The following is a 72,089-nucleotide window of genomic DNA, read 5'->3' as shown; positions in this document are numbered from 1 at the left end:
TTTGTTTAAGTTTCAATACAACGTATGTAACATGTGAAGTACTTGTTAACGGGCTCTGCATCGTTTAGGTCTATTATCTAATAGGCTGTGCAATGATGCATCAAAATTTATGTAAAGTTGTATTGTATGTGTCTGGTGTGCGGGTGTGCGTGAAACCATTCCTTGTTCTTACGTGTGCTTTCAATATTATACAAAAACAAAATAATTATAAACCTTTATTTTGTCTGACACTTTAAATTGTGTTTTGTTCTTATTTCTTTGCTAACCACACAATACCTAAACGATGACTTATTTTACTCAAACGAAATTTAAAAACAAAATTATGTAGAATTCAATTTGTGATCAAAAGTGATGATGTTACGTACAACCTCTTTTTACATCAAACTATAGCAATTTTTAGTGTATACAATTCCATATTGCGTGCCTTTATTGTATCACTATATTCCTGCATTCTGCGTAATGCTTTCACATTATAATATGTGTAAGTGTACCTTTTCGTAAATTATCATCGTTATGGTGGTGCTTACTATAGTTAATTGCTAACACTTTTTATTGTTCTGCTCACGTGTATTTTTCATTATTGCAGTGGTTTCCAGTTTGATTGCCAATCGTTGGTGACTATTCATGTGCTTATTTATACACCCAACATAACTTCAAATATCATTAAATTGATACCAAAGTTATCAAAATCCTCTATCGTTTTCTTCATTCCTTCCCTATCTTCTTATTTCTCTTATATCTTAAGCTCCTATTTGAAGCAGTTCTGTAGCAAACGGCGTTATCAAATCCTATCGTCAACTCAGTCGCATTATTGCATTACTGTCAAATGCAACCAACGTATCATGTCAGCGTTTCTGGCTCACCTCGTATTTATAGGAGGATATTATTATGTCGTACATTTAACAGAGACCAGTAAACGCTGTCATGGTTGCATATAGATCACCAGCTATTTTCTCGCTATTCATACACTAATTATACGCATGCCAATTATGGCTTAATGTAACAAGCCTTTTCTCATTACAAATTAATGTACGCATGTGTACAAATATATCTCTGATAATCGAACACCCACGCAAACGTGTCCTGATAGGAAAAATACATATACACTGACATTCTTTTTCTCAAAATGCTCCTTAATTGTTTCTTGTGTGTCGTATTATGTTGTTGGATCTCTATAGTCTTAATGCGATCAGGTGATATTCATCCAAACCCAGAACCTACTTCGTCTGATCAATCTGTTGATACAAATGCAAGCAGTTCCTCTTCCTTCTGGTATTCTTCATCTGCAAGCCACATTAGTTTTATTCATAACAGTATACAAAGTCTAATGCACAAAATAGATCTTCTTTACACAGGTTTACGCGACTTTGATATAATTGGCTTTACTGAAACATGGCTCAATAGCTCTATCTCATCTACTGATCTCCTATTTGATGGCTTTCACCAACCGATTCGTAAGGATTGCCCATCATATTCTCATGGTGGCGTTGCTATCTATGTTAATGAAAGTATTGTTTTCAAACGCAGACATGATCTTGAAGTAAATAACGTAGAATGTATATGGATTGAAGTTTTTCCCTCAAAACATAAATCCACTCTTTTTGGAGTGTTCTATAGGCCGCCTAGTGAGGATAGATCATATATGATTTCCATTGAAGATTCTATAGGGCTAGCAAGAGACACACAAATAAATTATATTATTATAACAGGTGATTTCAACATTAATGCTCTCGCTGACTCGTCGGCACAAAAAATAAATGATTTATGTCAAGAACATGACTTAACGCAACTTATTAACGAACCAACACATTATACTGAATACACATCGTCTATGATTGATTTAATTTTTGTAAGTAACCGGAATAGTGTACTTATTTCTGGAACAGGCGATTCCTTTTTAGATTAAACTGTTTGATACCACTGCCCTGTTTTCATTACATTAAAATTTACCAAACCAAGATGTAAAACGTTCTATCGACACATCTGGCGTTACGATATTGGAGATTTTCCGAAACTACGACAATTATTGACGGATACTAATTGGGGTCTTCTAAAATGCGAAAATGTCGATATCTACGCAGAAAATATTACTAAAACAGTATTACACATTTCAAGCACATGCATTCCGAACAAAAATGTTTGTATCCTTTCTCGTGATATTCCATGGATAAACAATAACATAAAGAAAAAAAATCGAAAACGGAAACGCCTATACCAAAAAGCAAAACATTCCAATAGTGATATACACTGGTCAATTTTCCGTCATGTAAGAAATGAGGTTGTATTACTTTTACGCAATTCGAAATTAGAATATTTCAACAATATTTCACAGAAACTAAAGTCATCCGACCTTTGCGCTAAAGACTGGTAAAAAAAACCTTCGAACATTTATTCCTACGAAATCAAATAACACTATTCCACCTCTTTACGATGACCAAACTAACATCTTTGTAGTGGATGACATTAGTTAAGCTGATATACTAAACCAGTACTTTGCTAGCCAGTGTTCAATTGATGAAAGCAACCACGAACTTCCAACTATGCACATTACAAACTTTAACAGTCTTCAGTCTATAAATGTAACGAAGGAGGAGATTATTGATTCAATTAAATGTCTTAAGATAGCAAAAGCGTCCGGTCCTGAGGAAATAGACAATCGTATCCTCAAAGAGGCAATGCATCAATTAAGTTACCCTTTGTGTGATTTGTTTAATTCTAGTCTTACTTCTTGCAAAATGCTTTCATGTTGGAAAATCGCAAATGTGTGTCCGATCTTCAAAAAATGAGACCCATCCTTAACGTCCAATTATCGACCCATATCACTTCTTAACACTATCGAGAAGGTCTTTGAGAGGATATTACATATACACATTTTTTAATTTTCTTCGTTCAAACTCATTCTTTGCACAAACTCCAGGTGACTCGACTGCCAATCAGTCAACTTATATTTATAATACATTTTGCAGAGCCTTAGACAATGGCCTTGAAGTCAGAGTTGTTTTTTTTATATTAGTAAAGCTTTTGATAAAGTATGGCATTGAGGTGTATTATTTAAACTACAACATGCAGGAATTCGAGGAAATCTATTATCTTTGCTGGCTAATTATCTCTCTGATCTGAAAAAAAAGTAATATTACCGGGAGCGCATTCAGCCCCTATCGAAATTCTCGCCGGTGTCCCTCAAGGCTTTATCTAAGGGCCTCTTATGTTTCTTGTGTATATTAATAATAACATCATCGCTGACATACAAGCACACATTCATTTGTTCGCTGATGATACCAGCCTATTTATGGTAGTTAACTCGCCAAACATAACTGCAGCCGTACTGCAGTCAGACATTGATAAAATGTCCAGATGGGCTGATAAATGGTTGGTATGTTTTAACCCATAAAAATCGGAATCAATCCTTATATCCCGCAAAATAAATCAACTATCCCATCCCCCATTGACTATGCAGAACGTAAATATACCCACTGTTGATGTCCATAAGCATTTAAGTGTCTTTATTTCAAATGACTGTACCTGGTATGCGCATATATCTTTCATAAAAGAAAGGGCTTGGACACGAGTTCATATAATGCGAAACAATAAAAATGCTTGATAGAAAGACTCTCGTGAAAATACCTGTGTCGTTTATAAAACCAATCTTGGAATACTCAGACGCTGTATTCGATAATTGTACGCAATATGAAAAAGAGGAACTTGACAAAATCCAAACCGAAGCAGCGCGAATAGTATCTGGTTGCACGCGTTTAGTCTCATTAGAAGATATGTATAATGAGTTGGGATGGGAAACTATTAGTCAACGAAGACGCAAACATAAATTAATATTAATGTATGAAATGTACTCTGGCAATGTACCAAACTACTTACAATCCCTTTTACCCGCAACAGTTGAATCGCGTAGCAATAACTCATTTAGAAATGCGTCTTATCTCCAAACAATTCAAGCGCGAACATCACTGTTTTCGAATTCGTTCTAACCATCTACTGTATCTGAATGGAATAATCTTCCCGATGATGTTAAGAACGCTGAATCGATCCATTCCTTCAAAAGACTTATTAACACAGATCGACCGATTCCAAATCCATTATTTTCTACGCTGAAAGACGCCCTCATATGTTACACAAGCGCTTAAGAACAAAGTGTAGTGCCTTAATTGACCATCTCTTCAGACGCAATATTATTTCTTCTCCGTTATGTATATGCGGACTTCATGAAACGACGTCGCATTACTTTCTGCACTCAGTATGAACATATTCGCGGTGAACGTATAAACTCAATATCGATGTATTCCATCCCCACCATTGAAACTATATTATATGGAGACACCACTCGTGACTACTTAATTAATACTAAATAGCTATTGCAGTTCATAAATTTATTTCCATGAGTAAGCGATTTGATTCGTAATATGCTACAGAACGACTCTAAACCCGAATTCTCCCCTTTCACACAAGAAGCCTTTCAAAACATCTCCTTTCTTCCCAAACCTCTGCTACTTTCTCTCTTACATTGTTCACGTGTCAATCCGTGTTGCACACTTAAAACTATATATACGGAGTCTTTTTTTACCATTATGTTATTATTGTTTATATCATATACATCCAATTATGTTCGCTTGACAACATGAAACTATTATTGTATAGGGAGAAGAACTCTATAAGATTTTGTCTTTCGTTTCTATCCTATTCGAACATGTACGTATTATAAACATTGTTGTAATTATATGTAAACAAAAGTGCATTGTTTGAAATAAATATGTTTAAACTACATTTAGGTAGGATAGAAAATACATGCTTGAGGTTGACTCGCTGAGTGCACAAAAACCATCGCTGAATTGAAATATTTTGTACCTTTGGGAAGTCAAAGTTTGTTCGATGCTGTTTAAAATATGGATTCGTTCTGTTTAAGATATAAAAAAAATATTGTTTTCAAATTTTCCATTTCAATAGAAATACTATTGTTGTCAATTCTATATCTTAAAATCAGTTCGCTATGTGATAATATGTCTAAAACATCATAATGTTCAAGGAAGTTTCATCTATTCATTCAGTAGTAAAATGAAAACATTTAAAACAAAAATACTGAAAATGTAATATACTTTACCTTACTCAATGGAACGCGACTTGTGTAAATTCAGAACGATGCGAACTAAAGTTCTGGCCGCAATAAGACGCGCAAAACTGAATCTCCAAGACAAGTACCATTAAACCTTCAATCAACGCAAAATTCTAAATCATAGTCGTCGTGTTTAAAAAGCTTGTTTCGACCCAACGCGAAATCATCTCTTCTCTCACTTATCAATCACGATTCAGTTATTGAATACGATACCGTAACGGATTTTGTCCTTATTAACTTCTTCAAAGAACAAACGCTCCTTGTCGAATCAAAAGCAACTAAGCTAAGCCAGTACACATATCACCACAAAGAAACTCTGAGCTCTCTCGTGGTTACTCCAACTAAGGGCGAATCAGTGCTACGTGGCTTTCCATTAAACAAAGTTTCTGGACCAGATCCAGTAAACAACCGTTTCCTGAGAAAACTTTCTGTTCATTTAGGTTATATTTACAATACGCCCTTACGCACCTCTGTATTTCTAGAATCATGGAAAGAAGAGTGTGTCACCCCATCATTCAAATCAGGAGACTCATCTTACTCAGCCAATCATCGCCCTATCTCGTCACTAGGCACACTTGAAACGTATTTGCAAGCAATTTATTTAAACATTCAACTTCCTGAACACTCATCAGATCCTCTCCCCTTTACAATCTTGATGTGTCCCTGGTGACGCAACAATGTACCAGCTAACGTTTCTTTGTAACTTCTGGGCAAAGCATTCGACCGCATGGAATAAGGGCTTTTGTTCAAGCGTACCAATTTAGGCAAAGAGGTATTCTTTTATCCTTGTTCACATCCTAGCTTGAAAACTGCATACAAAAAGGTGTTCTTTCGAACGCATAATCAAATGACTCATTTCAACGCTTGAGTACCCCAGAGATCAAGTTCAGGTTCTCTACTGTTTTTAATCTCCATTAATGATATTTTCCAAGAGCAAGACCAAAAGCAAACAGGTTTTTTCCCGACGATACTAGTCGTTATGTTGTAGTCGACAATCCAGTATAGCTACAGATATACTTATCTTTGATTGCAAAAGAATCAATAAATGGGCTACAACATTGCGTGTATGTTGTTGTCATAAGCAAACGGAATCACTAATTATAATTCGCAAGATAAAACACAATTCAACATACCCCTATGTAAATGGATAATGTTGCATTAGCGAAGTAACAAAAAATGAACACATAGGGCTCCAATTTTGGAAAGATCTTAAATAGGGCATCCATATTGAGTACATCGTTAATAAGGCCTACACAAGAAAAAACGTAACGGAAAAAAAATTCGACAGATCCTCATTGGAAAGTAAATACTTATCGTGTGGACGTCCCTTGCTCGAATACGGCGATGTCATTTACAATATATGCACATTACAAGACCAAGATCTATTAGAAAACGCCCAACATCATATTGCACACAAATAGTCACATGTGCCAAGAACTTAATCTTTGTTCAAAAGCGTTTGGAAAAAGTCGGATGGGAAACTAAGTAATCTTAGAGCTAAGCATTAACTCACTCTTTTAACAAAAGAGCTCGAACCGCGCTCTACCATAACTATTTTATCCCATCCACTTCTTGTGATTACGATAGCCTTCCAACCGAAATCTCGAATGCAACATCCATCTTATTATTTAAGAAAAGTCTTCCTTCGTCAGCGGTCAAAATTACAAAATATACGTATGTCAAACGTAAATTCCAGTTAATATATGCGCGACATTGCACAAACTGCAGTATACTTGCACATCACCTATCAAGGCAAACGTAAATCCCAATTAATAAATACGCGATATCGCACAATTTGCAGCATGCTTTCACATAACATATTGAGTAAAAACATAACAAATACCCTGTTTGCTCTTGTGGCAAAACAGAAAGAGCCATGTCCGTTATACTACATATATCGATTGCGCCTTTTGAATCTGTATCGCACTTCTGCATACCCTCAACTAAGGCTTTGCTTTTCGGAAATCCTTTTCTGTGAAATAGAAATGCAATATTTTCTAGCAGTAATTACCTTTATTGATAAATCCAAACGCTTCGATTAGACGCCTTCGGAATTCAATTTCTCATTATTACGTGCCCCCAACCACTTCTAACTTATGCTTTTCTCCAACCTGGTTTCTGCAGATGAAGCTTCGCTTCAAAATCTCTATATCTTACCCCATTGCAACAATTGACCTTCTCTTCCACAAACTAACCTTACCGTACACATCCACTTCATCCACCTATATAAATACCCGTCTGCGGTTCCCCAATCATAACTTAAGTCAAATTTATTATACACATGCAAGTACTTTCCACCACAGCAACTCTATCTTAACATTATATAACAGTTAAAGTCCTTTTCGACTTACGCATGCTCGTGGAACGACTTACAATAAGCTGAGTGTTGTTTCCATGTCAATCTACATATTTCTGTGTATGCAATTCATGTTAATGCATTCCGAAATAAATATGTTAAAACCAAATGGCACTATTATAATAAACAACTATAACACACATGGCTGTTCGCAAAGGGTAAATTAAATAAATTGATATATGCCAAAGTGACGTGCTGTGTCTATCATTACAAGATCTGTGTTTGTCAGAAACACAATGACCCCTATTGCGCCGCTTTTATTTTTTGTGTGACCTTTGACCTTGAAGGATGACCTTGACCTTTCACCAGTCAAAATGAGCAGCTTCATGAGATACACATGCATGCCAGATATCAAGTTGCTATGTTCAATATTTAAACAGTTAACTCAAAATTTTAACCTTGGTTAAAGTTATGGGACACAAACAATGAATGACAGACAGAAAGACAGGCCAAAAACAGTATACCCCCGATCTTTCGATCCGGGGGCATAAAAAGCATACAAACCCGTATTAACACAACCCGCGAATGAAAAGAATGAAAGGCAAAACATTCAGCAATCAAAGTCTAACTAGTTAACATGGGGTTCCAAAAACACTAGGATAACCAACATCGTTATTTAAAACGGGAAACATTTTAATGGATCCATCTTCTTCCCTGACACTAACCTCATCTTTGTGTGCTTTATTTTTAGCTGCTTAAATCTATCTAGGAGTTTTCATGTATAACTCCATCTGTGCCGCTAGATTCTACAAGTATGGTGAACCGAAACGAAGCCAGCGAATGGTCAAGTTGTGTGTGCTGATAAGACTTTTTAGTATTGTTTGGGTTGTCATATGTACTCGTGACGGCCATAAATGCGCAAAGTAAATAAAACACTGACAGGTTCCGCGCAATGAATGAACGTAGATTGGGATTTATTAATACATTTCAGACTTTGCGGAATCGGCTCTGTGGCGGGTCTGATCGGCTTAATAATGCTTAAACCGGCATACATGGTTACTTTGAAGATAAGTTAGACAAACAGTGAAATATTATGTGTACGAGCCATTTTCTTTTTTCACCAAACTATTCGTTCGGTGCGTAATGGGTGATTGAAACTCAAATGCCTGTTATTTTGAACAGCGTTGTAATCAAGTTACGAGAAGACTACAATGTATGTTCGAGAACCTGATACGTCGTTAAAATATATCTAAAATAAATTGTGTGACAATGTCAATTGAGTAAACTTCTTCTTCTGTTGATCAATATTTGTTCATGTCGTGATACCCAATGGGTTTGTCTTTCCTATGATTGCAATTCCTGTTGTCTATGTATGCACATGCATGGGTTATATAAATCATAAAAGAACAAAAGAAAAGTAATAAGTCATTAATGGAAAAATATTTAAACGGTTGCATGGTATACGTCCTTTTGAGTAAGACAGGCTTGAAACGTATATATAATTATGCGCACATAATTGGACTACTAAATGCACGTGCATTAATTAAGTGCATTTCGAAAAGTCCATATTAGGAAAATATTAATGCTACGCGAGATTATAGAATAATTATTTTTTATATAAAATTACCAACGGATGTGCCTGAAGCAATATGTTATTGTCTCCATTTATTATAAGCATATGCTACATCAAATCGTTCAAAAACAAATTTAAGATTGGCAATTATATGTTGCTTTTTTGTTGATGTAAAAACTGTTAGTTTCGTAGTTAAATTTGGGACACATTGAATACATGTAAGCAAACACATACAACGGGACAACGTAAATTCTAACTTACGTGCATACTAGTGTGTGGGTAAAAAAATGGCACTTTCGAAACAATTACCATGTTCAATAACTCAATAACAAACTCAAAAACACTGCTCAGGGCAATTGCGATCAAGCAATATTGCACACATCAAAGACAAGAGAAATTACAATCAATTAATGTCCCGTCATGTAATAATTGATTTAAAATCACATCGTAGCGTGTGTGCCAGAATTGACTGTAATATAGAAAAAAGCTTAAATCCACAACAATGTACTTCATCTTCGATGATTCACTATAAAAGCACATAATTGCTTATCATTAGATACAAATGTTCATCTCATAATGTGTTTCTGTCCAATGAAAATTCTTTATTTAACATTGATTTTTAATAAAAACGTAGGATTTGTGTTCGCTTTTCTAATAAGATCAAATTAGCCAGAGAAATGTATTAATCTTCGTCATAAAATGTGATTATAAATTACATACTGCTTCCCTCCAGTAATCATATATTATCCGTTTGATCAATAACCCATTCACATAAAACACATATTTCATTATTGTTTGAACAAGGTTCCTTATGTTGATGCAGCCATAGAACAGATAGCTTATATCATGCATATCAACCCCAATTCAATATGTAATAAAACTGTACAAGCCCGAACAACTGAAGTTTGTTGCCCTGTATGCTGACGAGGTTTGATATATTGATGATAAAGTCCATGTGATATGGGGGTACATGTTTAAAGCGTACTCCGTGCACGAGATTATAGTGGCGAAGATAACACATAAAGCGGGTTACAGTGTATGCTAACTGAAACAACAATCACAATTGAGTTTGCATGTACAAATTAACGTGGTCTGAATTCGTTTTATAAAGTGTATTATTAAACTCTACTCGATACGGTAATATTGATTAAAGTACGTGAAAACAACTTTAAACGTCGACTCATTGACGGTTGTTATTTTAGCTGTTGCACACAAAACCTTTACAACGATGTGAAAAATTATTTTAAAAAATGGAAATGAAATTAGTATTATTTGTAACCAATCGAAGAATTATAAATTACTAAATAGTTACTGCGTTCTTTTCTAACTAACACACTAATTAGGCATGACATGTTAACGACAAAAATTTACGCTATACACGAACTATGTTTAAAAACGTGTTGTTTTCCACAAAGCAGTGATGTCAAACACACACTTGAACTCAAATTTATATCTTAACTAGTACTACACTGTTCACGACATTTTGCCTCAAGTTTCTGTCACATTTACATAGAATGCTTCCATGGTAAGCGACAAGCTTGCTAGCGATAGCATAGCCTTATCCGACTTTCCTACTCTGGCTGCCCAAATGGTTTGTATTGTAATAGATATTTGTCTGTAACAGTCTTTCTATAGCATGCGTAGACAGATCTGATCGCTTCCTTCACAACTTCATTCATACAAGCTATCATACATGTATCGTCCAAAGGTCTGATGGAGTTACCTGCGTTTTTATAAATATAACTTTACCGACACCAAAATATCCAGTCACAGTGTCGCATCCAGAGGTATCGTAAGCAGACAGCAAGTCGTCACGATATTTAAATGCTTTTTGGCAGTTGTGGGAATGTCTTTAACTGCTCTTAATATCAATATTGATTTCATGATGACTAGTAATGAAACTTTCAGAAAAAAATAGGAATGTAACATTAATCAAATACGCCTGAGTCATCAACTACCAAAAAAATACCAAGGTGTTCTTCTTCGACATTATCAACCATTTGCCTTATCATAATGACGTCAGCATCTTAATGGGTTGTTTTTACAACAGCGCGTTTGAGTATGACTCTTTGATATATTTCAGTGGGTGTATCATGATCTGTAACAACCAACTTGTATGTTTGAGTGCACAAGAAGTTATAGTATCTATGCGCGCATTAATGTTTACATATTAGAGAGATCAGCTGTTGTTTGTTCTCAGTAGCACCTCTTATAACATGATGCGGTGTTAATACAACGTCACCCGTTAGTTTGTACAACGTTGACTGTAAGTTTGTACACCCTTGAAACATTGGATTGTCTGGCTGACCTCCCCACACTCTTGATTCTGAACTCCATCAAACACTAAGTAGATATAACACTTATTCAGATTTTGTCTTATATAAGACTACAGTTGTCAATATAGTCATGTATCTTTCCGTCTAAGGGCCAGTGGATGACATACAAGACAACAAATCAATCCATTACTGAACATGTGATCTTGCTTTCAATATGCTGCTCTGGTACTTCTACTTTCAGTTAATTCTTTACCTCCGATTGTGTTGTTCCTATTATGAGTCACCTTGTTTCATTACACATAGTAGTAGGTACTGTGGCCAACTCATGGTTATGCATATGGTAAATGTCAATATCCCTAGAACTAGCCTGTGAGCCAATCACTCGAATTATTCAGATTGATTTCTTACACGTTGATGTCTTCAATCCGTATTTATGTACGGATCAAAATTGTCGGCAATGAGTTTTCTAATTCCATCATTTCGGTTTTATCAATACCGATTGCTTAATGGACATCAGCAGACGTTGGTGCTATTGTTCCAGTACCAATGTGTTCACTACACAGGGTGGATGCTTGCTTGGATCCAAGTGATCAATACATTGTGTCGACTTTCTCCGAATACTTACTTTATCCTTTGCATCTGCAGCATTCCTCCACCGCTTTTCTTCTTTGTGTTGTTAATCAATGTCCACTAAAATGACCCTGCTCATTTCTATCCAAAACTTGAGAGGTTCAGGTTTTAGTGTTAACGATATAGTTCTCTTCTTGCCATGGCTATATCTCATAAAATTTGTTTCTATGAACATGTCGCTCCATATTGCAATCCATACCCCTTTACATGTCTTATTAAATGCCCACATATTAAGAACTTGTCTTGTGCGCTTTCAGACATTTTCTCTATTGACATTAGATAATAGGGGTCTTATCTCGCGTAGTCTTGGTGTGCAGCCGCAAAGAAGTAGCATGAGCTTAATTGATACCAAACGAAGCGGCCAATCACCTTCCCTTTCTGTTCGAACGTTAAATGGTGATTACACAGGCATTAACCAACAACTTTATTAAGTGGGTTTTGATCATTTTCATGCATTTTCATACAGACTTACTCTGATATGCCCATACACATACTGCACAATGATTCACTTAATCCATAGGACGTCAAATACATACACCCATAAGCACAAGCTTTGCTCTGCATAAGCACATAAATACTATAAATACATAAATATGATATTGTTTTACTTACCATTGAACTACAAATGCTGAATGAGCTGAAGAAATGTCTATCCATATTTGTGTGACTAAAACACATGTGGAATCTTTAAATCATTGCGTAAGCAACAACAAGAAAAGTAACTAATCCTTAAACAAGTTTAATTTATCAAATGGAAGTAACTTGTATAATCCGTTATTTAATGTATAAGAACCATAATTAAGAACAATGATAAAGTTATTTTTGTGTCATTCTTAACCGATGTAAATTAAACGAGTGTAAATCCTTTTGTAGTCAACGAATATGTGTACATGTTGTTCGCATCTTATGTATTATGCAGTACAAGTGTATGTTAATTATGGTTTCTTAGTTTCCTTGTCTGTAATCTCTTCGCGTATATATGTAAAACAATACTTTTAATGGATTTAAGTGGATGATAGTGAATGGTCTTTCCTAACATTGCCATTCCGAAACACAATTAGTACATTGTATAGCATGACATTCCGATTCAATATAGTGGAATCGAATTTTAACTGCAATTCTTTGCATAAACGACCACATTGGCAGCCATTTTTCGTATAATCTGGAATATGATTTCAATTAATTAACTTCCAAAACATTAACCATCATAACATTATTATATTTTAGGCTGAAAAGATCCAAACAAATAGTTAAAGTCATGATTATATCACAACATACGTTAAAATATGAAAACGGCGACCACTTGGGCCATCTTGGATTTCTCAGAAACCCCCAAAGATACCAGCCCGGGATTAATTACATTATTCATGAGTAACACGTCCCATTAATAAAAACACTTTACCATTTACTATACACTTCAATGTCGGGTATATGTCTTTTTGTGCCAGACCACATTTACAAATTTAGTATTAGAGTGTTGTTGACTACGACCCAGTATGTTGTAGTTAAACAAATTGTCACGCATTTTTGGATAGGTTTAATGTTATTTCTTCTTTAAAGAATCTTTAGTTGCATTAATATTAATTAATGATGTTAGCAGCAAGATGCATAATGTAAAGATGAATACGTGTTTATAATACTGAAACAAACAAGAGATAAGCAATATAAATACAAACTCAATAAATGTAGTCGAACATACGTGTTATGTGTTTTGTAATACGTAGTAAAATTTTGCGCATTTGATGCAATAAATAATCTTGTTCAAATAATGTACTACTTAAGATAACCGTAAATAGTGTGCCATCTGAAATGATTATTTATAACAAGTTCTAGATTCACAACATACAAGCATATGACTGGATATCACTCACAGTAGGAGCATAACTTTATTAAGTTATAAAAATTGACAAAAATGGCTTCCAACATTGGTTATTCAGTTCATAGAGGATCAGATGTGTTCTTTGACTTTCCGTGTGGCACATGCCAGGGAAATGACAAAAACATAGAGGCTGAATTTTACTGTGATCAATGTACGACGTTTTTGTGTGGCAAATGTATGAAGCACCATAAAAGGCTCTTTCAGAAGCATGCAACCTTGGGCAAGGAATCCATTAGCAAATGGCCAGTTTCCAATGCAACATCGGATGTTTTAGATCGATGTCGGATACACATAGATAGGACATTGGAAACATTTTGTGAGGACCACAATGAACTTTTATGTACTGTGTGTCATATATACAATCATCAGTAAGTAAAGATGCAATAATATATTGTTAGTTATGAGCACACCAAGGTTCATATTGCGTTTATGGATAGCAGTAAATACACATTATGTGTTATCAGTTGTAAACACTCTTTGGAATTTCAAATAAACCAAATCGATTGTTTAACAAACTATCGAACTAATTTAAAGGGGAATATCGACGGTAACTCCCTTAAATATAAACACGTTTTAAAACGATACATTCCTTTTTTCCACTGAAATACTATAGTTTCTTAACAATGTCATATTTTCGAAATCATTAAACAGAATGCTATCAAACAATAAATAACCTACATATTTACCTACATTAAAATCACTTATCCAAGGCGCATGACTAATTTAACCACTGAAATTGACAAATAGTTTGGCATTGCAGGACATGCAGCCGCGTTAAACTTATAGCAGACAAAGTGAAAGAGATGCACTTAGAAGGAGAATTAGATCAAATGACAACAGCTATTAAAACATTGCGTACACAGTTGATGCAGAAGAAAGATTATTTTGAGGACAGTTTAAAGTCTCTTGAAACTCTTTACAAGACAACTATGGAAGAAATCGATAATTTACGCAAGGCAATCAATGATTCTTTGGATAAGCTGCAGAAGAAAACTATCAAGGAATTAGAGGCATCACTGACAAGATTGAGGACATCCATACAAACTGATATTGAACATTGCAATACCTCAATCAAACAGTTAATTGAAAAACACGATTGGCTGGACAGAAAAGATACCAATGAAGCTCTCCAGTTTATTAAATACAGAACATGCCTTGAAGAGTTAAACCAGACGAAAGAGGAATTACAACAAATGACAACAAAGGATGTGACCACACTGGCATTCTGTCCCGATGAAACTATTCAAATTTTTGTGAACATTCTTTCAGGATTGGGCTACATACCTAGCCAGGTAAACTCAGCACCCGGACAGAAAGGACATGATGTATATAAAACTACAATGATATACAACAAAAATGACCCTGAATCATCGGGCACATCCAAACCAGGCCGGTTGGGCGAGGAAGTATCTGGAATACATAGCAAGGCTGGAACAAACCCAGTAATGAAAGTGAAGGAAACTAAACATAACGCCACACAAAGCAATATAGCTTCAGCAACTCGCAAAACAATATCAAGTGACCTACATAAAACCAGCAGTATGAACATATCATCGCAGAAGTGTGATCCAAACCAACTCATAACGGTGAACAGTAGTAAGATGACTACAGTTAGAATGAAGAAAGATTCAGAGACGTGCTATATATCCGGTATATGTGAGACAGCTACTGGAGAACTCCTCGTAACAGACTGGAACAACAGCAGGATTAAGATTCTGGACAAGTCCCTCAAGGTCACTGACCACTGTGACCTTCCTGGAAAACCATGGTCCACGTGCATCATTGACTCCAGTTTATTGGCTGTTGCTCTGAATAGCTGGGAAGTCCACTTCATCAGACTCAAAAAAACTTTGTTAGGACTGAGCAGTCTGAAGTTGCAACATGACGAGACATTTAAGCTCCCACATTCCATAATGGGTATTTACCACCACCAGGGCAACCTTTATGTTACGTCCGGCACAGCTCTGTACCACTACAAGATTGATGGGAGACGACTGATGACGTGTGACGTGAAAAAGATGTATGAAGATACAAAAGGTGGAATGACCGGTAATTATTATCGCTGTCTGTATCTTTCAGAACCAATCTTAAGGTGTCAATTATGTCTTTAACCTAATAAATGACACATTGGTAAAAAAACAACATTTATTTATATTTATACATATACATTTATATTTATTCATTAATAACACAAACATAAAGCTATTTAAATTAACAAAATAATTCCTAAAATTAAATGGGAATGTCTTTTGCTTTCAGAAATAAAAATCAGAGATATTTGGAATTAAATTAATTTAAGGTTTTTTATTGTTATTTAGCCTCATCATGAATATAATGATTAAAGTTGTTTCGATATAAAGCTTTCTTTATTTACAACTTGCATAAGACGATGGTGATTATATCGTTTAGGACTTCAGAAACATTAAAAAATTATCTGAATTAATCTGATGCAGAAAATTCTGATACAAAGCTGATATGTAAACTACACAATCGATATAGTTTATAAAACATTAAAGCAGCAGTCAAAACACTTAAAGAAGCCTTTTCACGTTTGGTAAATTGACAAAATTATAAAAAAAATGTTTCAGATTCGCAAATTTTCGTTGTAGTTATGATATTTCTAAGGAAACAGTAATACTAAACATTTACCATGCTCTAAAATAGCCATTATATGCATCATTTGACGATTTATAAACCTGAACATTATTAAGCGTTGTAAAGCGAAACGATTGAATAATTTGAGAGTTCTGTTGTTGTCGTTATATTTTGTGATATTATGAGAATTGCTTATATAATGTAAAACATACATCACTCATTGTGTTAGCTTAGATAACCGAGTGGTTTAAGCGATAGACTTTTATTCCAGGGTTCAGTGGTTCGAGCCCATTGGAGGGTTATTTTTCTTCCTTCTTTAATTTGATTCTTGTTTTGTTTTTTACTGAAGCGTCTTTGATCCATTGTTTTTATTTAACAATATAAAACATTTAATGACAAACTTCAATACATGCCAAATTCTGTGAAAAGGCACCTTTAAAAAAGTTTTTTGTTCAGAAGTTAAATAAATATTACGTCTCCGATAGCCCAGATCTCAAGTTATTTATTTGCGAGTACAAACAAAAATATACTGTTACTCTTGAAAGATAAACACACTTCATCAGAGAAACCTTACCGTAACATGCAGACTTTTTTTAATGGCGCTGAAACAAATGCATGTCGTTGGGCACAGACAGCATTCAAAAGATACTTCACACGCACACGTGATAAATCATGGAACAGTCAATTCAAAGCAAACAATACTGGTTTTCTATGTCCGCTACCAATTTCCTGGACCGGTCTTTAGTATAACAGTTGCGTCCCCCATGTATGTTAATCCATCTGCCCGTTCGTATGTCTATCCGTCAGAACATCCGTCCGCAATTGGGGATCATGTGATAACAAAATACTACTGAATATGTTAAATCTTGGCTATTATATAAAATGAGATAAAAGGTTAATGCTCGATCCTTCGTTTCAATGAATTTTATCACAGATTTTCGTAGTTGTTTTAATGACGATAAATTAATTAACTATATAAACTGAATGACTTGGGATAGTTTTATATTGAAGATAAGCAGATTAAATTTAAAAGGTGTCCGCCTTTTGGCATAAAAACCGGGACCTTTTCAAACAAAAGCTAACGCGTCACCAGTACACAACGCATTTTTGTAATTTTAGAACATGCTCCTTACAGAGCTCTGTATAACGGAGAAAAGCAATATGACGGTAAAATGCATTCCATCAGAGGCCAATAGCGTGTTGATAATTAAAGAAATATTGCTATGTTCAATGGGTATTGGATTTTATATTAAAATATTAAAAGAATGCAGATAAAAGGAAATTTAAACGTCATGAAGGTTAATTTGATTTCTTGTATTACCCACAATACTGATATTCGAATATCCGTTTGTGAGTATTCGAATGTATTCGAATATTTGCTTTTTAAACGTTAGATTTGAATGTCCGTACTAACGACCTTCCGGAGCAATGTACTGTTCCTGATTGTCAATATAAATCGTATAGTTTTTGCAGCTTTGAAACAACAAAACAGATATATTACTCATGAAAACAACGATTAATTCTTTTTGAAAAATGCTTTTTATTTTCATAAGATAAAATATATTCCCGGTAAACATAATATCGTTACTCTCATTTATTTCAATTATATACTTAATTATTTGGATAACTACCCCTGGATAATAGTTCTTTTTTTGTAATCGCATTTCAGCAGATTTTACACCAAGACGATGTCAAAATTTTGATATAATGTGGTAAAAAATAATGTCCTACTTTTTTACTCCAAAGTAAACACAAACCAAAAAAAAAAACATTGTGCAAAAGTTGTTTTGATTAATTAAGTAACAACATACTGATACACAATTCAGACAAACCTACATTTATATAAAAGAATTCAATCAATCGATTAGTAATAATGTGAAATAATTCCAACACGAGATGGTGGCATTGTGAGTTGCTTTAACGTATTAATAACTAGAATCTGAATTGCAGATTGTAAAAAAAAATTATTTCAAATAATTTGTTTTATGTTAATAATAACGTTAATTCTGGTAAAATAATCCACTCTTAAAAATATTGATATAGCAATTATAATGTTTAAAATGTTTTGTCATTTGAAGGTAACGCAAGTAGGGATGTCTTATATAGTATTAATAACGAGATGCTGAACTGAAAATAACATGTCAATAATCTTGTGCAATATATATTAAACACGGTGTATTTACACCCGTGAACACTCAGATAAAAACAATAACAACACCACCCTATCTTGATACGCTTCCGTATGCCAATTATTAACGCGTTCATTGTTGACAGCTATCATCCAAACAATTTCTGATAGAACACGAAATCCGTATACACTGAACCAAACATGCGACTTAAAACTTCTTTTTCTTTAAATAGTCTTTGCATAAAAAATCGAATATTCAGATTCTTATTTTGGAATCGAATATTCGGTCGATTTTCAAATATTCGAATATGTGTTCACATCCCCAATTAACAATAAAACTACTTTTATTTATAGTAAATCATGTTTCAATCCTTTCAATTCCACTCAAATGTATGTATGATGTGTATTTAACTCATTTATGCCTAGCGTCTAGAAAAAAGCCTTGGCAAGCACTGTAGACTCAGATGAGACGCCGCATAATGCGGCGTCTCATCAGGGTCTGCGCTGTTTGCTTAAAGAAATTTCTGTAACAAATATTCTAAATATAGAAATAAATATACTAGACATCCCTAATTTTGGAAATAAATTGATCATATTTAGATGGATGGGAGAGTCCACTATGCAGAAATGGGTTATACATAAACTGATCTCCTTTCTTGTCTGCACAGTCACCTCCTGTGCAGTGAGTGCTGACGGAGAAAGGATATATGTGGTTAATTGGAAACAACGCCAGTTGGTAACGCTAACAAGGGATGGCAACGTGGTATCCACACGGAAAAACCGTGCTCTACGCTGGGGCAACCTGGTGGTGCTTCCGGGCCTCCATGTAATGGACTCAGGACAAGTTTTGATATGTGGCATGGAATCCCACACTATTCTTCAGGTTGACAGGGATGGACAACAGAGAATGGCAGCGGTTGTAACAGAGGAGGATGGTGTTCACTGGCCGATATCTGTGTACTACAGAAAGAATAAAGAATTGCTTATTGTGGGAATGAAGGACAATGACAACATTATGTTGTTTGACAAAGAGCCACTGATTGAAGAGCTTAGCTGGAGCTTTAACAAACAAAAAACATAAAAAAAATATTGACTATTATATTTATGTTATTTGTCACAATAGCAACATTTTAATACATATATGTTTATCATTTAACCGAATTGCTGTACACAATATGTTTTCCATTAATATAGTTTTGAATATCACATAACTATGCACTTATATGACGTACAACATTTGTTTTAACATCAAGGACTTTTATATTTAGATTAGTACTCGAATAAAGTGTTTATGACTTAAAAATATGTTATATAACGGGATAATGTGAGATTAAACCGTATGCAATTCGTGTATTGTATGCACTTATTTCTTTCAAAGCTTGTATCAAAGCAAGCAAACACGAGTACATAAAGTAAGAAGCCTTGATTGTTTATTAACAGTTTAATATCACTGACAATCTCGTGTTCTTCGATTCAAAGGTAACTGTATTCATTATATCAAGTCCTCTTTCTACATTGCTTCCTTGTAAAGTTTGTACAATTACAAGCAAGTAGATTAATCTGAAGTCATGATGGTTCATTAATAGTTGAATATCAGACACGAAAAAAAACAATTTAGTAATACAACTTTCAGTAAGAAATATTTGTTTTAATTAATATGTATTGATTCCTTTGTTACATTTATGGATTGTGCATCAACAGGCTTGAATGGGGCAAGTTTGTAAAGACACATGGTAGTCAGATATAGACTCTGAAGTTTTGAAAAGACTAAACCGGTATTCATATTTTACTCTCTTCTGCACGTAGATGTGATATCGGAATCGGTAAAATTATTTTTACCGTTTACTGCCATTTCTTAGTACGATAATTTTAGGCAGTTGTTAAAATTAATATGCATTTAGAAGTCTTTCCTTGCGTTTAATCTTCAAGAGATGTCTTAAGAAATTCGTTTTCTTTGCTAAATTCAATATGCGAGTTTTTCAAACAAACTTTTAACAAGATGAAGTCCGACTTAACTTGTTTCTGCTATAGTTAGTATTTCAAAAACATGGTACCGGATCAGAAATGAATTATTCTTGTGTCCCGACAATATTCTGGATAACTATTAACATTTTATTTTCGGGACCATTTTATTGGTGTTATTATAGACACATGATCTAATGATTTAACCAACAAATGGTAAATTAAATCCACCTTGCACATAACAACAATAAAGACAATGATTGTATTTTGATTCAAACCACATGTGTATATATGTATGGGTTCATTCAGTGCTGTTATAATGCAACTCACTTTTTCTTGGCTTTAGCTGCGCATACACGCTAGCTTTTGTATATATGCTTATGTGATACCGTCTTGACTTCATTTCAGCATGGACATGCCTATATTGTCCCGCGTGTTATAATTTAAATTCTTTCTTATGATGTATCAATATAATATGTATGACTGTTTGTCAATTTTAAAATGTAACCATTGTCAGCTAGTTCATAAAATAATGGCGCCCATCTATTTATGCCATTTAAACGTGTGAAGTACAGATAGTGTGTTTCTATTAAACGGCTGTTGTTCTGTTATTCTATGAAAATGTAATAAAACCAGCAAAAATAATGTTTGGTAGATTATATATAATGTTACCTTAGAGATTTTGTTACGAATCAAACTAAATGCCGAGCTTTATAACGCTTTTTTCATAAATGCTTTGAACGGTTTATAATACATTAAGCATCGATTTCACAGAAGTTGCAAAATTAGCATCGGTTTTTATCTATTAAGCTTTTCTCAAAAGCTGATGGCATTGTTTTACTTATTTTGTTTATAGCGTTATGCTGTGAAATTATTTTAAATCACCATAAGTTAGCATGTTCTTAAGTTAACACGAATGTACTGCATATACTAACATCATTCACGTGCGTATGCTAGCTGTTCAGACTAGACCGTCGTTGGTTGACATATTATATGAGTACCGGTATGTGAATGTTTGTTGTATACTAAATTGGAATATTAAAATAAAACAGTATTGGTAATATAAACACATCTTGTTTCCATAATATTCGTTGCATGACAGCAACCATTTAAGTATATTCATTGCAGACTATGATTTAACAAGAGCTACAAAGTGGCCAGTTGTTTTAAATTGCGACATAATTTTTAAAATGCAGAAAATGGGTGACGAAATAAATAAATACCCAGCAAGAGAACTGTATTTATAAAATATGTCAATTGCATACGAATAGTATGTTGTGCCTTTACATAATGTGATTAGATATTGATAAGTATCGTTTATCATCTTAATGATAATATTGGCCCGTCATGCAGAGATTGTGGTTCAAGTTGTTTTTTCCTTAGGATGAGGATATTACCATAAGTGCACCAAATGTAATGGTATTAATTTTGATAACTTTTAAGATGTAAAACGCATTATGTCCCAAAGCGTTATTTATTTGCAGGGTATCTGTGTGCAATGCATGATGAAAAGGCACTAAATCACAACTTCTAAACTTCACATTGGATTTCTGTGTGTTTTCCATTATGTTCGTTTAACTTTTGTGTAACATGTAGTTCAATATAAAAGTGCACTTGGTTTTCATTGCAATCTACTTTTGCATTATATTGATTGTTGTTGTTTTTTTGCTTGTTACTGTTACACGCGAATATAAGGAAATATATAAAGAACAAGAGATGTGTGTGTCAGAAACACAATGCCCCCTACTGCACCGCTTTTATTTAAATATTTTTGTTTTTTATTATATTCCTTAAAAAATATCACATCCCTTGTAAAAATGATCTCTACCTGCCAAATGATAAATATAAATTATCACCCTTTAAAGATTGTTACTTCCCATGGATTTGTTTGTTATACCTTTGACTTATTAAGAATGATCTTGACCTTTCATTACTCAATATGTGCAGCTCCATGAGATAAACGTGCATGCCAAATATCAAGATGCTATCTTCAATATTGGAAAAGTTATGGCCAATGCTAAAGTTTTCGGATGGACAGTTCAACTGCTATATGCCACCCTACTGGCGGCATAAAAAGCAAATAGATAATAAAAGAAAATGCTAATGTTCTAAAGCTCCAAAGAAGAATATATATTTTTATTCAGAACATGTAGAAATATAAAAAAAATCGACATGCAGAAAAGGACGCGCCCCTTGCTGCATAAATCCCCTTCCGTGCTGCCTTGACACTGTTCCTAGCAAAATGTCTTGGGGAATGCCTAAATATGGGTATTATGTCATCACAAGACCAAAGCAAGACATATGCTCTGCTAGCAAGTCAAAAACGGTGCCTAATCTATTATCAAAAGTCCGTTTTAACGTTGTTATTGTTTTTAATGTTTAACTTATGACTTCAACCTTTGAAAATAATTGTATATCAATATAACAAAATTGAAATTCATTCGCCACAGCTGTTGTACAATAAAAAAACAGCTCCAGATAATAAGATTTCATTTAACGAATAAAAAAAGAAACACAACAAATATATGTGCATGAATTAATATACAATGTATTTTCAAATAATAAAACAGAGACTAAAGAGCGATGCATACACCACATTTAACAAGAGCTTGGTCACAAACAAGACCTATACCAATGTAGATTGTTCAGTAACATGAATTGAAAAGTTGGGCACAGGGGATGCTCTTACAAATCTACACAGCATGGTTATGGCTTAATTAAAGTGTGAATGCAATAATTTGAGAAGCGAGAAAGTAGTGCGACCATCGAACCGATGAAATTGCCAAACGCTGAAAGAGTAACTCCTTAAACCCCCTCCATTGAATGAGTGCATTGAAGTTGTTTTACATTACATTAAGTAGCAAAAAGTACTTATGGAGTTGAGAGTTGAAGTTTGTTACTTACAATATACACATATTTTAACAACACCAATTAGATTTAAGAAATTGTATTAACCAGAACATGATGTTGTTTTTTTAAATTATTTAAGACATTTTAATGATATTAGGTTTATAAAATAATGGAACTGCCAATCTGAAATAAGAGTGATACTAAGTTTAATGACATCATACCTGGAATTTTCTACTGTTTTTCTGGGTCAGACAATCAAACCTTTTCCTCAGGCGAAAGATATTTTATCCTTATCTCTTTCATTGACTGTACCATAACAAATAGGATATTATCACCAAAAAAACAAAAAACATTTATAAATTTATGTATGAAAACATAAATAATTTACATTAAATTTGATTAAAGTTGGAGAGAAGGCATATCACATGCATTTAATACAGTTAGCTCAATTTGATAACCTAATAAGAGTAAAAGTGTCACACAATATGGTGCATACTTTTTCATATTATAACATCGATTACTTGCAAGAGCTGAATACACTTGTGCAATAAAAACATGTCATGATAAATATCAAACACCTCAACCAGTCACTTCTTAAATGTATACGCAAAACAATGGACCTGAAAATATGGCATATGTTTGAGTGTAAGTTATGATTCACAATTTGTGCTGATTTCTTGTACACAAACATTGTTTTTGCACTAAATTACTTTGTCTATTTTGTCTATTTTACCATGCTAACAGCATGGGAACCAAGAAAACCGGCATAAAAGATTGAAAATGTATTCATGTGTTAAGGTACGTGTCAGCTTAATGTGTCAGAAGAATAATAAAACAATTTCAAACAAAACAAGAATATCACAGTCAAATGAGTGTTTCTGTATCATATCAATCACTTTTTCGGAGCCACAGCACGTTTTCCCACCGCCATCTTTGTTGCAGGCAATGCACGGGCTCCTCGTGCCTTTAACCTCTCTGCCTTTTGCTGAAAGTATCGCAAGTATGTGATGTAGCTATGAAACATTGCTTAGATTTGACCTTTTATAAATGTATATATATATATAAGAACATTAAAGCCAGAAGTGAAACAAATCATGAGTAAAAGAGTCAGGTTCAGGGAATTGTGGACTTAATGCATGTGCGTAAAGTGTCGTTCCAGATTAGCCTGTGAAGTTTGCACAGGCTAATCAGGAACGACACTTTTATTGAATGGTATTCTTCGTTTAAAGGAAATCTCTTTGTAGCCAAAATCCAGTTTAGTCGGAAAGAGTAGGCTGAAATGACACTTTAACACACGTGATTAAGCCCAGAATGGAGTCCCATATAACAAATATCATATGTACCCGTTCCTGGTATCTCCTCTCATAGTAGTCCATCTCGGACTCCCCAGGGCGTCTCATGGCGGACATCCTCTCGGCCAGATCAGCGTCAATCTCCTCCTGACTTGGACCTGCTTGGCCTTGACGCCCTACAGTCGAAAATCAAGTGGGACAAAACAAGAGCCACTTTCTGGGATAACTGGTTTTAATGCTTGTGCTTTAAGTCTCAGATAAGCCTGTTCAGTTTGCACAGGCTAATCAGGGTTAATACTTTTCACTTTTATGGTATTTTTCATATTAAATGTAACTCTTCTTAACAAAGAACGTTTATGCAGTATTTGTTGTCCCTGATAAGCCTGTGCTTATATGCTGTTGCTTATGTTTGTGTTACATGTCACAATTTTAACAAGAGCACCCACCGCCTTGCGGGTGCAGACCGCTCATCTATAAGGAGGGAGGGGTGAGTGAAGAGGGGTGTATAGTGTGGGGGTGTGGACATTTTTTTCATTATCTTCCAAAAATGCGGAAAAAAAATGCCAAAAAAAATCAGGGTGGGGGGAGGGGATTCTTGGGTGCGATGGTTGGACGGTATTTCAAAAATAAAATAATAAAAATAAATATTTGTGTTTTTTAACCGTGGTCATTTGTGAGTTGATCTTCAAAAAAAAAAAAAAAAAAAAAAATTAGGGGGGGGATTCGGGGGGGAGGGGGGGGGGGAGGGCACGGGGGATGGTTTGGGTGGAGTCTATTGTGGTATGTCAGGTAAGAGAAGTTTTGTCAAAGTATCAATCAAACCTAATCATAAATAAAGAAGTTATGGCAATTTTAGCAAAATTTTATAATTTGACCTTGAGAGTCAAGGTCATTTAAAGGTCAAGGGAAAATTCAACTTGCCAGGTACAGTAACCTCATGATAGCATGAAAGTATTTGAAGTTTGAAAGCAATATCCTTGATACTTGAAGTAAAGTGGATCGAAACACAAAATTTAACCATATATTCAAATTTACTAAGTCAAAAAAGGGCCATAATTCCGTAAAAATGACAACCAGAGTTATGCAACTTGTCCTTTTACTGTACCCTTATGATAATTTGCGAGTGCTCCAAGTATGAAAGCAATATCTATGATACTTTAGGGGTAAAGTGGACCAAAACACCAAAACTTAACCAAATTTTCAATTTTCTAAGTATAAAGGGCCCATAATTCCGTCCAAATGCCAGTCAGAGTTACATAACTTTGCTTGCACAGTCCCCTTATGATAGTTAATAAGTGTTGCAAGTATGAAAGCAATAGCTTTGATACTGTAGGAATAAAGTGGACCTAAACACAAAACTTAACCAAATTTTCAATTTTCTAAGTATAAAAAGGGCACATAATTCTGTCAAAATGCCAGTCAGAGTTACATAACTTTGCCTGCACAGTCCCCTTATGATAGTTAGTAAGTGTTGCAAGTATGAAAGCAAAAGCTTTGATACTTAAGGAATAAAATGGACCTAAACACAAAACTTAACCAAAATGTTCAATTTTCTAAGTATAAAAAGGGCACATAATTCTGTCAAAATGCACGCCTGAGTTATCTAACTTTGCCTGCCCAGTCCCCTTATGATAGTAAGTAAGTGTACCAAGTTTGAATGCAATAGCATTGATACTTTCTGAGAAAAGTGGACCTAAACGCAAAACTTAACTGGACGCCGACGCCAAGGTGATGACAATAGCTCATTTTTTTTTTTTTTAAATAGATAAGCTAAAAATGTTATTTTTTCTAAATTAGGGGCCATAACTTAAATTATGTCGAAAACCATAGGATTCAAAATATGGAGTTGCGTCACTTCACTTGCTATTTGATATTTTTGTAATGCTTCATCCCGCTAGCAGCAAAATATGGGATGGAGGGATGGAAGTGTGGGCAGACAAGGGCAAATCTATATGCCCAGGCTCTCAAAGGGGTGGTATAAAAAACACACAAATGTAAATGGCTGCCTTTTGGTACTATAAGACTGTCAACGTCTTAAGAACTTGCTAACAGAAGTTGCACATAATTAGGTCATTAAGTAAAAATAAACTTTTAATTACCTGCAATAGCTTTTTGGTTCAGCTTATATTGTCTAATGGATTCAACATTGGCGCGGAGAAATGGATGGTCAGACGATGTGATAGGCTGATTTAAATATTCATCAGGTGGTGCCCCTTAAATGAGAAAACAATGCTACAATGAAACACCCATTTCTACATGTATTTTTCTAGGTGGAGAGTGTCGTCCCTGATTAGCCTGTTTGGACTGCACAGGCTGATCTGGGACCACATTTTACACACATGCTTAAAGCAAAATTTGCCCAGTGTAGGAAATAGTTTACATTTAAAAAAGTCAAATAATACAAATAACATACAATACAATACTATCTTTAGATCTATCTTAACTGCCTTTTGTCAAAACAGTGCTTTTCTTTAGTTTATTTTAAAGAGACTTGATCAAATTTTGATTAAAACAAAAAATATTCAAAACATAATCATAGATTCAAACCAGAATGTATTAGTTATATCAAAGCAAGCAAAATAACACTCTGCACTAAAACAACATGTAAATATGTTCATCTAATGATGAACAGTATACATTGAAATCCAAAAACAAGAGGGCCATGATGGCCCTGAATCGCTCACCTGACTCATTAAGATCAGATGAAAACTATGACCTCTATTGTCTACACAATGTTTTTCTATGATTTGACCTAGTCACCTAGTTCCTGACTCTAGATGACCCAAATACAATCCCAATCCAGATTTCATCAAGATAAACATTCTGACCACAGTTCATAAATATTGGATGAAAACTGTGACCTCTATTGTCAACACAACGTTTTTCTATTTATTTGACCTAGATTTTACCCCAGATGACCCAAATACAATCCCACCCAGATTTCATCAAAAATTCTGACCAAATTTCATAAAGGTTGGATGAAAACTGTGATCTCTAATGTCTACACAAGGTTTTTCTATTATTTGACCTAGTGACCTAGTTTTTGACCCCAGATGACCCAAATAAAATCCCAACTCAGATTTCATCAAGATAAACATTCTGACCAAATTTCATAAAGATTGGATGAAAACTGTGACCTCTATTGTCTACAGAAGGTTGTTCTATTATTTGACCTAGTGACCTTGTTTTTGACCCCAGATGACCCAAATACAATCCCAAACCGGATTTCATCAAGATAAACATTTTGACCAAATTTCATCAAGATTGGATGCAAACTGTGACCTCTACTGTCTACACAAACAATTGTTGACGGACGGACGCACGGACACACGCAGGCACGCACAACGGACGCCGGACATCACACGATCACATAAGCTCACAGTGTCACTTCATGACAGGTGACCTAAAAATATGTGTCGGAGATAAACATGAACAGTTGTGGTTAAAATCCCATAGAAACAAGAGCTGTTTGTAAAACATGCATGCCCCCCTATATGGGCTATAAGTTGTAGTAGCAGCCATTGTGTGAATACGTTTTTTGTCACTGTGAATGGTGGTGGTGGTGGTGGTGGTGGTGGTGTAGTAGCAGTAGTAGTAGTAGTAGTAGTAGTAGTAGTAGTAGTAGTAGTAATAGTAGTTGTAGTAGTAGTAGTAGTAGTAGTAGTAGTAGAAGTAGTAGTCGTAGTAGTAGTAGAAGTAGTAGTAGTAGTAGTAGTAGTAGTAGTAGTAGTAGTAGAAGTAGAAGTAGTAGTAGTAGTAGTAGTAGTAGTAGGTAGACGGTAGTAGTAGTAGTAGTAGTAGTGGTAAAAAGTAGTAGTAGTAGTGGCAGTAGTAGTAGAAGTAGTAATGGCGGTCGGTGGTGGTGGTGGCTGGTGGTTGGTGGTGGTGGTGGTTTGTGGTGGTAGTAGCAGTACTAGTAGTAGTTCAGTACTAGTCGTCGTAGTAGAAGTAGTAGAGTAGTAGGTTAGTAGTAGTAGTAGTTAGAGTAGTAGTAGTCGTAGTAAGTAGTAGTAGTAGTCTGCGTAGTAGTAGTAGAAGTAGTTAGCAGTAGTAGTCGTAGTCGTAGTCGTAGTTAGTAGTCGTAGCTAGTATAGTAGAAGTAGTAGTAGTAGTTAGTAGTAGTAGTAGTAGTAGTAGTAGTAGTAGTAGTAGTAGTAGTAAGTAGTAGTAGTAGTAGCAGTCGCAGTAGCAGAAGCAGTAAGCAGCATACAAGACCAATACTTAAGAATGATCAAATGGGAAAAGGTAACCTAGCACTGGCAGTAAATATGGGGCTCATTTACAGGTCAGATTTAGAATCTCTGCTGTAAAATGAGATTTTGAATGAATTAAAGGGAGGCAAATCTGTAATAAAAAGAACATGCATAAATTGTAGTTGTTTCCTTTGTTTGAACCATGCTAAATCCTTACAAGTTTGGAAAGAATTGGATGAGATATTTGGACTTTATTGCATAAACACCATTTTCTCAATTCAAGTGGAGGTAATTCTGTACTTCATGAACCAATAATGCTCATTTTTTGTAGGGTTCGTGTCCTCATTGATATAAAGACACTGTGCAAATTTGGAAAGGATCTGACAAAAAATGTGGAAGATTTTTGAAAGTTTTCACAAAATAGGCAAAAACGAATAAACATGCAAAGTTCAACGAGCTCCTGCGGCCATGTTTTTTGACGAATCAAATTTCTTTGAACAACTTTTTCAGGGGAGCCTTTAAAGGTCATCCCTGTGAAATTTTTTGAAAATCTGATGAGCGGTTTCTGACAAGAAGATTTTTTAAGGTTTTTCATATATGGTCAGGCGGCCATCTTGGTTATGTGATCAAATTTTTTTTAACAATTCTTTTGTCCCATGACCTAGGGATGCTCCACATGAAATTTAGTTGAAATTGGCTCAATGGTTTAGTAGAAGAAGATGTTTACAAATTGTTTACAGACAGACAGACAGACAGACAGACGGACGGACGGACGCCGGACGGTGAGTGATCACAATAGCTCACCCCGAGCTATCGCTCAGGTGAGCTAATAACACAGCATTGTAACGCTTTTCCTCGATACATTTTTACTAAAATTGCAACAAAGTGTTTATACTATCATCCTTATTCAAAAGTCTGCGTGTGGAAGTAGAAGACCATTAGCTTGTGCTTATAGAGATCCCAGGTTTGAACCCCAAGCAAGGCACTTTTTTTTATTTGAACTTCGCTATTATTATTATAATTATTTAAATTATCCATGAAAAATATTCAAAATATTACAGTTGTGTTAGTATATTCATTTAATGTCATTTTTCACAAATAGGAAAACATGTGAACTCCACTTAGTTCCTTTCAAGAAATGAAGGAGATGATGGTCTAAACAATGGAATTGTTTGGTTACGTGTTCAGGCCCCAAAGCATACATTCTTTCAGAGACATTGATCAATAAAAAAGAAACTCATCTATTACAATTACATTCTGCTAATTTTTATAATACTTGGTTTACGAATAACATTTTGCCCTCAGTTGCCTATCCAATTTTTGCACTTTTTCTTGTAAAAAGGCTCTGCAAGTTTTTCTCAGAAAATATATGAGCCAATCACAAATGTAAAGGGCCATGAACTGGCAGGCCCCTGCTTATTTCAATCCCTTTGACTTATTTTCACAATATAATTTAACCTTTCTCTGCAAAAATGGAGCTATATGCATGTGCATTACGTGTTGTCCCAGATAAGCCTGTGCAGTCCACATACGCTTTGCAGGGACAACACTTTCCGCCAAAACTGATTTTTCGTTAAGAAGAGACTTCCTTCCTTCTTCACTAATAAGCCTATGCACAAAACTGCACACTCATTAAGCCTCATTTTTCCATAGCAAGACATATAAAATACAATTTACTCACCAATTCCACTTGGGTCTAGTCTCATGTAACCCTCCATTAGTGAGGAGAACCCTGTAAGTCCCCCCATGGCCTGATAGGGTACGTCCTGCCCCACTGGATGACCCCGAGCAACCCTTTCCTCCTTTGTCTCTGTGATCATTGTGTGGGCATCGTAGGGCTGTCCACATCCGCATGTGTAGGAGCTCAGGAATCCAGAGCACTTGCAACCAGCTGCAGGGATATAGTTCAGACATTCATGTTCAGCTTTGTTAAAGAGGCTTCTTAACAGAATTTGTGTGTGTGTGTTTTTAAATTATTATTGCAAAATATACATAAATGTTTATCATTTTTTATGTAATACTCTAAAATTATGATAATATCAAGAAACAAGAGATGTGTTTGTCAAAAACACAATGCCCCTATTGCGCCACTTTGAAATAAAATTTCAATATATCATTTGGCAGGTTTAGAAATTATCTCACTTTTAAATCTTATAACTTCCCTTGGATTGTATTTTTTTTACTTTTGACCTTGAAGGATGACCTTGACCTTGACCTTTCACCACTCAAAATGAGCAGCTTCATGAGATACACATGCATGCAAAATATCAAGTTGCTATCTTCAATATTGCAAAAGTTATCCTTGCTCTAGGAAAACATGTATAAATGCATGTGAGTAAATTGTAATCCCTTATTAGCCTTTATATTCTGCACAAGCTTATTGGGGGACAACACTTTCTGCCTAAACTGGATTTGCACTTAGACGAGACTTCCTTTAAGCAAAAAAAACATACACGTGGAAAGTGTCGTCCCTGATTAGCCTATAATAAATGCACACTCTAATCTGTGATCACACTTTACGCACACGTATTATCCGAGTTTCCAAGAAAGCAGCTCATACCATTCTTGCACTTGTGAGGTCGGACAGCCGAATGCTCATCAGCAAAGTGCTTGCAGGAACAACGGATAGGCTGGGTCCCGTTCTTGGGTACATAATGGTAACTCTTGCACCCGCAGCCCTTGATCTTGCAGGGAACCAGAATCGGTCTTTCTGAAGGGATCTTCTCAAAATCAGTCTTGTGCTGAACATACCTGACATTAAAATGACATTATACATTAAACTACTGTTTTCAATAAGTATAAACCTATTTATTTAAGCTCAAGTGCATCAAAAGCCTTAGGCACATTAAAATGCTCTGAAGGTTGTTTCCTGGGAAGACCCAGTGATTGATGTCTACAGAGGTGATCTAAAGAAGGGGATGAAACCTATGACCTCCCCTGATGTATTTCCAGTTCAATAAAACAGTTAAATTATGTTGTTGTTTTTTCTACAATAAATCAACAAGTTTTGTTCTCAGATATGTTCTCAGGTGAATAATTTTAAGAAAATATTGGAGTCATAATCATGAGCTTAGTATTACGAACAGACATGTATTGATTGTTTATTCAACATAAAGAACTGTCAAAACATGCTAAAATAAAATAGTCTGCACCGGCGAATAAGGGACGACACTTTCTGCTTTTATTGTACTTTTCGTTTAAAGGAAGACTCTTCTTGATGAAAATCCAGTTAAGGCAGAAACTGTCATCACTGATTAGCCTGGAACGACACTTTACGCACATGCATTAAATTTAAACCCCCTTTTCACAGAGAGCTGTTCTATATTATATAAAAATTGTGTTGTACAAGTTCATCATAAGGCTCACAAACAACATTAACAAAACTCCAACATCAACTTTCACCATTTTTGGGACTGCGGCCGGGTCCCTTTGGATTGGGAAAATTCGCGGCGTTTTAACTAAAAATGGGAAACTATTGTTGTTGTTGTTTTGCTAACAAATGCTTCAAAATTGAGGATACAAGTGTGTCCAGTATTTAATTTACTAAGGTTGATCTTATATGGATGGGAGATTAACAAAATATTGATCTAAAAAAGAAAAAAAAAGAATTTTTTATATATTTTTTGGCTCCATTGGGAATTTTTAGCTCCCATTTGAGAAAAATATATACTTTATTCCATTGGGAATGGGTCCGGTTACTGGACCCGATTTTGAATGAAAAAAAGCACTGGCTTTGCATCATTGGCCCATGATCTTTATGTGCATACCGTGAATACACTCTTTGAATTTCTAATGACAAACAACAAATATATAATTACTTATTGGTTCTGAGAAGTCACTAAGTCAATCATCTTGGTACTTTTTTAATTATGAGTACGGTACGCCATCTTTAAATGTATCAACATTTTTTCTTATTACCGGTTTGTTAAAGGTTCTTCTTACAAACAAAATTTATGACTTAAAGTTTTCACAATATTTTTCCAATGCTAAACATTTTTTGGCTTAATCTGGATGTAAAGAACTTAATATTAAGCAAACAGTTAAAATATTTATTCAAGGTGTTACATGTATGATTGCTTTTTATTCACTGGTCAGGATTTGTTGGATCAAAATGTTGCAAAATTTTTCTCTGGTCAAAAACAAATACATTTTTAAATTGCTTGCATCATAAGCCGTGGTCTGCATCTATTGAAATCTCTGTACACTTGTTACGTTTAATACAGACTGCTGTACACAATCATGGGAAATATTAAAGTGCAAAAAGGAAATGATTACTCTATACAATACAGCAAGTACCAATCAATTCTGCATTTAATAAGCTGCAATCTAATAAATATATTGGTTTTAAGTTATAAACAATAACAATATTATTATGCAAACTGTATACAGACAAGCCTTAAACGATTGTAATAAAGGTTATAACAATTGGCTCACAAATGTCAAGAATATGTTAAATAATTATGGATTTGGTTATGTATTTGAAAATCCAAACGTTGTGCAAATAAATAGTTTTATAAGCGAATTCAAATGTAGACTTGTAGACAATTTTAAACAAGAGTGGTTCGGTAAAATAAATAACAGTCCTGTATTAGATATGTATAAACTATATAAAACCTCTTTGGAATATGAAGATACTTGGACTTACTACCTAGAAATCTTCGTTTATTTTTCGTAAGATTAAGAGTTTCTGCACACCCGTTGAGGATCCAAACTGGCAGATATGCACATAACAACATCCCACGAAATGAACATTATTGTTTGTGTTGTAACGACTAAGATTTAGAAGATGAATATCATTTTATATGTATATGCCGCTGTTACACTGATCTAAGAAAAAAATATATCAGCCGTACATTTTATTTTAAGCCATCGGTATTTAAATTCCACAAGCTGTTAGTATCATGTGATAGATTAGTTATTTCTAATGTATGTAAATACATAAAAGAAGTTTTAATTATAAGAAATGCCATCCTTAATAATATCGTTTAATAGATTTCATCACCCCCTATATAGAAATTCTGTGTTCTCACCATCGATTGTGTGTGTTTATTTGTAATTGTGTTTTTTTTGTTTTTGCATTTTAAATTGATTATATATGTTGTGTAATGCTTTATTGTTATTCGTAGTCACGTGACAGAGAATCATGTGTATATTGTTTATTAAGACGATGTACTTTTGTATAAGTCTGAATAAAGAATCTGTCTGTCTGTCTGTCTGAAACAAACTGGGCTTAATGCATGTGCATAGTCGTCATAGATTAGCCTGTTAAGTTTGCACATCCTTATCCGGGAACACACTTTCTACTTTTATGGAATTTTTTGTTTAAAAGGTATAATCGTCATAGAGAAAATCCATTTTAGGTGGTAAGTCTGCAAAGGCTAATCAGGGACAACACTTAACGCACATGCATTAAATATAGTTTTACAAGAAAAAGCTCTAATGGTCTTACTTGTGTTGACAGAAGCATTGGGTTTCTGGTCCAATCAGTTTACAATCCATACCAGTTGGGGAGCTCCAAGCAGTGAAGATTCGGTTTTCCAACCTCTTAAATATGAAACAAGAGGGCAAGCATGCACAGTTTATTTATAATATTTCCTGTAGGAACACAATCTAATTTGTGTGATAAGAGTTTTATTGATTTCAGACTCACTCTGGGAAAAGAGAGAGCAGACTGCACAGGCTTATCAGTGACCACACTTTACCCACATGTATTTAGTCGGGTTTATCAGAGAAAAATTCATGATTATTGATTAATCCTATTATTCAAACTAAACATTAATTTATATTCAATATGCATTTAAGAATTCAAATATGTGGTGAACTCCATGTAATATCACCATTTTGTGCATTTCGTTCAACCTATACGATCTCGGAGTACATGCCTAGAATACAATAATTTATTCAAAATCAAAACAAGATAGGCATTCTTATATGCAACCTTGATGATCAAATGCCCCTGTTGTATAGAGGTTGAGCATAAACTTTTATATTAAGTGGTCCAGGGTTTGATTTCCCCAGAAGTACTTTTTTATCAATTTATTTTTGCTATTTCTGTTATTTTAGACTATTCAAAGAAGTAAAGTGTTGTAAATAAATACATTAAGTGATATTTAAATTCAATACAAAGGAGTGAACAAGTCCATCTATTTCCACAAGTCAAAATTGTTCCTGTCTTATACATTAAAAAAAACGTACATGTGAGAACAGTAATTCCTTCCTTATCTGTGTAGGCACCTTGTAAATATAATGTTTGTAACAATATGATGTAATTATGAACTATCCATCTTTTTCACATATTTTAACATACATGTATGTGCGCGCAATTGAACTATTCCATATATAATTCTCAAACTCAATTCTTAGGAGAGCAACATGAACTGAGAAGTATGAACTATTTTGGGTCTGCTTTCGTTTACAAATCGTGTACTGCATGTTGTTCATACTTGTAAGCAGTTTAAGATAGTTGTATATAAATGCAATACATATCATAGTTTATGCAACCTCTAAAATTGCAGCATGGTTATTAAATATTAATTGTTGCAAAGGTGGTTGGCCTTGTGAAGTGAAGCTGTAAAAATTAGTGCAGTGAAACTAATATATGTGTATTTGCCATCAATGATTGATACATCATAGTAGACAATTTATATGCTAAAATTGTGTGGTTTCCTTTTGTCATAATTTTTTAAAGATTTTTTAAAATGTTTTATTAATAAACACTGGTATTTTCTTGTTTTCTGAGGGGAGATAACAACACATATTTGCTTAAATATTCTTTATCCCACTTGTAACCTTTATTACACATGATAACATATGATGTACATTCTAAGTATAACAAAAGGGCTATGATGGAGGTTACGCATTCAACGGAGTTCATGGACGCCCTTTGTTGAAGACTTCTCTTGGTGATCTAGTTTTTCACCCCACTTGACCCAGGGTCAAACATGACATTCATGTTGTAAAGTTAAACATTCAGACTAAATTTCATCAAAACTGATTCCTAAATGTGGCCTGCTGAGTGGTTACAAGTTTTTTCAAGATTACAGCCAGTGTCATAGTTTGTCCACACACCTGACCCAGATTCAAGCTATGCTAAGAAATTGTCAAGATAAATATAACACCAAGTTTCATTAAGCTTGATTTATAAACATTGCCCCAAGAGTGGTAATAATTTAAGATTTCACCCGGTGACCTCGTTTATAGATGTATGTGACACAGATTCAAACTGTGCTTTTGTCAAGATAAACATTCAAACCAATTTTTCACCAAGAATGAGTCATAAATGGATTTAAGATGAGTAAACATTTTTTCTGAGATTTGAACAGATAACCTAGTTTTGGGATGCACCAGACTTTTTTTTTAAGCCTATATATTATAAAGATAAACTATGTTTCATCAAGGATAAGTAATAATGTGGCTTCAAGAATTTTTAAAATGGTTTTCTAAGATTTCACCTGGTGACCTAGATGTAAGATGTATGTTATACCCAGATTCACACTTGATATTGTAAAGATAAACATTCCGACCATGTTTCATCCACATGGAGTCATAAACATGGCCTCCGAGAGTGGCAACTGGGTATTTTCAAGATTAAACCTAGTGGACCCACGTGACCCAGGTTCGATCTTTTGGCCCATATATTATCCAGATAAAGATTCTTATCTAGTTTCATCAAGTCAGGATGAAAAATGTGGCCTCTAGAGTGGTAACAAGCTACATTTGAGGCTAAAATGTACATCAGAGTAATGGTCCGTTACCTTACACAATCAGTTCAAACATGTGTTAAGTTTCAAATGAATTTATAAAGAAAAATAGAGATTTTCAGTAATTCAGGTGAGAAGCATAGTTCGGACTATTCAGTGAATAGTCAAGCTAAAAATTGATGGAAAAATATTTTGATAAAGACATGCCACAAAAATATGTCCTAACCATCTGAGACCATGCAATCAAAAACTTTCTGTAATACACTAATATAACTGGTCTGAAAACAAAAGAACATTACCATTGGTAGAACTTTTTTCTTGTATGCTTCATACTGATCAGGAGTGAACATAACACCGCCATCATCTTCACCAACGATCCTGGAAATGATCATGTAAAAACATTCTAGATTGGTCAGTTGGTTTTTTCACTTTAGCAAACAATAATCAAAATTTCAGTCATATATTCATAATGGCAGTTAGTTTACTTGCTCAAGCTTTTTTGGAAAATATAGCTAATCTAAGCAGTTAACTTATATAAAGAGCACATGATATAGATACCCTACTAGAATCAAAGGTAGCGGGAATATGGCTGCAGAAATAAAATGAGCCTTGCTCAGGGAAAACTGGGCTTAGTGTGTCAGCTTTTAACCCTTTGCATGCTGGGAAATTTGTCTTCTGCTAAAATGTCATCTGCTGAATTTCTAAAATTAGCATTTTCTTCGATTTTTTTCAAAGAATACTATCAGAATAGCAAACAGTTTGGATCCTGATGAGACGCCACGTTCTGTGGCGTCTCATCTGGATCCAAACTGTTTGCAAAGGCCTTCAAAATTCGGTTCCAGCACTGACAGCTTTTAAGGAATTTTTATTGAAAGGAGGTCTCTTCTAAATAATAATCAAGAGATTTTCATTTTTAAAGTAACAAATGTGCATTGGTGGTGAACAAAACAAACCTTCTTTTGGTTTCACTATTATATAGTTCAGGCATTGTATTAAGAAAGCAAAAATTATGATGTTGTTCATGTTAGTTTAAACTAACAACTTAAGATTTAGATCATGAATATTGACAATAGATATGCAAATGCAATGTTCAATAACATAAAAATATTTTAATTATTCTTTTTTATTTTAAATTTCTCACAGAAATATACCTGACGTTGTGTAGCAATGCGAGTATTAATGGTTACATTTTCAGTTTTTAATGCTTTGAGCTTTTAAGATTACATAAATGGTTAACTTTATGTGACTCGTTATACCAATTTCAGTGTCACCTGTATTCAAGGTGCCTGTACCACGTGACTTTTTCAGCTATGTGTGGGACAATCTGATGTCAACAAACCATCGCTTCAGGTAACGTTTTTGATAATTTCTTTATTAATTCAAAACCATTTTCAAAAAAACAAAAACGAGAGCCCGGTCATTGTCAAAATACACAACTGTGTTAAGTTTGAGCAAAATTAATTTAGTATTTTTTCCAAAAAGTGCAACCGCGCTTTTGAAAAGACACGAATCGAAATGCTATGTGTGGTATATTTTTCATTCAATCAACAAAAATGTTCATTTTAATATTGTCAAAGGTTTAAAAAATAGGGCGGACATTGTAATTCTTCATAGAGAAGCTACATACATTGTATGTTTGCACAAATACTTCTGATTCTGAATGTGTGCTTAAAAATGCAATAATGCTATGTGTGGGACACGTTTTTGAAATGCTATGTGTGGTATGCAAGAATTTTCCCTTCAGTTCTGCATTTAATCTGAATACAGTTTTGTAAGAATCTAAAACATATACTTCAGTCTGTACTGAAAATATATCGAATTAACCAAATGTTACATGATGGAATACTGAAGTAATTGTGTAATGTTTAAACAATTTATGTTTAATTGAACATAAATTTTTAATGAAATATACTGCGTAATTGTTATCCAACCAATGGTCTTTTTTTACAAACACGTTATGTTGAACTATAATATATTTTTTTTTTTGACTTATTGTCTTTAAATAAATATCATGATTGATATTTCTTTCTGATTATTAAATTCGGTCCTTTTTTATAAATGAATGACAAAGAAAGCAAAAGCACTTGCTTTAAAATGGGTTTTACTTCTGTTGTTTTTCAGACTTGACAAGGATTAGTCGAAGGATTTGCAACGCTTTAAGGCGCAAAGCGAAGAACAATACTTTATTTCTCCCATGTATACATAGATACTATGCATCTACTTCTTCTACTACTAGTATACTACTACTACTACTACTACTACAACTACTACTACTACTACTACTACTACTACTACTACTACTACTTCTACTACTACTACTACTACTACTACTACTACTACTACTACCACAAGTACTACTACTACTATTACTACTACTACTACTACTACTATTACTACTATTACTACTACTACTACTACTACTACTACTACTACTACTAGATACTAAAAAAAACGTTTTACCTATCCTTTACACAGGGATCGTTAATTAAAAATACTCTATTATACTATATACATATATACAAGGGATACAACTGTCAAATTTCCTGCACAACATCATGGTCTGAACAACAGCAAAAAAATCGCTTCCAAAAGCAATAATTACACCAAAAAACTGATAAACAACAGCTCAGACATTTATCTATCAGATAATAACTATGTTTATAGCAGTAAAAGTGTTCATAGTTGTGTTTGAAACGAAAGTTTAATGAAAAACGGTAAAATTTTCGAAATGCGACACAGGTGTGCACACCCACTTTGACACATTTTGTTTCATAATTTTATAATTAGAGAAGTTGAGCAAATTTTACCTTGTTTTATTATCCATAGACACTTTATTAATCAAAGTAGACACCTTCCATAATTGCATGTAACTGCATATATGTAAAACACCATAAATATTAAATTTGTTTACATTTCTACTATCTTCAAGGATTTGTATGCAATTTGTCAGGTAATGTTACGTGGAACGTGAATGGCTGGATTTATTACTGCAGTGGAATTTCAACCAATCAAATCGCATGTTAGAAATACATGTGAACTATCCAAAATGAAAGTAAAACATTGTCATTGTGAAATTGAAGCAGATTGATATGAATTTCTAGCAAAATATGCTCACTAAATAGTAATTATGTTCTATTTCACTATGAAAAAAAAACTATCCAAGGAATATGTACCAGCAAAAGAGCTTTATAACAAAGGAATACGAAAATTACTTCTAGAATTCTCAGTTTTCAGCTGTGCACACCTCTGTCCAAGTAAGGATTTTTGAGCATTTTGAATGAAACTTTCTCTCTTAGTTCAATGAAAAGCTTGTACTTTATTGCAAAGTGTATTATTTTCTGAAAGATAAATGTCTTGGCTGTTGTAATACAGTTTAATTGGTGTATTTATTGCATTTGGAAGCAAATTTTTCGCTTTTGTTTACACCATGGTTGTGTGCAGGAATTTTCACAGTTGTATCCCTTGTATATATATGTAGTATTAGTATTACAGAATATTTTTACTTAACGGTCCCTATGATCCGTTACTCACTAATATCCGCTGTATATTATATACTAACCTTTTATACTCCAGATAAGCATCGACACTTGCTGCTGCATTTCCACCAAACTTCATATAAACTTGTCGATCACCCATTTGATTAACTTAACTTATATGTCCGTGTTACTACCATCTATCATTCCAGTCGCCATTTGTAAACAAAATACATGTAATCTGTATCGCACAGACGATTGTTTCTGTCAACCGTACTAGAATGGTTACACACCACTGTCCTTGAAATATAAAGGTTACACGCATTCGAATAATAGTCTCTGTAAAATTAATAAAAAGCAGCTGCATTCCTCATATGCTTTTATTTATATGTTTGTCATTTCTAAATTGATTTAGTTACTCTACTAAGTTGTGTTAAAAGATAGCTTATTGACACAACATTGTTTTAGTTGAGAGGGAGTAACTTGCACATAAACACTGCTAAAAATCCCAACAAAAGCTAACAGTTTACTGCTTTGGAACAAAATATTTCTGACAAAAATAAAACCAAATTAACAAGGACATTTCTTTCACGGGAAAAAAACAAAATCTAAAATTTGCATATCTTAAAGTTTATTCAATTTTCTCATAAAAGAAGTTAAGAAAAAATAATTGACAATTCACAACCCATATACTTTACCAAAGACCAATAAATTTCAACAGGTCTTTGACTTTACTGACCGAATTGCTTTGATGGTGTAGTGTGAATGTTAAAGCCCCTTTAACAGTTCACCATAATTCATAACAGTTGGCCCCTAATTTCATAACAAATTACCCCTACATTTATAACACGTTGCCCCTAATTTCATAAAGACTTCCTCTTAATTTCATAACGCCTTGCCCGTACTCGCGAATTTCGTGAAGATTTTCCCACACACAATGATTAGTGTCAAAGTGTAACTAATGAAAAAGAACTCCAACATTTAGATATTGTATAGTATTTGTTCTATCATATCTAATTTAATTTTTGCTACACACACACCAGTGAAACAAAATTATTCAGATACATGTAATAGTATGCTATAAATACATGTACATACATATCGATGCTCTCCCTTTTTCGAATTTATTATCTTGATATAAGTTTATTTAGAAATCGTAAGTATTCAAATAAAATACTATTAACATTATTTATTCATAATTTTTCTATATACTGAAAACTATAAATTATTCAAGAAATTCAGGCAATGAAATTTATGAAACTGTGACATCATGTGAATGACCCGGTCACGTAATTAATACCTTAATTAAACACAAAAATAACTCTCCAATGATGAGCAATTGAACAAACAGATCTGTAGTAACACTTTCACTGTGTTAATTTTAATACAGACATATTTCATTACAGATACATATCTCATAGCAAAGTTATTATTGACAATTTGATGAGAGTTAAAACAGTATCCATAAATAAATACTGGTTCATAGTAACATTGTAAAATATCATATAATAGATACACTTAAATGTTAATGTACCTTTCAAATAAATATACATGCAAAACATTTAATTGATTAAAAATATAAATCAACATGTTCTTATTTCTTGAAAATCTTAATTTAAATTAAGAGCAGTCAAACAAATGAATGAGTTCCTATGATGCCTATTAAACAAAGCATGAAGGTATGTAACAAATGATAAATCATATCCACATATTTAAATAGCTTATTTGAAATGTGTTACTTAGTTATATTGATTCAATGAGAAATCAGCGCTTTTCCTCTACATATACAGTGCTAATCAGGGACGACACTTTATGCCTTAAATGTATTTATGTTTAGAACATACTTCCTTTACGCAAAAAATGCATACAAGCGGAAAACATCGTCCCCTAATCTGGTACCACTCTTTACACACACTTTAAACCTAGGTTTCCTAGAACAAAGCTTTTATTATGTCCAAACTTATTGACTAAATGTTTAACTTATTGAACTTTAATTTAACAGATTTTACAGTTTTTTTACATGCAATATTTTAAACATTTAAGTATTGATGAAATTAATTAAATTCCAAATATTTCACTGGTGAGGGTACATTATCAAAACTAGTAAGGAAATACGCTGCAATTTGTAATGGTTTTTTATTTACAAATATGCAGTGCCCCAGCTAGGATTTAAAAAGGGCAGGGTGCTTTGTTATCAAAAGGGCACTTAAACTTGCACGATCAAATCATCACAGTGGCATATTTTTAAAACAGCATATGCTATATGTATCCATTTTATTTCATGTTGAATATATTCATTCAAACTATTGTTTCTGAAATTATTTTTTTTTATTTCACTGTAAATATTAAGTAAATTTATTTTAATTTCAAATAAAACTTGACTGTATAATACCATGATTAGATTTTATATAAGTGCATGGGGAGGTTCTGAAGGGGCAGGGAGGCACCTTAAGGCAGCGGGGTGCTTCACCCTCCCGTTTATGCCTAGCTGGAGGACTGACAATGCATGGTCTCAATCATCCATTTCTGCTTGTAATTCCTCCATCTCCTCCACTATAGCTTGCTTCTTGGCCATCTTCTCCATCTGATCTTTATCAGGCTCCTTGATATCACCAGAGGCAATACGTCTCTCTAGCTCTTCTATCTGCTTTAACTTCTTTCTCAACTTTCTGACTTGCTTTAAATGTTCACTCTTGTCCCCTGCCGACTCCCCACTTTTATTTGAACTGAGTTGAGCCCTGGCCAACTGCTGTGCAATATTCTGCACAGGAAGGCTACCAGAGTCATTTTCAGGATGTGGTTGATTATGTTTCTTTTTCTCTTTTCTTTGAGCGTTTCTCTTGGCGGTCTTGGACATTTGTTCAGCTGGCATCCCGACAGGGACCTTCCTGTTGGAGGCTTGGGCTGCCATATCTGGGCTTAAGCCCGGTGGTAGACTGGGTTTGCTCTTCTGGAACTGAGCCGCTTTGGACTCATATCTAAAGGAAACAGAAGTTGGTTATAATATATAAAATCTTACAACTCAGACCAGAACTTGACTAATTTGAAGTCCCGTAATAAATCAAATTAAATTTAAGACCTTGCTTCTCAGATTCAATCTTTTTAAAGGCTTTATTTGCAACCCATTGGTACTGCAAACAGTAAAAAACCTAGACAGACTGCAAGTTACTAGCAGGCTGTTCTAGTTTTAAGCTGGATGTATTTAGACATTTTCAGTTTTGCTTATGAAAGGGACACAATTAAATGAAATCATTAAGGTTAAAAAATAAAACATTAACTTAAACTTTAAAGCACTATGAATAAATGACATATTCCAAACCTGTAAAGTTGTTTATTATGATAGTTTGGACATGAAAATAATTAATGGTAGTGTTATATATTACACAACAACATCAAATACAACCAAAGCTTGTCATAATTGTGTAATTGTAGACCATTTTCAATGTTATATACAACAAAAAGTACACGGTAGTTCTCCCCAAAAAGTTATTGTTATATCTAAGTCTATAAAAATCATGTGATTTCGAAACAAACTTTTAGAGGACCAAACATCCAGCTTTAAAGGTTTTAAAGGAGGTCTCTTCTAAACAAAAATCCAGTCCCTACGAAAGTGTCGTCCCGAATTAGCCTTGGACAACACTTTATGCACATGCATTAAGACATGTTTCCAGACAGCGCACTCATATGCTCAGATTGCAGTTCTTACACAGGCACTTCTTCTTGAGGTACATATCCATCTTTTACTCGTCTTGGTTTTCGCCAAGTGCCATCAGGTCTTCGACTGCCAGGAATGTAGAGTTGACCTTAAAAGAAGAAAGCACACTAGACTACAGACTTAAGAAACTATGAATGTTCAGCAATTGTTTTCGCCCTGTTGGAAAAAAATACCGTTACCATGCCAATTGTTGGGAAAAACCTGAAACTGGGAAAATTCAAATTGTAAAATGTTCACTGTTGGCATTATGGGTCATTTTAATTGCTTTGTTCTTAACTGCACAAACCATCTTAATATTTTCGTACATGCCTTTTTTGCTGAAATGTTCATTTTCATTGTTCAATTGATGTGTTAACTTGCAGATAATGCATTTTTGGAACAAAATTGACATAGCTTTCCTTATTTTGGGGAATTTTCTGGATGGCAAATTTGGAATTCTTTACTTTTTCCTTGATCACTCATTTTATCTGGATTCTGAAAGGGGCCTATTCAGAAAATGCAATGGCCATAACTGCACAATTTATTATTGAGCATGATTGGGAAATTATGCACTGTCTATTCTAGATTATGTGCTTCACGCTATTTTACTAAAGGTTGCACACATTTTCAGCATGTGCACGAGAAAATTCCCTCACTTAATATCTTTTTATTAATCTTCAGGGCCCTCAATCCATTTTAGGGGAAGCGGGTCGCTACCCTCATGAGGGGGAATTTTCGCGGCGTTTAACTATTTGGGGGATTTTTTTAATTACTCTCTCATTATTACATTTGGACATGTTTGCTCTATATGCATTTCTTCTTTCATAATTTAGTAAGTTTGACAATATTAAATTGAAATAGATTTGAGATATAATAAACATGAGACACATTAAAAAAAAAAAATATTTCAGTGGGAATTTTTCCCACCAAAAGGGGAAAAAGGTATACTTTTCAGGTTGGGGACTAGGGCTGAAATTCGGCCGCAGATTTGATAGATTGAGGGCCTTGAATCTTAAAACTGCTAAATTCTGCTTTGGATTTTTAATTGAAAATCCAGAAGTCACTAACTCTGTGATACAAAGGTTAATAAAAATTAAAGAATTTGTGTGTGAATGAACATGTGAGTAAATAAATAAAAAATTAGAACTTTGATTATAAAATCATGGTGCATGTATGCAACTCGAGTTTTAACAACAACTCATAACAGACAAACGAGTTGAGACATGCAAATCAGTATATGTGTATTTTTTATTAACTTTGATGATCACAAATATCATCTAAGAACATATTTTTTTTTTTTTATGTAATAGTATGTAAAGTGCTATTATATTTAACAGCAATTACCATAGTATTTCACTTACCTGACAGTATGTCTGTATGTAAAATCAATTTAACATTCAAACTAAAATGCATACAAATGGTATTTGATTATTGCCCCCCTGTTTCTAAAAATTCCCTCCTATTTTTCAAAGTTAGGGGGAAATTTCCACCTAAGTTTGGATTATCTGGCAACTGGTTAATGTTTGCAACTGTTTAATTGTGTTTAAATTGGGCCTTTTATACATGTATGCAGCTGATAATACAGGGGTTTCGCTGTCGATCGCCACTGTCTCAAATGGCGCTAAATATATTTAAGTGGCGATAATTTTTTTAAAGTGGCGACTTAAATAAAATCGGTAAAATACAATATAATTAATTGTAATGCAGGTCGTCTGTCACTTGTAAATATTGATTTACAACTACGCAAGCGACCTTGTACATGTACAAGACAGAGTGCAAATTGAAATCACTGAAGCATGTAAGTGTTACAGACTGTGTTTTTACTGATATAGTCAAGTTTATGGGGGTTATTATCAGATTCACCGCTCCTTTATGACATTGAACAATCAATTATGTAATCCTGGGAAAAACTGTCACGAAGATCAATAATTATAACAATTATTAGGGAGTCTAGGGATGCTATTTCTTTAATCAATACAATGACAGTCACATAAACGCATGTTTAGTTGTTTCAACCGGCATTTGTGAGAATTTATGTTCAACAGTTTCATTATGATAATGTTCTGGCAACGATATATTTTAATTAAGATACCAACTATTTCTGAAATCAAAAGTAGGTCTTTCACTCGATTCAGGGCTCAGCTTATGTTCAAATTTTCAAAGAAGTCACTTCTCCCTCAGCTGAAATTAGAAAGAAGTGAGGAAACTTAAAGGAAAAGTGGTTTCTGTATAGCCTTAAATCCAGTCTTCACTTATTGTGTTCTCCTTATTACATCTTGCTGATCAGCATCAATCATAACAACTCACACTTGTCAGTTTGGGGGAAAATATTAACAAATACAAACACACTTTAGTGTTAATGTTGTATATAACTGAATTGTATAAATATATTATCGATCAATATGTGGCTCAAAGTTAATTTAGTAAATCTCTCAGGAGGAGAAGTCACTTCTCCTTCATTCAATTAGATTGATAAGTTTATCTGTCCACGGAGAAGTTATCTCCAACGTCTCCCTCACAGCTGAGCCCTGTCGATGTACTATATTTTGGATATGTTAAAATGCGGGCATTTAAAGATTGTGATATTTATGTGCTGATTTGTTGTTGATAGTTTGTGTTTTGTGTTATTTCAGACAACAAGAATGGATAATGGCAATTAGCCTGGGCCTTTCTGTCAAGAAATAGATGTGAAAAATATTCATTAAATTTAACCTGGAAATCAACCACCACAGCTAACAACAAGAGATGAGTTTGTCAGAAACACAATGCCCCCTACTGCGCTGCATTGAAATAAAATTTATATTTATCATTTGGCAGGTATTGAAATCATCTCCCTTTAAAGGTTATTACTTCCCTTGAATTCTGTCCAATCCAACCAGGGGGGGGGGGGGAGCCATGTCAGACATCACTGACAACCAAGGCCTGTGGTTTAAAAGAGATCATAGCCAGAGTTGATCATGTATCTATGGACATAAGTCCACAGGTATGTAATGAACATCAAAGACATTATAATGACATTGTATATCATTTCAAAAAAACTTTGACAAATCAATCATTTGGGTTATAAATAATCAAAATAATTAATCTGTACAGAAACTGAGAAAAGAACTTCAATTCTTGGTAAGGAAATATATAATATGAGATTTATAATAATATAAATTACTTACTTTCCTCTGTAACAAATCTCTATTTTTAGTAGCGAATAATTAAAAGCAACTACAGTGACTGTAGATTCACCACTCAAAATGTGCAGCTCCATGAGATACACATGCATGCCAAATATATAAAGTGGCTATGTTCAATATTGAATAATTTTCTCCCTTTTTAAAGCTTATTACTTCCCTTACATCTGTATTTTTTACCGTAGACGTAATGGATGACCTTGACCTTTTACCACTATGTGTTTGTCAGAAACACAATGCTGCCTACTGCGCCGCTTTGATTTATTTAACAAAAATATATATGTGGGCTGGTCAGATAACTATGTCCATTTAAAGCTTATTACTTCCCTTGACTTTGTTTTTTTCGACCCTAGACCTTGAAGGATGATGTTCACCTTGAAATTGTATCACTCAAAATGTGCAGCTCCATGAGATTCACTATATGCCCAATATCTAGGTGCTATAATCTTCAATATTTAAAAAGTTATGGCCAACATTTAAGTTTTCGGACGGACGGACAGATTGACATACACACATACTGACATACTGAATGACGGACAGTTTAACTGCTATATGCCACCCTACCGGGGGCATAAAAAACATTTCAACAATAGGTGTTTGTTTTAGAATGTGTGAAATTTGATAATAAACAGAAGATGATGTATATCATGTCCAATGACCATGCAAATGTAACTGTTTAACAATTTGAATTGAGATGCTTTATTTTCTGATGTTTGATTTATTTTTCCTTTCAGATGATGTACATTTGTGTGATTCTATATATGTTTTAATAAATAATTCTGAAACATTTATGCAGCATATTGTTACATGATTGTTAACAAAATTATATTATGCTCATATGCTGGTTATTTGGTTTATTAAAGTGGAAAAAATGTTATTTATATAAAAATAAAGCTTTATAAAAATAAAGCTTATTAAGACTTATGAAGGTACTTATTGTTATTTATGTATTAACATACTTCTAAAAGTAATGCAAATATAGTCAATGTCATTATTCATTAATGTAGTAAGGTTCCTTAAATGATTGTCCTTATTAATAAAGTCGGATTAACCGGCGGTTTTCACACCGCAATAAAGTGGCGACAACTTTTTGGGCCAGTGAAACCCCTGATAATAAATTGATCCACCAACATTGCAAACCAATAACAGAGCTCCAAATAAGGTTTTGTGAAATTCTTAACGTTACTACCAGATTTTCAAAAAGAATTCTTACCACTGAAATTTTATTCTTAACGTTACTCCTATTAAAAAGTTTTGGAAAATAATTCTTAACTTTTCTAAATGACCTAAAAATAAATAATAATTGTTATTTTCATGCAAAAAATCAAAATAAACATACTAGAAACTTTAGTTATAGGAGTTCAACAGTGTCTATTCAGTATTATACAAGTTTATTTTTCAAATACCTTCATATGCCTAAACTGTGCTTAGATTGCATGCCTTCGATGAATTTTTACATATTACACAATACACAATTAAAATGGGTCTCCCCTTCAATCTATTCAACGATTAGCCACGGATATTGTCCCTTCCACTCGTTCAATGATTTTTTGTTGTTTAATTTTGGACCCATCGTGTCGCGTTTTTTAGCTTTTCCGACTGTGTCGGTAACTGAACATACAACATCGTATAAGATCTTTTCTATGTCTTTCTTAACATTCAACTTCGGCTCACTTTGTGTACAATATGTTAAAAGCGTGTTTTTGCACGCTTTGCAGTTTTTTAGGACGCTCTCTGGGCGCCGCCATTGTTTTATGACAGATAGACTGTACACACAGCTTTTATTGGAAAAAATGCGCTTTGTTAAACAAACCCGATAACCATTCTATATAAGCACCGAAAAGATCTTTAAAACGCGAAAAGAACCTAATAAAAATCGATACCAACCGATGTAAAAATAATATTCGAAACTTGATTTTGTAATTCTTAATGGTACGACAAGATTTTAAAATAAATACGTTACAGACTTGAAAATAATTTGTAATTACGAAAATACGACCATTATCTGGAGCTCTGCAATACAGGTAAGTCCGGTAATCTTGCGCGTCCGGTAATCTTGCGCACTCCGCAGTAGCAACGTAAAATGGTGTTATTTAGTGATGAAGCATGGAATTTCACATTTTTAAGAATTAACGGATTTAAAATGTACATATTCCATGCAAAACAAAAATGGGATTATAACATTTTAACACCGGTTACGTCATCTTTATAGATTGAACATGTATCGTAAACACCGACATACTTACGATAAATTCTAAATGAATCACAGATTCCCTGCGGTCTCTAGCGTTTTTCATACTTTAAATTAAAAATTCATAAATCCAACGTGTAATTTAGCATTCCACTTCATAATACCTATCAGTTATGTATTTTTGGCCATTAAAAATATATCCTATCAGACGACATTGTTATCATTTCCCGCCATTCTGTCAAACCACATTTGGTATGATGTCTGCATGCGCAATGGCCTAGTTTTGAAATTTTCTGTGAACTATGGAAGTATGATCCGGGGTTAAATTAAACCTGCTATGCATAAACATTTTTTCACGCTAGATATCAATCATTTTATATTTTTATTGTTTCTTTTGCTACAGTCAACAGAATGCCACCACCATCATCACCAAAACTGCACTAGAAATCCTAATTAAATTTGAATGGTTTTACAAAGTGATTTTTAAATTAATTTTCTGGAATGTTTGTTGGCATTACTTGGACACCATATGTCTACAATTTTGCCTAAATGAGGTCATTACATCAAGTGCACAAGATTACCGGACACGCTGACAGTTTGAAAATGAGGTGAGTCATGTTTGTTTTGAAATCAAATCGGACAGTTCCTCACTGAATTAATGACATATTTTTGTGTTAATAAGCACATGAAATTCTTATTTTCATAATTAAATAAAATAGTATTATATATTGTCAATTTATGTCGGACGAACCAGTTATCGAACACCTAAGAAATTCCGTTAAATAACCTGAGAATTGAAACATCTAAAATGACAAAATTATTTAGTTTTAACAAATGACTATTGAAACATCTAAAATGACAAAATTATTTTGTTTTAAAGGGATCTTTTCACGCTTTGGTAAATTGACAAAATTGAAAAAAGTTGTTTCCGATTTGCAAATTTTCGTTTTAGTTATGATATTTGTGAGGAAACAGTAATACTGAACATTTACCATGGTCTAATATAGCCATTATATGCATCTTTTGACGATTTTAAAACCTAAAAATTATAAAGCGTTGCAACGCGAAACGATTGAATAATTTGGAGAGTTCTGTTTTTGTCGTTAAATTTTGTGAAACTACGAAGATTGCTTATATAAGGTATAAAATACATCATGAATGTGTACTTGGCGGAATAGCTCAGTAGGCTAAGGCGTTTTTACTTCAGGACTCTGGCAGGACTCCAGGGGTCACTGGTTCGAAACCTGGACCGGTCAATGTTCTTTTCCTTTTTTAAATTTTATTCTTGATTTTTTACTGGAGCTGTTACGATCCAATGCTTACATTTATCGATATAAAGCATTTAACGAATAAGTTAAAAAATGCCAAAATCTGTGAAAAGGCCCCTTTAACAAATGACTTACAGTTCAATCATTGAATGATTTATCTGTAGAGTTTTCCAGTAAACTACCTTCATGAATTTATAACAGTGATTCCCTGATTATTGTCACCCCTAGCAGATAAAACAAAATGGCGGCCGATGTAAACATGACCTATTACCCGACACTTCATAAATACTACTCCAGTATATACAAAGTCACATGACTATCACGTGACCCGGACTTGGCGAAAAAACTGCGTCTGCTGCAATCAAAATTGCAAACGGAAATATGCTTTTTGGTGTGTAAATGCACGTTTTGGTAAAAAGTAATAGCAAAAAACACACAAAACGATGTAAATAACAATAAATGCATTCCTTTAACCTGTTTTGGGCGCATTTGTTTTAAGCTTAGTAGGCAAGTAGGTCATGGACTTCATGTGCGACCATTTGTTTATCAATGTGACGTCATGCACACTTTTGCGCATGTGCATACAGAACCGAAACAAAACGTCCGAAAATAGGTACTGTTCGATAACAGGTACTTACACGATATACAAGGACATGTTTTTAAACCTATTGACCCTTAACTGCGCAAGATTACCGGACAGCATCGTACACCATGCTATCGTATATAGCCTTTTATAGGTATGAATTTGATTTATTTAACATGCCCACACACGTTTTAACATTTTTTTAAACAACTTCGCAAAATACAAATTGTGCATATATCCAAAAAGTGCACATCCGAATGGTACATCCACTGAAGCTGTATACTAAAACTGCCTTCAGTTCATCGACTACTTACCGGTGGCCTCATCTTGGACAATCCCTGAACGTTCAATTGGTGTGCTGGCCATGTCTTTGTCGTTTTATTTAAATCAAAAACAAAAAATAATAACTTGCTATTCAAACATGTTTATTTTGTGTATTACCCCAAAGTTAAAAGAGAAAGCAAGTTACTCATTAACATTTAACACAAAGTAAATAGAACAAGACTAAATTGCCAAGCAATATTGTCCCCTACCGGCTCCACTATTGTCAGAAATTCCACTATTGTCAGATTTTTTATATTTGTTGCCATAGACGTAGGAACAAAATGAAATGTTGTTGTTGTAGTTGTATTTATTTTGACCTTGCGGTCAAGGATAACCCATGAAAGTGCAAGCACTTATAATTTCCAATGGGGTCCTTTGGGTTTGCTGAAGAGACAGCAAGCAGAAGAGACAGTATTGAGATACAAGGAATCCGGGTGCGATACCCTAGCTCTTTGCGAATAGATACCTTGGTTCTTTTACGTGCTCAGTGTATAGCACCGATACACGCGAGAATTACCTGGGTTTCATACCAGTACATCTCTAGTTGGGTGGGAAACACTTGAAGCATTTCTGAAATTTACAGTGCCCCGGCCGGGATTTGAACCGGGGACCTCTGGAATGGTAGACCAGAGTGTTACCACTCGACCACCGCACCAAATGACGTGCATAATGTTCATATTACCATCTATCCATGTTTTAAGTTTCATCAAAAAAATATTAAGAACTTTTAAAATTATCGCAGGATCCAGAAAATCACCATTTTCAGCAGTATTTCTAGTATATTTGTTTTCATAGCAACCAGAATTTTTGACGTAGGAACAAAATGAAATGACGTGCATAATGCTCATATTGCCCTCTATTCATGTTTTAAGTTTCATGAAAAATATTAAACTTGTACTTTAAAAGTTATCGCAGGATCCAGGAAAGTGTGACTGACTGACTTACAGACTGACAGACAGAGCGCAAACCATAGGTCCCCTCCGGTGAAACCGGTAGGGGACAAAAATCAGATCGTGCAGTAATTTTGTGCAGGAAGTTGCCAGTTCAGTAGAACTGTAGATGCCTTTCATCTTGTATGCATTAACAGTGCTCAAATTTATAAGATTTGGTCAATACATTTCCGTGCTGGAAGAACTTCACTTCGATAGTCTCTTTTAATGCTTAAAAAGGGACCTTTTCACAGATTTTGGCATGTATTGAAGTTTGTCATTAAATGCGTTATAATAAAAAAAATTGATACATATGTAAACATTGGATCGAAAAAGGTCCAGTAAAAAATAATAATAAAATTAAAGAAAGAAAAAAAGTAACCCTCAACTGGGCTCGAACCACTGAACCCTGGAGTAAGAATCTATCGCTTAGACCAGTCGGCTATCCGTGCTCATACAATCAGTGATGCATTTTATATTTTTTATAAGCAATCCTCGTAGTTTCACAAAACTCAACGACAGAACTCTCCAAATTAATAAATCGTTTCGCGTTGCAAAGCTGTATAATTTGCAGGATTTTAAATTCTCAAAAAAACATAAAATGGATATTTTAGAGCATCGTAAATGTTCAATATTACTATTTCTCCACAAATATCATAACTACAATGGAAATTTGCGAATTTGAAACATTTTTTTTTTATTTTGTCAATTCATCAAAGCGTGAAAAGGCCCCTTTAACCGGTTTCACGACAACGGACATAAATTGTGTCACACAAACAAAGCTGCAAAGACACCTAATAACCGATAACAATACAAAAAGACGGTGGATTGGAGGATCCAGGATTGACTATAGTCTCGATTTTAGCGACGACGTCGTGACAATCCTGCTCAAATCATCTAAACTTCGAAAGAATACCGCCTATTGGTGAAGCTGACTATGATATTCTCTTTCTTGAACTTACCCCATCTCTTAGAAGATGCAAATCTAACCCAAGAGAAGTAAAAACACTACTCAACCGCAGATTGCCTTAAAATTAAAACAAACCTAAAAAACAAATTAAATTATCGAATCAAACATATGCTGACCAAGACATAGACACTATTTGGAATACATTTAAAAAAGACCTACAAAAACCACCAAAAAACATTCCAACTAAACTAATAAAACACAACAACAAACTTAATTGACTTTCTAAAGAACTAAAACCAAAAGAGTACGCATATAAACGCAAATATCTTAAATCTAAACAATTAAACCGTAAAAGCAATAACCTAAAGAAACTAAAAAGCCCAATAAAAAGCAGCGCCAGGAATATTGGCAATACATTGAAAACCTCATCGTTGGCATTCCAGTTTCATAACTAGATAACCCAGCACACTATAAAATAAAAATAAAACTATTCTCATACATCAAAACCTAAAAAAAAACTGAAAGCCAGATCATACCTCGTCTTAGGGAAAATGGTCTCATTGAATCGGAACCACGAAACAAAGCTTATGTCCCCAACAGAAAATTCCAATTTTCATTCACACAAATCACATCGGAAGTTATTCCTGACAAAGGTCCCAGCCCTAATCCATCCATTCCTGACATCCACATCATATAAAATAGAATTACAAAACAATTACAAAACATTAAAATCCATTAAGATTCAGGTCCAGATAAAATACCCTGCACAGTACCAAAAGAATGCAGTACAGATATATCCCTAATCATGACTTTAATTGTTAAAAGTCACTGTCTCTTGGTAAAATCCCATGTCTCTTGGTAAAATCCCATCTGATTGAAAACATGAAAACGTATAAAAAGTCGATGAAAAAGGAGACAAACATAATTCTATACATTACAGACCAATATAACTTACATGCATTTGCTGTGAAATACTTGAACATGTCATCGCTGGCTCTATCATGTCCCACCTGGAGAAAAAAAAATTATGACCTCAAACACGGCTTTAGACCCTCCCGTTCTTGCGAAACACAACTGATATCATTACTCCAAAACCTAACCCAATCAACCAATCAAGGTATACATACTGACATCATCATTATGGATTTTGCTTAAGCATTCGATAAAATACCCCACCAGCACCTCTTATACAAACTAAACTACTATGGAATTATTTCAAATGCTTTCATTGTCTGGATATCTGACTTCCAAACAAAATGAACCCGCACTGTTGCCCTAGAGGAAACCATGTCAGACAAGATATCAGTAACCTGTTGAGTCCCACAGGGCACTGTCGTTGGACCCATCTTATTTCTGAAATAAAGAAATGACTTTGCTGATTTTATAAAGCATAGCACTCTAAGACATTTTGCAGATGATAAAAAAATATTAACAACCTTTCCGACGCCCATAATCTCAAGCTAAATATTGAAGCTGTTGGTCGATGGGAGCAGTACTGGTTAATGAAATTCGACCCTGAAAATGCAAAATCCTTAGCATTGCTCCAAACAGAAAACCTTTAATCTCATTTAAACTACATGATCACATCCTTGAAAAAGTAAATCAGACCAAATATCTAGGTCGTACACTCCAAAGTAACCTCAAGGATAAACATTTTAACTAATAATGCAAACTAGGCACTAAGAATTCTTCGCCACAACCTAAAAATTAGCTAATCAAAAGCTAAATATAATGTTTAAAAAGCAATAGTTAAACCCTTTGGCATGTTCAAATGGCTGGAGTCTACTAAAGCTGTTTTTTGTACAGACGTTCGGAGAATTATTTGACAAGTTTACGAGTTCCACTGGTATGAATATCGGCAATAGTCTGAATGGTTTTGTGGCATTATTTTAAAAAGCTGGTCAATGTATGAAGCGCTCCTATCCAAGACCTAAACCATACAAAGGAGACAATGCAAAAAAAAACATGAGTGGTGGGACGAGGTCTGTAATAAAGCGATATATGAAAAATATCAAATTTTACGTCGATATCGCCGCACAAACACTAAACAGGATTTAGACATATATCTTACAAGTAAAAATGTGTTCAAAAACCTCTGTCGTGCAAAATGTTGTTTCTTAAAAGGAAACGGGGAAAAGTGCTAATTGAGAATAGCAAAATCACAGGGTGTTTTTGGAAAAGTGTTAAAAAATGCTAGTTGCAGACAAAACTGCAATACTAACGTTATTAGTGCAGATGTTTGGCTAGACTATTTTGAAAAAAATGTGTTCTGACACTAATAAAAGTCATGTATATGAAAATATCTTATAGTCTGTAAGAGGCACCGAAAACAATTATATATTATACTGCGAAATAACTGATAATGAAATTTTGACCAGCCTAAAATCATTACGCAGTAGATGTGCTGAAGGACCAGACGGGACATGTATAAAAATGCACAAACATACAATAACATTTCTCTTCCGTACATAAAGATACTGTTCAACTATATATTATCAACCGGCCGTTTTTAAGTGGAATGGTGCGAGAGTATGATTACTTCAATACACAAGAAAGGATCTTTATCGGATCCGAATAACTATAGAGCTGTCTCGCTGGCAAATTGCTTGGGTAGGGTTTTCATGAAAATACTTAGTTGTCGATTGACACGATGGGCTGATCTGTATGAAATAATTGACGAGTCACAGGCGGGATTTAGATCTGACTAAAGTACAACGGACAATATGTTCAACTTTAGTGCGGTTATTAAAAATATCAAACAAAATGACGAGGAAGAGTGTACGTATTTGTTATTGACTTTTTTAAGCTTTTGATAGTTGTAGGCATCAGCATCTATGAGTCAGCTTAATACGAAAAGGTGTCGACGAAAAAAGTCTTCTGTTATGCGTATTTTAATCAATGTACAGGCAGCTTCGATCGTGTTTACAACTGTCAAAAGGCCTCATGGAATATTTTGGTTGTAGTATCAGAACAAAATTAGGATGCGTCAGTTCGTCGAGCGTAATGTTTTCACTTTATCAACGACCTTGTTACTCACTTGAAGCATCTTTGCGGAAGTGATTTTTAGATGGTCGCTTAGCGACCGTCTAAGGTGGTTAGTCTTAAATTCAGGTCGATACGCCTTGGCTACAAGGAGCCAAATACCTGCTTACTACGCGTATCCGCGCGAGAAAGAGTTGTATAATTTATGCAAGTGGTTTAAGTTCTCCAATTATATTCATTCACAAATGGAAACATGATATTAATATCGTGTTAAATGCAATGTTAGTTTCGAACGGTGCTTTTATGTAAAAGAATCAATAAACAATGATCGTATTGTACGTGTCGCGGATGAGACTGTTAATGAATGAATAAACTAGTCCACTTTCTGCAGCGTCTTCATGACGTAGTACGTTTGCTCAGTCCATTCATAATATGAGGCTATTAATAGATGCGCCTGTCGATAAACAAAGTAAAGTCCACGGGCGATAACTACGCCATAGGTTACGCTCTCACATACACCTCAATGGCGTAGTACAGGTCGTAAATTGAGGCTATTAATAGATTCGGAAAAAAGTTAACGCTTATTTATATTCTCAATTTATAAAACGTCGAACATAAGTTCATCAATAACTTCAGCGATACGATAGACAAAAACAAAAATTGTTTTATAATCGCTAAACCCGAATATAACAAACAATTTATAATAATAATACGAATGACCTGCTTCGTAACCTCGTTCGTGCTACTACAGCGGGTATTTCTGGAAAACGTTCTTTGGTTCTCAACAGATAGCGGCGATCTTTTGTATTTACGGGTGCTAGCAACGCAATAGTAGAAGGTTAGTAGAAAGTTTAGCTTGTTTTTATTCACAGTTCTCAATACATAGACAAGTTGGATATGAGTTCATCAATTACTACAGGCAACCATAGGCAACCTCGAAAATGGTTTATAATCGCTAAAACCGAAAACAACTAAATATATTATATTAAATATATTTATAACAATAAATACCTTTTAAAAATGTAGTCGGCGTATACGCTGACTTTGAAATAAAGTTTGCAATTTACTTCTCTAAATAAATAAATACAATTAAACAAAAGTAAAACTATTGTGTTGTGTTTTTCACTCGTAAGTTGCATATTCACCGCATGAAATGTGAGTTAGCATTGTCAAACCACACATTAGTGTGAGTAGATAAAAAATATACTACGGGAGAGCACTTCATGTGTGTCCTCATATGCCTTGTTATAAGTATCTTTCTTCACTATCGAAATATATCGTATGTTGATATTTGATTTAAACGCAGTTTGCTTTCGACATATTGAAATCACACGTCAATGGCGCCGTCATGCGTTTCGGCAAGCGTTTGTTAAACCCAACATGTGCTTTTGCGCAGTCAGGCCATAGGCGATGCTGTTCGCTACAAAATCACTCAATATGTTATTTTTCTCCTTAAAAGGAGAAATAGCTGAGTGGGCTATTTATATGATCGGCGCATATGAAATAAGACTCATTTTCGCATGACGAGGGTCATTACAAATCTCATTGCGAATTGAAAATGCCACATTTAAGAACAATGCTTTTTGGTACAAAATTGAATTCAAAATAGCAAACTTGTTAATAATGGCAGCCTATCCACACATTAAGGAATGATTTCCAGACGTGCTGACCAAGTACGGCAAACATTGTGGTTTGATAATTAAACGATTTTCTCTTATCGTGACACTATACTATTTCGCTAATGATTGTTTTCTCATCTTGGAGGCGAAAGTGAAATTCTGCGAGATGTATTGTAACGCGTAATTGTAACAGGGCCACAATTTGTGTCGATTGAGCATACCGAGAGTGGTCCGAAATTCCTTACACTGAACAGTGCTACATCCTTTGAATTGAGCACATACGCAGTGATGTAGCAAACATTCAGAGGTTGTATCTCGAATCAGCTTATTAAATATTCGAAAATATTCATGCGTGTCTGTTGGCGTTATGTAAAAGTCACTAAGATGAAAACTGAGTAAAACAGCTACGCCTAAAAGCGCATTAGTGCTCTATACCTAAGTTTATGTCAGCGTTGTTGACACCGTGTGAACTGCTCAGGTAACAAGTAAAGCATAAACAGCAATGTTTATATACTTGTATTCCTCCATATACAAGATACGAAGATTATTGTATATTTTGAATTTGTATATGGTGTCAAAAATCAAAAGTTTTGTACACGGAACTTTCATTATGAATTTATATTCTTGGTGAGATAGTTATTTGATATTAGAAAAAAAATATTCCTTTAATATGATGGTGACGGCAAATTCTCTTTATATAAAGTTCTCATCACCATTTTCATCATACTTTCTATGCTTTCAGAACGTCCATAAAGCATGTTGTTTTTATTTTGTCTAAGTTATTTCTATGAAATAATAAGGATGATAAAAAGTGAACTTAAAACTCGACCCGTTCGCTATGACACACACTTTATAAAGTTGAATGGCGTGTGTTCATTTCAAACTTGCGATTGATTTTGAAATATGAATTGCGTGTTAAATTATGCAATAGCGAACATCTTCAGTGCCTTCATCGCTTTGATTTTCTTATACCACCGCATTTATATATGCCTGATATAACGTTGCCTGATATATATTTTTTATATCATGATCAACAGGAAAACAAACAATTTGATACCAAGATGTAATATATTTTAAACATAAAATGCAACACAAATGAAACACATCGGCGAAATTATGGGGACATAAAACTTGCGATAAAATAGAAAGCGTTCACATTATTATTCAGTTTTGCAAAAGGTTAGCATGTTTGAATCAAAACGTAACAAACAGTTTTGCATTAGCAGAATGTGGACGCCTACCACTAAACGACCATATGTTCAAGTGTGCCAAATACCGGGTAACTCTGAAACAGATGGTTACTTCGAGACACCCTAAGCAGTGTTAACTAATGTTACGGCACTTAGACGAAGCTGGACGAGTAACGTAGGCAACGCATATAGACACAGTGCTCCAGCTAGCAATAAATAGAGGGGCGCTGCGCCCCTCTAAAATTTGCGTTCTTAAAAAGCGCCCCTCTATTTTTGTGTCAAATGCCCTTTTGATCTCTAAATTCCTGCTTTCAGGCCGTATAAATCTCCAGAAACATGGACATGAATACACAGATAACACCCTTACATGACTGCCTGGGGTGTATTAAGTCAACGCATTGTGAACAAACAAGTCCCAAGGGCATGGTTTGTTATCAGATCACTAATTAACCTTTTGTTGCAGACGATAGTAACATGCTGTGAAAGATTATCTCTCAGGTCACGCTTGGTTAGGCACAATCACACTGAATGAAATCAAACTCAGCACTATTGATTTTTTTAATCTTCTGAATTCTTTGGCTATAATTTTTTGTTTGCAAAAATAGTGATTTTTAATGCAAAATACCTATTAACATTTGAATATTAATCATCTTTTTTAATGCGAATATGCGGCTATTTTTAAGTCCGAAATTACGGAATGGAAACATATTTGTGTTTGGATTTTATTTCTGAACTTTAAAACACTGTCTGTCCTCAATCATGATGAATGTTAACATGAATAGGGGCAGACAGTTGTTATTTCAACAAATAAAGAACTTGTTTGGAAAGAGGATTTATCACTCTGCAAGTAAGGGGGCAGTCTACAGTTTTTCTGGAAAATCCCCAGGCCGACAAGCACTGGTCTGCAAAACACCCTCAAAACAAGGCCTTCAGTCACAACCTGAAAATATATTCAGACCATATTCATTGCGGCCCATCAACAGCTTGAAAATAAAGCACAAAACAAGGCAGAAAATGCTCTTTAAATTTATATCTGGGGTAAAATAGACCTCTTCGGGGGTCTCGGAAATTGCCCATTAAAACCACATTTTTACATAAACCCGGCAATCACATTTAACTTTCCGGGTAAGAATACGCACACAGTCAACAACATGCTTTGCACTATCAAAGCAAATGCTTTCAAACTAACCCAAACAAAATGGGTCATTACCGTTTACTTTTTTTGCACTGTTAACTTATTTAAACCCACCGTTGAAATCTGTCAAATGCCGGCTGCTTCAAGCAGGAAGTACATGTGTTTACTTCTCACTCAGCATGTTGTTGTTGTTGACTAAAATTCAGGTCACTTAGTTTCGAATTACTAAAAACATGTGAAATTACTAGAATATTGACCATTTATACTTACATTTCAGCTTCTGGAGTCAAAAAACAATTTGTTTTAGGCCATACACCTTAAATTCAGGAAATTGACCGGGGCCAATGCGCAGATAAGGCTAAAAAACTGTAGACTGCCTCCTTATAAAATGTAATGTTGATATTGTCATATATTTTCGCGACCTAACAAAACTGTCAACGTTGTTGACATTAGTTGAAATAACGTGTTGTGAAATAAATATATCATATTATTAACAATAACAATGTTTCATTTTAATTTCCAGACTGGATGCTACTTCATGGGGACATTGATCATTGTTAAGACTTAAAATTTGTCAATATAGATTTTTGTTTTAATTAATATTATTATTGTGGACAAACATTGGCTCAAAGTTATTTAAAGCAACGAATTAAAGTAGTGACAGTCACGACGTTTTTTTGACCTAGTGAAACCCCTGAATTTATTTCATGTTCTCTTCATTTCATTTTCTTCTAAAAGGTTACTGATGCTAAAACTGGAACCTGAAAGATTAATATGCAGTTCAATGATGATAGGTGATAAAAAACCCATCCAACCCCCCCCCCCCACCACCACACACACTGGAAAGAAATATGATATCTACATATCTCTAATGCGTGTAGTCGGATGCTAGCCCAAGTCGGTTAGGAAATTGGCTACAAAGTTGTTTTCCTTGGCGCCAATGTAGATAGTAATATATTTATTGTAATTTCATTACACAAAATGAGGAACAGCATACAATTGGTGAAGTCATCCCATGTACTTATGTTTACAATTAATAAATATAGTATAACCAAAGTATATACTTACGTATATTTATAACCGAATGCCCTATTTTCCAAAATTACGTGTGAAATGTGCCCTTTTTGGGGAAGCTCCCCTCTATTTTGAAAAGCTGGCTGGAGCACTGAGACATTTACTGCCGTAGTTGTGTTCGGTTTGGTCACGCATGGATTACTAATGAACTTGGAAGCAGTGTTGCCTTCTTAAACATATTTCATACCAGATAAGTTGACTGTCCGATGCAAAAATAATTAAGGGGATATAAATTCTCGTGCAAAAGGCTTACACTATAAATTGTTTAAAAGCTTAATTAATTGAACCGGAACGCTACTTATCTACACCATTGCCATATCGTGCTTATCGAATTTTCGTTGTTCTGGTCACCAACCTATGATAGAAAAAGGTCTTCATATTGGTATAAGAGAGTATTATTTCATGGATAGGTGCTTGATTTCTTTATGCACTATGTCAGGAGATTTATTTGTGCTCATTATGTCTGACACTATGCAACAAGCTATTTTTGCATTGGCCGGGTAGGCCTATATATTTTGACGTTGCATATAAGTTACGGGCGAGTTTACTGTAACTGAAGTGTATATTTTGTGCGAAACTGTTCCATTTGTAAATGTTCTACCTAATCATTTGATAACATCCGCTTCCGATATGTGTTCAACTACATTTAACCAGGTATGTGTATTATACACCAGAGATGTAGTTATCTACGTCTCTGTATACACATACCTGATTTAACTAACGCCTAAATGTTTGACAAAATATGTATAAGCATTTTTCTTTTCTTTTACTAAACACGTCTCACTATAACTGTTGTTAGTATTGTATGCAATAGCACTACTTCACTACCTCCATATATACATGAGGCATGCAGCTAAACTAGAACGTTTAAAAACCCTTACTCATGTGGCTGTCATTGTCACCCTTATCTCATGTAAACACTTACAGTGTAGATTATTTTAAACTAACTCCCGAACTTATCAACTTTCAAAATCTTCTATCTAGAACGAGTGCTGTATCGGACGAAGATAACTATAGTCATCGATCGCTCCGTTTTTATTTTCAAATATTTGGGATGTGGGAAGGATGGATTGGATTCCATATGCAATTTTGACGATGGTAAAAAGTCATTCACTGTATTCGACATGTTTCCTTTCCTTGGATATTTCTGACGTTTTTTTCCGTCCAAATATATATATATATGTTAAAGGGACATTTTCACGTAACGGTAAATTGACAAAATTGAAAAAAAAGATTTGCCACTTTTCGTTGTAGTTATGATATTTGCGAGGAAGCGGTAATACTGAACATTGACTATCCTCGAAAATACCATTATATGCATCTTTTGACGTAAAAACCTGCAAAATTATCAAGCAAAACGATTGAATAATTTGGAGAGTTCATTTGTTATCGCAAAGACCTATAGAATACATGTATTCTATAGGTCTTTGGTTATCGTTATATGTTGTGACATTACAAGGATGGGTTCTTGAGCACGATTTGTAAAGTGGTTTATGTGCTAGACTATATCTCCAAGAGTCATGGGTTCGAGTCCAGTTGAGGATTAGTTTTTTTCATCCTGCGATGTTATTCTTGTGTTTGTTTTACTGGAGCAATTTATTTCCGATGTTAACCTTTATCAATTTAAAGCGTTTAATGACAAGCTTCAAACTTCAATAAACTCCAAAATCTGTGAAAAGGTCCCTTTAAGGCATAAGTTGGATTCTTGTTACTTAGGACTGCACTTACTAATCTGTGATGACACTGTACGCACTGCACTAATACTAATCTGTGATGACACTTTCCGCACTGCACTTACTAATCTGTGATGACAATTTCCGCACTGCACTTGCTAATCTGTGATGACACTTTACGCACTGCACTTGCTAATCTGTGATGACACTTTACGCACTGCACTTGCTACTCTGTGATGACACTGTACGCACTGCACTTGCTAATCTGGGATGGCACTTTTCGCACTGCACTTGCTAATCTGTGATGACACTTTACGCACTGCACTTGCTTATCTGGGATGACACTTTCTGCACTGCACTTGCTAGACTGTGAGGACACTGTACACACTGCACTTGCTAATCTGTGTTGACACTTTACGCACTGCACTTGCTAATCTGTGATGACACTGTACACACTGCACTTACTAATATGAGATGTCACTGTACGCACTGCATTTGCTAATCTGTGATGACACTTTCCGTACTGCATTTGCTAATCTGTGATGACACTGTACGCACTGCACTTACTAATCTGTGATGACATTTTCCGCACTGCCCTTGCTGATCTGTGATGACACTTTACGCACTGCACTTGCTAATCTGTGATGACACTGTACGCACTGCACTTACTAATCTGGGTTCACACTTTACGCACTGCACTTGCTAATCTGGGATGACACTTTCTGCACTGCACTTGCTAATCTGTGTTGAAACTTTACGCACTGCACTTGCTAATCTGTGATGACACTATACGCACTGCTCTTGCTAATCTGTGCTGACACTCTACGCACTGCACTTGCTTATCTGTGATAACACTTTATGCACTGCACTTGCTAATCTGTGATGACACTATACGCACTGCACTTGCTAATTTGTGTTAACACTATACGCACTGCACTTGCTTATATGTGATAACACTTTACGCACTGCATTTGCACTTGCTAATCTGTGATGACACTTTACGCACTGCATTTGCACTTGCTAATCTGTGATGACACTTTACGCACATGAATCGAGCCCAGTTTTCCCAGAACAAGGCTCCAATAAAAATTTTGACACAGGTGCTTGTTATTCTAGCCATGTTTCAAAATGCATCAAATGATTCTAACATTAAATTGAACAGGTGGATGGAGATACAGCCTTGCTCAATAAATACCGTTTATAAAGCTTCGAAACGGAGGGGCTTCACTTATTTCTGTATACTAGAACATGTATACAAATATTACACCAAAAACATCATTATTTTATTAACGAAATCAAATGAGTAGAAAATACAATAAGCAAGCTGTTTAGTGTGAATACACGCAAACAAGAAAACTATAACTCGAAATGCAGTTAACAATATTTTATAAAATCTAGATTTCATAAATACGGCATTTTAATTTTACCCATTTAACATGCGCACTACATATCAGAAAGGTAATTATAAACATGTTATATCACAAAAAATATAGGTATATAGCGTCCTGTTATACATGTATACAATCAATCATATAACGTACCAATTAAGAAAACAGAGCAACTGTGGTTTGGACACCAAGTTTTTCAAAACGTCAGTCAAATGCAAATCACACGCAACACACGCACACATACACAAGTACATACGCGAGTTCAGGCACTCACACACACGCTCACACACGCACGCACGCACCCGAGCGCGCCCTAAAATGAACATTATGCACGGCATGAACTAGAATAGGGTGATACTGAATTTAAAAAGGATTTAAAATTATTTGTCACAAGCACATAAATACTATACGTGACATAGTGTTTCACAAACACATCTTGCTTTACATATGCTATAATAGACACAAGGAGTGCAACTTCATTTGCCGTAAAACTACACCATCTTTACTGTAAACCATGTAACTCAAACAATTTGTATCGAATCAACAACACACCAGTTGTTTTCGAAAGCTAATAAAATAATTTATCAGGAAAAAATAACATCAGTACCATTGATCCCGCAGTTTTTCGATACCAGCCCTATTTCACCATGTAATGCAAGAATCAGTTAAAGCGGGTATATACGATCTTGTCAAATATTTATTTATTAATATAAAATGTGTAAAAACTTATTATACATATATTTCAATATAAACTAAAATAAAAGTTAAGAAGAACATGTGTCGAAAAATGCTAAATAAGCCAGATATTTAATTCTGAAATCGAAAAAGGCTGTACAGCCGAATTCGCCAGCATGTATATCATGCATGTACGATGTGAATCTAAATTTAGTTTAACGGTTCATTTGAAATTCCTGCAGCGATATCGATTCATACGACACACGAACACTTACTAAAAAGACGAATGCATCGGTTATTGTAGGAAAATAATTACGAATTATCTTCGTCACAATCGGCTCGGGGCGCTAATTTGTATTTGCTGTGCTTTATGAAATTCATCTTAAATGTATCATTTTTCTTGCATATTGTGTGTTATTATAACATATTTGTATCAATATTTTACAATTCAGCACATATAAAAATCGTATATACCCGCTTTAATGCATATATTAACGCAGACAATGGAAATACATGTAATAACTGTTCTACCGTGGGTGTAATTTAAGTTTCGAATGGAGCGTGATAAGGCTCGATAAAGCTGGCCTTTCCTACACCATTTCAGAATCTTCTGATAAAAAAATGGTTGATTCAATATAAATAATAGACAAACAGTCCATGAGTAAACATGATCAAAACATAGTAACATATATAAAGGCATGACATGTGATCAGTATTGAATTCCATAAGTTGTTAAATAAAGTATCAATTCATAAAAAGGTCAAGGACACATTATTTTTAGATTACAACATTTAGGATCTATTTAACAATCAATGCTATAAACGATAACATCAAAAACAACAAAGACGAATCTACTAGAGAGCAAGAAGTCAAGTTTGAGTAACGCATTATATGCAGATGACATTGTAATTATGGCAGAAACTGAGGAAGAATTAATTAAAGGTTTGTCTTTGTTAGAGGAATATTGTGATAGGTGGAAATTATGTGTTAACACTAATAAAACAAAGGTTATGGTTTTTAAAAAAGGGGGACAACTTAGGAGGGATATTATTTTTTTTACTAAGACCAAGCATTAGAAATTGTTAAATCATTTACATACATGTACTTAGGAATTGTATTCACTACAGGAGGATCTTTTGCAAATACCTTTGAAACGCTTGCAGGTCAAGCCTCAAAGGCTGTATTTAAGCTTAATACATATTTAAATAATTATCCAACAATTTCAATACTTACCAAATTAGAGTTGTTTAATCAGCTTGTTTTACCAATATTAAATCATGGGTCAGAAATATGGGGCTTATAACCGAATCAATTTCACTTTAAAGAGCTCACGTACATTTTTGCAAAAAAACTACTTGGCGTAAAAATTCAAACACAAAATAATTGTGTATATGGGGAACTTGGAAAAACATCCTTGATAGCTAAAAGAGCCATAAATGTAATACGGTATTGGTTGAAAATTATACAGGTAGAAAATCATACAGGAAGAAAAGCATAAGTATGTAAAGTATTGTTGTGAATGTAACGTAACGTTATTTGCCGCGCCGCGCTTAAGTGTATTACGTCCCTGACGTCACGCCATATTTGTTGTTGTTTATATACGTCATTGTTTATATTTGAATCTGAAGTAAAAGGAAGAATCTGAACACACAACGCTTTGTACCTTTATTATCCCATACGATCGCGATAAGTGTATTTATAGCCACATGTGTGAGAATTTAATAAATAAACCAAATAAACATTCTTGGGCAAAATCTGTATGTTATCTGTTGCAGACCTTAGGCTTTCAATATGCATGGCTGAACCAAGATGCAGGGGATGAAAAGTGTTTTTTTATCATTGGTAAAGTCTAGATTGAATGATATATTTATCCAAAATTGGATGTAAGAACTTAATGATTCCTCAAGATCAATAAGTTACAGGCAGTTTTGCAAATTTGAATTGTAACCTTACTTAAAAAATGTTAGCATAACTAAGTTAAGATCTGATATTTGAAGATTAAAGGGATCTTTTCACGCTTTGGTAAATTGACAAAATTGAAAAAAGTTGTTTCAGATTCGCAAATGTTCGTTTTAGTTATGATATTTGTGAGGAAACAGTAATACTGAACATTTACCATGGTCTAATATAGCCATTATATGCATCTTTTGACGATTTTAAAACCTAAAAATTATAAAGCGTTGCAACGCGAAACGATTGAATAATTTGGAGAGTTCTGTTTTTGTCGTTAAATTTTGTGAAACTACGAAGATTGCTTATATAAGGTATAAAATACGACAAATATTTGTACTCGGCGGAATAGCTCAGTAGGCTAAAGCGTTTTTACTTCAGGACTCTGGCAGGACTCCAGGGGTCACTGGTTCGAAACCTGGTCCGGGCAATGTTCTTTTCCTTTTTTTAATTTTATTCTTGATTTTTTACTGGAGCTTTTACGATCCAATGTTCACATTTATCGATATAAAGCATTTAATGAATAAGTTAAAAAATGCCAAAATCTGTGAAAAGGCCCCTTTAAGGGTTTCATCCCGTAGATTAGAAATAGAATCAGGCAGATGGCACAAACCTGAAGCCATACCATTTCAAGATAGAAAATGTCCAACATTGCAATGTTCTTGAGGATGAATATCATTTTAAACTAAAATGTTCTTTATATGATGATATTAGGAAATTGTATATAAATAAATATTACTGGAAAAAATCTAGAGTTAGGGTCATTGATTTATTTAAAATAGTTTAAAAAACCTTCTAATTATATCTTGCTTATTATCTTTGCATGTGTTATTCCTTAACATTTTCCAGTAAAGTTTTGCATTTTTAAGTCTTGCATTTTCTAATTTTGTAGTTTGATTTTTATCATAATCATGTTTCTTTTTCCTAATTGTGCTTTTATAAAGGCTCCTAGATTCTACTATGCTTTGTCTATTTTCCTCGGAGGGATAATGTCTGTACATATTAAATAAGATTCATATAATTACATTTTTTAAATACTTACATTCATTATCAACATAGGCAGCATTAAAAATATTGTTTTTATCAACAAACTTTGTATTGTCAACAAGCTTTTTTTCAAATAAAGGTGAACTAATATTTTCAATTACATCACAAACTTGGGATAAATAACTATCCATTGAATCACTGTTTTGGGTTTGATCTATACATCCACTTATAGTTTCAAACGTATTTATGACACCTTCACTATATAACGAATTCATATAATTCATTTTCTTTTCATTATCCCATTTATAACTGTATGGTAGCTTTTTGGTATCATTTTCCATATGGCTCTTACTATTGGGATTTCTTTCTCTCAGTTTTACATTCAATACTTAATTTTACTACACAGTGATCTGATAAAAAGTTAGAATCTCAAACTTCAAACTCATGAATCAATGGAAAACTATTACTTTTACAGAGAACAAGATCAATGCTACAACCTTGTGAACTTATAAATTTGTGTTTTCCTATATTTATATCTAAACCTAATCTACCATTCACTATTCATTAACCTGACATTTTACACAAATCCAGTAATAACTTCCCATACTCATTTACAGTTTTATCAAGGTTACATCTTGGTAAGTTTACATCTTGTACATAATCATCAGGTAACACATTTTCTACACACACATGAACAGTGTCATGTAAAACAAAATCTGGTCTCTCCCCAACTCTAGCATTAAAATCTCCACTTATAAGGAATTCACAATTTTCATACTCAAACATATTTTTAAAATGAAGACTGTCATCTGTAATCAATTCAAACGCATTATTTTCTGAAAGGTACTCTCTTCCACTGCCTTGTGGTGCATTTTAAACTAAACACAACACTATATTATTGTTTAAATTGAACAGTTTTCCATCTAGTTTAATCCACATTATACAATCACTTGTATTTTTTTTTTACATATTTTTTTCCGTTTATTATAAACATACATAATAATTCCATCACTTCTTCTTTTAGAACTTTTTAATTTAATTTGTCTGTGAAAAGTTAAGGATGTGAAATTCTCAACATTATAATTAAAAGTACTTTCAACTTGCCAAAAGAGAATCACATGACAAAAAACGTTAAATATTTCCAGTAGAATTTTGTCCTTTTTGCTTTTGTGTATATATGACAAGATGTAAAAATAAATGCAATTATATAATTTTTCTGTATTATTATTTTGCCGCAGTATAGATCTACTTCTGTTTTTTTTCAAAAATGACCAATAAAAGTACGTCAATGAAAAAATATCATATATGATCACAAAAACTATAAAATAAACAGTTTATAACGCGGTCATTTAACCATATTTCAGATTAAAAAAGGTTTCATTCAAAATAAATAAACATTACCTATAGACCAGTTGAATGTTATTGTTTACATTCGGGATTTTCCGCGCATGCGCACTGGCTGTTTGGCAAAAAACACTGGTTACAGTAACGTAAAACATGTATACATGTCGTTTGTTTAGTCAATAAAATGATACAAAAATCCGAAATAAACACTAAAACTCTTAAATAATAGTGCAAAAATATAAAAGTTAGTACCAATAAATGTATTTTCATAAATATAATTTCCTCTGTATAAAAATACGAATTAGTTATTATACATCAGAGTAAACGTGGTCGGAAGACTAAAAACTGGCAATCCAACAAAACAAAACAATAAATATTCTTTTCCTATTCTTTGTGATTGTAAGATTTTGGTAAATCATATTTCAAAGATAATAACACATACATTAATTTGATTATAATTATAATTATAAGTGGTGTAGATATTGTTATTGTTCATAAGCGAGCTAACGTGTAAGATGGGCATTTAATCAATTATAAAACGAAGCCCTAAAAGCGGAATACATTACAATTTATAAAAAATGTAGTAATTTTATTTTCCATCGAATGAATTACTCTTTCGTTTCCATCGAATGACAATATCATAAAGTTTAGCATACATATGAAAAACAAGAACTGCATATTAAGCAAATTTAACTGTCTTTGCGTGCACTCTCTTTACTGGTGATAAGGAGTGATAACAATCTAGCATTTTATGATAAATAAATCTATAAATTAATTTATTTTACGCAAGTATTTTTTACCCTTTTGTTGTTTGCTTGTTTTCATGATGTCATTTCGTACACTACAGAAAGTACAATCTTAACACGTAATAGCCGAGTTTTCATTTGCCGGTACTCGTAAATACGTTAATTGTGTAGCAATGAAATTGCACAATATTTTTAATTTATAGTTATTAACACTCTATTATTATGATTAAACAGGCTAATATATACATACACTAATTCCTGTTAATCCATTTCGGACAAATATCTTCATTTTTTTAAATATGTTAAAATATTTTATTAAAGCAACTGTTTCGTATTTTGGCTTTACAATTTTTCTAAGATGATCGCTCAATATGCCAAGAGATGACACGGAGGTATCATTTATTGTGTTTAATGACCAGACACTTGTATGCCACATGTGGTTTATGCAGGGGCCCAAGAATAGGTCCCTGGATTTATGACACCATGTGTTCTTTGTAATTGTTTGGACAGTATCCGATCATAACGAGAGAATCGCTTTATGATGAACAAAGGTGCAATAAAACACCGGGTTAAAAACGCTGAAACAAAGAGTGTCAAAGTTAGTGTGAATAATTAAATAAAAACAATAACATTTATCAAGAGAATTCATTTAATGTGTAACAAGGCAAGTTTTTACAGGCATAAATGTTCAAATCAGTTACTATATGTTGCGTACATAAAGTCGATCTATTTGCCAGGCCCGTACCCAGGCCATGGGCCCAGGGGCCCGGGCCCCCCCCCAGCTGGCTGTCGAACTATGATTTTTTTTAATGATCGGCCAACTGCAATTTTTTCTCTCGTGCAAGAGCCCACAGTACACTTTCCCTCAAACAAAAGAGCAGCTATGTTTTATTGTCCCTAATAAACAAGGGGATTAGCGCTCGCCAATCGAGATAAGCCCCTAGGCAATGTTTTCTTATCGCCTTGTACACACATCCCCGATCAGTCCCCCATTGTGATCATGAATGCTTCATCTATCGATAGTTGATGTAACATGTATTTTGATTAGTGCAGCAAATGGAAGCAACTGCTACAGGAGGTTGTAGAATATGGTCTGATAATTGCCAACGCAGGTTTTTTTCCTTCTTTGAGAAGGCCCTTTCCCCTAGACGTATTTTTCCCCTATACAAGTTAACTTGTGTTTTTTTTTTGGAAACCTTTTATTTGGGAATTTTTAGGTCCCAATATATACTTTATACATTGAGATAGGGCCCTGAATTTGAACCGGAACAAAAACACTACAAAGGTATTACAACTTAGTATTTATCATTTTTGCAAGGAAATCACTGAAAAAGACTACGATGAGATAGTTAACATGTCTGTTGAAAAGAAAAACAGATTCATAAATTTGCCGAGCAACAGATAAGAATTTGGCAGAATTCAGTATTTAAAATAATTCAATGCGGGAAATCACGTGGTCAGATTTGAAAAAAAAATGGCCACCGATGCCTCGATTTGCTGTTTGTTTACATCCTTACTTTTGTTCGTTCATTAAATTTGATTTATTCTGAAAGAATTTTTAATATCAGCGAATTTTTTATCTAAAAATTGGTCGCGAAGATGTGCCAAGTAGATATTTTTATGGTAACCGCATACCGCGCTCGTATATTGTGTTCCACTCCAGAGTTCGTTTATAGTAGAAACAAATAATAACAACAATATAATTGTTCCAAAAATGCAGTTCCTTGCACGCTTATGTTTTATTCAGACATAGTTAGCAAAATTATATTTGATATAGTGCATGATTATCAATAAAAACGATGATTATTTCAACCTTCTCTATATGCGCTTATACGAATTTCACCTCTTTTTGCCAACCAGTGGGCGGAGTCTAATATTTGCAGGTGCGCGTGACGTCACTAGTCAACTGGTCTATAATAAACTGATGTGCACAAAAGCACTCACTATCTCGGTCAGCAGCTGGAGCGTGGTCGTCGCGACCGAGGCCAGGAGCCGCCTGCAGAAGATTGATTCTCGCGGCTTGATCTTCTGCGGATGGCTCAGCAAATCCAGCTGAGTCCGTCACCCTCGAGCCGGACGTCTTCTTCACTGCTTGGACTGCTGTCTTCTCCAGGATGCAGCGGACCTGACCAATCCGCTGTTTATCGTCGAGAGCTCGCCTGCCCGTACCGGTCCAGAGGTCCCGTCTGTAGAGGGACGGGTACGGCGGGACAGCAGGACCACCAGTGGAAGGACTTACGGGACGGACTCGTGGTTCCTTCGTTATGGGAGGGAAC

General features: G+C 34.3%; 3 protein-coding genes across 4 annotated transcripts; 1 reads left to right on the top strand and 2 right to left on the bottom strand.

Moving 5' to 3' along the window:
* The first annotated feature begins 15,110 nt into the window (after positions 1 to 15,110).
* On the top strand, positions 15,111 to 22,039 carry LOC127877259 (uncharacterized). Its single transcript, XM_052422939.1, has 2 exons — positions 15,111 to 15,825; positions 19,168 to 22,039. Exons 1-2 carry the CDS (start codon positions 15,117 to 15,119, stop codon positions 19,578 to 19,580), a joined length of 1,122 nt encoding a protein of 373 aa, XP_052278899.1. The 5' UTR covers positions 15,111 to 15,116; the 3' UTR covers positions 19,581 to 22,039.
* A 948-nt stretch (positions 22,040 to 22,987) lies between these two features.
* Positions 22,988 to 40,215, bottom strand: LOC127877260 (protein FAM221A-like). 2 transcript variants are annotated; one of them, XM_052422940.1, is made up of 8 exons: positions 40,056 to 40,215; positions 36,796 to 36,874; positions 34,246 to 34,340; positions 31,357 to 31,547; positions 30,478 to 30,687; positions 26,703 to 26,816; positions 24,655 to 24,779; positions 22,988 to 24,296 (listed from the first exon to the last, which is right to left on the bottom strand). In XM_052422940.1, exons 1-8 carry the CDS (start codon positions 40,130 to 40,132, stop codon positions 24,204 to 24,206), a joined length of 984 nt encoding a protein of 327 aa, XP_052278900.1. In that variant the 5' UTR covers positions 40,133 to 40,215; the 3' UTR covers positions 22,988 to 24,203. The 2 variants fall into 2 exon arrangements, with proteins under 2 accessions (XP_052278900.1, XP_052278901.1); XM_052422941.1 differs by lacking the exon at positions 40,056 to 40,215 and adding an exon at positions 39,304 to 39,615.
* Positions 40,216 to 41,321: 1,106 nt separating this feature from the next.
* LOC127877263 (partner of Y14 and mago-like) lies at positions 41,322 to 51,368 on the bottom strand. The gene is made up of 3 exons (XM_052422945.1): positions 51,202 to 51,368; positions 43,676 to 43,772; positions 41,322 to 42,947 (listed from the first exon to the last, which is right to left on the bottom strand). Exons 1-3 carry the CDS (start codon positions 51,251 to 51,253, stop codon positions 42,482 to 42,484), a joined length of 615 nt encoding a protein of 204 aa, XP_052278905.1. The 5' UTR covers positions 51,254 to 51,368; the 3' UTR covers positions 41,322 to 42,481.
* Positions 51,369 to 72,089: the final 20,721 nt, after the last annotated feature.

The sequence above is a fragment of the Dreissena polymorpha genome, chromosome 4 (assembly GCF_020536995.1).
Source record: "Dreissena polymorpha isolate Duluth1 chromosome 4, UMN_Dpol_1.0, whole genome shotgun sequence".
In the NCBI taxonomy this organism is placed as follows: Eukaryota; Metazoa; Mollusca; class Bivalvia; order Myida; family Dreissenidae; genus Dreissena; species Dreissena polymorpha.
Note: the sequence above shows the minus strand (reverse complement) of the source record. Positions and strands in the feature narration are given on the sequence as shown.

Excerpts from the sequence above, each read along its gene's own strand:
- LOC127877259 (XM_052422939.1), top strand. The coding sequence starts at position 15,117 with ATGATATACAACAAAAATGACCCTGAATCATCGGGCACATCCAAACCA. Across the intron at positions 15,826-19,167 it reads TACAAAAGGTGGAATGACCG|TCACCTCCTGTGCAGTGAGT; the intron begins GTAATTATTATC and ends TTGTCTGCACAG.
- LOC127877260 (XM_052422940.1), bottom strand. The coding sequence starts at position 40,132 with ATGGGTGATCGACAAGTTTATATGAAGTTTGGTGGAAATGCAGCAGCA. Across the intron at positions 31,548-34,245 it reads CAATGCTTCTGTCAACACAA|GTATGTTCAGCACAAGACTG; the intron begins GTAAGACCATTA and ends TTTTAATGTCAG. Across the intron at positions 24,780-26,702 it reads GAACCAAAAAGCTATTGCAG|GGCGTCAAGGCCAAGCAGGT; the intron begins GTAATTAAAAGT and ends TTTCGACTGTAG.
- LOC127877263 (XM_052422945.1), bottom strand. The coding sequence starts at position 51,253 with ATGGCCAGCACACCAATTGAACGTTCAGGGATTGTCCAAGATGAGGCC. Across the intron at positions 43,773-51,201 it reads TGTCCAAGATGAGGCCACCG|GTCAACTCTACATTCCTGGC; the intron begins GTAAGTAGTCGA and ends TCTTCTTTTAAG. Across the intron at positions 42,948-43,675 it reads CCTCAAGAAGAAGTGCCTGT|ATATGAGTCCAAAGCGGCTC; the intron begins GTAAGAACTGCA and ends TGTTTCCTTTAG.